This window comes from Lolium perenne, chromosome 6 (genome assembly GCF_019359855.2).
Source record: "Lolium perenne isolate Kyuss_39 chromosome 6, Kyuss_2.0, whole genome shotgun sequence".
Taxonomy (NCBI): Eukaryota; Viridiplantae; Streptophyta; class Magnoliopsida; order Poales; family Poaceae; genus Lolium; species Lolium perenne.
Genome location: NC_067249.2, coordinates 242,515,072 through 242,587,160, shown reverse-complemented (window position 1 = coordinate 242,587,160; position 72,089 = coordinate 242,515,072). Strand labels below are relative to the sequence as shown.

The window sequence follows — 72,089 nt, the reverse complement described above, 5'->3', positions numbered from 1 at the left end:
ATCGTGAAGGATGAAGTCCAGTCCAGGAACGAGGAGCCGGATCTTAACCGACCTACGAAGGAGGCCGGATCCGTGGAGGCCCATAAAGTATCCGGATCCAGCACGGCCTAGAGGGAAGGCGGATCCTTGACGTACACGGCAAGATATTGTACCGTAGTTAGGTAACTTGTATTCCGGCTAGGACTCTCCATGTAAACCCTAGATCCGTGCGCCTATATAAGCCGGATCCTGGGAGCCCTAGAGGCACAACCACAACTCATTGTAACAACGCGAAAGCGCCCAGATAATTCCAAACAAGCAGCAGTAGGCCCTGTCATCGTGCAGGTGTTCCGAAGCTGGGAAAATCGCGTACCACCGTCCCGAGAGCACTCTGCCCTATGGCCCCTACTTCTTCTCCCCCTCGTGAGGATCCCTCCTCCGAGGTACCGTCGAATAGGCAACGACAGAGAGGGTCCTGGGATGTCCGGACTTGTGTCCCAGTCCGCGGTTATCCTATTTTGGGGGAGGGGTAATAAGGTGCCAGTTTAGCTTCTAATATTCCATGATCGAAATACATTAATTAATAGCTACATACTAGATTAATTTCAGATTTAAACATACGACATGAACATCCATAATTTATTTTAAATACATGGTTCAACACAACATGTCCTTAAATTGAGCACACAACTACATGACCATGCATCTAAAATATCCCGACATAGAGATGAAGACCGCGACAAGGATAACAATAGCAATTGTAGATACATTTCCTTGTCAAGAGCATATATTATTTCACATATTCATCCTACTTACATTGGCACTGATCTTATCTCTTTAAGAAGAGACACATGGTTATGTACATCGAAATTGACCGTGTCATCTTCAAGGATTAATACAACATGATAGATGAGATCTCCACCCTTTCCTGGCCGTTCTCCCAGTGTAACAATAACCATGAAGAAGGACAATGAAACCATGTATTCCACAAATAATTTGTATGAATTCCTACGAACTTGTATGAATTGATCTTACCTATTTGATATTATGATCGTGACGTGGGAATTTTACAAACAAATGAAAAACTTAGTAACGTGGGTGCAGATGGCCTGAATGGCCCTCTGACACAAACTCTACAATTCTCTTGGACAACAACATTCAAAGGGTCTAGGCAAATAATTGGAGGTCCCAACCATGTTAATCCAGATGTTCCAAGATAGGGCTCTAGGGTGTCACAAAGAGCTACTGTTGTGGATATACTTTATATTATGTACATGATGTAGATATATACTGATGGACCAGGGTGTGGTCCATAGGAGGTGAGGCTGAGAAGCCCACCCGAATTTCCATCCACCAATGATCGAGACAGATGCCCAACCGGCTAGGCTAGGTCCAAGACAGATCTAGATAGAACCCCAAAGACGGAAGATCTAGAGCATACAACCCGGATTATGTATCGGTTTACGACTATGCACCTTGGTCGATTATGACCTACCATGTAAACCGTAGGATTGGCGTAGTATATAAGACAACTCTAGGTAGTCTAAGACAATGTTGAGAAAATCGCTTATCGGGTTCAACTCGGTCGGCTGACTATTAGCGATTAATAGGCAAATCGGACGATTAATCGGGCGATAAATGAGTTAATCGGACGATAAATGAATTTATCGGATAATCGGTGACCACTGAATAGGGATTAATCGGGCGATTAATCGTTGAATCGGACGATTTTTTGAACAGTGGTCTAAGAGCACAACTGATCTCATCACTGTAACCCTGCGCATTGTTGCCTTATAGTGATTTATAGCAGGAGTAGAGATCTGGCACTGCCGTGGATCTTGAACCCGAGTAACTTGTGTCACCATCTCGGTCATTCATCACCCACCTTACACCCTCTCTCTGTACTCTCCGTGAGACACCCTCCATGACTATCGTGTCCAAAAACCACGACAGGGCATGACCTAGCGACTTGAGTAGCGTGGTAACAGTATCAGGTATCAGGAGACGTGGACACTATCTGGGGTCTTAGTGTGACCTCCCGAGGTCGGCATGGGATTGGCCACTGCTTTCGGGGAAACATGGATAGCCAAAATCGTCGAAACATTTGCATCGACTTACTTATCCCAATGTTTCTATTGAGATATAGCAATTTTTATTGGATATTTGTGCCAAATTGTTATTTTAATGTAGGTGTGCAAAACCTATTTATTTATCTATTTATTTCAGAAACCTAGCGTAGCATGTTAAAATATGTGAGAATTTATGATCCCCTGATATGAAACACACCTGAGGCGATCTTGGGTTGGCCGGCGCGCCACTTCGCAGTGCTAGATGACTGGAGCACTATCCCTTGGCGTGTGGGTCCCACCAATGATCACGCTCTTTTTTTGTAACATAGAAACATGCCAACCCTAAATACCTTTATAAATACTCTTTTGGATTTCTAGCAAAAGACGCGATGTGGAGACATAATAATAATACTAGAAACAAAGGAGGAATTGAAGGAGAGCGCCACATTCAAAGATGAAAGGGGCAGTACTGTCTAAATCAGCTCAAAAGGGATCTTTTTTTGCTGTTCTCCATGATGAATATGGAGCAAGCCACCACAAAACTGTAGGTGATTAAGCTACTAAGGGCATCTCCAACGCAAGTACCCAAACGGACATGTTTTCGGGTCCGATTTTGGCTGTTTGGGTCGGCCTCCAGAGACGCGGACAGACGAGAACGTCTGTGGCTTTTTTTGTTCCCCAACGTACAGTGAGACCCAAAATCGCTATACTTGTTGGCCAACTAGTACTCCATCCCCGGCGAGCTCCGTCGAGCCCTGGCCAGCCCTGGCCAAATCACAACCAGCCCCGGCCAGCTCCCCCCCCCCCCCCCCGCCCGCCCCGTCGTGCCTTGGCCCGACGGCCTCCATCCCCGCCCCGGCGACCTCCGCTCCCGCCCCGCCCCGGCCGACGAGCCCCTGGCCACGCGCGCAGCACGGCGACCTCGGTACCGCCTTCACGGCAAGGCGAGGAGCAGGGCTGCCGGCGTCTGGCGCAGCGCAACCTGTGCTCGCGGCGGCGTGGCGAGGTGCGGCCGGCGCCCGTGCCCGCTGCGGGCTCGCGGAGTTGGCGCAGAGAATGGTGCGGGCTGAAGGAGATATGCCCTAGAGGCAATAATAAAGTGGTTATTATTTATATCTTTATGTTTATGATAAATGTTTATATATCATGCTAGAATTGTATTAACCGAAACATTAGTACATGTGTGATATGTAGACAAACAAGAAGTCCCTAGTATGCCTCTTAAACTAGCTTGTTGATTAATAGATGATTAGTTTCATAATCATGAACATTGGATGTTATTAATAACAAGGTTATGTCATTGTGTGAATGATATAATGGACACACCCAATTAAGCGTAGCATAAGATCTCGTCATTAAGTTATTTGCTATAAGCTTTTGATACATAGTTACCTTCCTTATGACCATGAGATCATGTAAATCACTTATACCGGAAAGGTACTTTGATTACACCAAACACCACTGCGTAAATGGGTGGCTATAAAGGTGGGATTAAGTATCCGGAAAGTATGAGTTGAGGCATATGGATCAACAGTGGGATTTGTCCATCCCGATGACGGATAGATATACTCTGGGCCCTCTCGGTGGAATGTCGTCTAATGTCTTGCAAGCATATGAATGAGTTCATAAGAGACCACATACCACGGTACGAGTAAAGAGTACTTGTCAGGAGACGAGGTTGAACAAGGTATAGAGTGATACCGAAGATCAAACCTCGGACAAGTAAAATATCGCGAGACAAAGGGAATTGGTAATATATGTATGGTTCATTCGATCACTAAAGTCATCGTTGAATATGTGGGAGCCATTATGGATCTCCAGATCCCGCTATTGGTTATTGGTCGGAGTGAGTACTCAACCATGTCCGCATAGTTCTCGAACCGTAGGGTGACACACTTAAAGTTGGATGTTGAAATGGTAGCACTTGAATTATGGAATGGAGTTCGAATATTTGTTCGGAGTCCCGGATGAGATCCCGGACATCACGAGGAGTTCCGGAATGGTCCGGAGAATAAGATTCATATATAGGATGTCATTTTATGTGAAATAAAATGTCGCGGAAGGTTCTATGGAAGGTTCTAGAAGGTTCTAGAAAAGTCCGGAAGAAACCACCAAGGAAGGTGGAGTCCACAAGGGACTCCACCTCCATGGCCGGCCAGCCCTAGTGGGGGTGGAGTCCCAAGTGGACTCCACCCTAGGGGCCGCCACCCCCCACATGGGAGGTGGGAATCCCACCTTTGGGTGGGAGTCCTAGTTGGGCTAGGTTTGCCCCCTCCTATGGAAGGTTTTGGTTTCGGGTCTTATTCGAAGACTTGGACACCAACACTTGGGATCCACCTATATAATGAGGAGCCAAGGGAGGGGGCCGGCCACCCCAAGACCATAGCTTGGCCGCCCCCCTTGAGTGGCCGGCCACCCCCTCCCAAACCCTAGCTTTGCTCCTCCACTTCATATTTCCCGCGTAGCTTAGCGAAGCTCCGCCGGACTTCTACACCGCCACCGACACCACGCCGTCGTGCTGTCGGATTCAAGAGGAGCTACTACTTCCGCTGCCCGCTGGAACGGGGAGGTGGACGTCGTCTTCATCAACAACCGAACGTGTGACCGAGTACGGAGGTGCTGCCCGTTCGTGGCGCCGGAACCGATCGTGATCAAGATCTTCTACGTGCTTTTGCAAGCGGCAAGTGATCGTCTACCGCAGCAACAAGAGCCTCATCTTGTAGGCTTTGGAATCTCTTCAAGGGTGAGACTCGATACCCCCTCGTTGCTACCGTCTTCTAGATTGCATCTTGGCTTGGATTGCGTGTTCACGGTAGGAAATTTTTTGTTTTCTATGCAACGTTATCCTACAGTGGTATCAGAGCCGTGTCTATGCATAGATGGTTGCACGAGTAGAACACAATGGTTTTGTGGGCGTTGATGCTCTTGTTATCTTTAGTTGAGTACTTTGCATCTTTATGGCATAGTGGGATGAAGCGGCTCGGACTAACTTTACATGACCGCGTTCATGAGACTTGTTCCTCGTTCGACATGCAACTTGTATTGCATAAGAGGCTTTGCGGGTGTCTGTCTCTCCTACTATAGTAAAGATTCAATTTACTCTTCTATTGACAACATTAGTATCAACGTTGTGGTTCATGTTCGTAGGTAGATTAGATCTATATCGAAAACCCTAAACCACGTAAAATATGCAAACCAAATTAGAGAGCGTCTAACTTGTTTTTGCAGGGTTTGGTGATGTGATATGGCCATAATGTGATGATGAATATGTATGAGATGATCATTATTGTATTGTGGCAACCGGCAGGAGCCTTATGGTTGTCTTTAATTTTCATGTTGAGTAGTATTTCAAAGTAGTTGTAATAGTTGCTACATGAGGTGAACAACCATGAAGACGGCGCCATGAACCTTGACGCTACGCCGACGATGATGGAGATCATGCCCGTTGATGATGGAGATCATGTCCGTGCTTTAGAGATGAAGATCGAAGGCGCAAAGACAAAAGGGCCATATCATATCACATATGAACTGCATGTGATGTTAATCCTTTTATGCATCTTATTTTGCTTAGATCGCGACGGTAGCATTATAAGATGATCCCTCACATTAATATCAAGATAATAAAGTGTTCTTCCCTCGTATGCACCGTTGCATTGTTCGACGTTTTGAAGCATCTCGTGATGATCGGGTGTGATAAACTCGACATACAACGGGTGTAAGCCATGTTGCACACGCGGAATACTTGGGTTTGCTTGACGAGCCTAGCATGTACAGACATGGCCTCGGGACAACGGAAACCGAAAGGTTGAACACGAGTCATATGGATGATATGATCAACATGTTGATGTTCACCATTGAAGCTACATCATCTCACGTGATGATCGGTTTTGGTGTAGTGGATGTGGATCGTGTACCACTTAACAACTATGAGGGATGTTGTATTAAGTGGGAGTTCATTAGTAATTAGATTAAAACATGAACTAATTATCTTAAACATAGTCTGAGTAGTATTTTGAATTGATTTGTAGAATTGGCATCCGTTTTCTACTATGCGCTAGTCTTGTTATTGAGATAGAAATACTGTTAAAATCTGACAAGAAACTTTACGGATTGGTACCGTATTGTTAAAGAATCAAGAATTGATTAAGTCCTATTGCAAACTTTTAGTAAACCTCACATTGTTGATTCAAAGAGCTATGGTTTCAATTAGTACCTAAAGTTATCTTGTCTCCGTGAAACTTGAAGTTCAAATCTGTTTGAAAAGTAAGGAGCTGAAAATTTAGTTTTCAGAAATAATCAAGGTACGAGATATATGTGATATCTAAGACCTTATTGCAAGATGATAGAATATAAATTTGGTGAGACTACATAAACTCATAAGTTTTATGGGAATGTACGAAGGTTGAAGACGCAAGGCGTCACAATCCTCCAACTATTGGGGCACTAACGATATTCGCATATCCATGAAGTGACCATCCTTAAATATGCACCGTTACTAAGACTCGTCGTTTCGAAGCATCACGTGATGATCGGGTGTAATAGATTCTACGTGTGCATAAAACGGGTGCAAGCTAGATTTGCACATGCAAATACCAAGGTTAAAACTTTACGAGCCTAGCATGTACAGACATGGTCTCGGAAAGTCGTCATGATATGATGGATAAAATTATGAGTGAAATTGTTCATCATATTACAAAGTTACTAATAGTGAAATCTGGAACACTTGTCATATGATGATCAACTTCAAAGTAAGAACCTCAAGGTTATTGGTATTTGACCAACAAACCTAGAAGTTAATGATGTTGAAGTGTTTTTCTGAATAATGAGGAAAGCTAAAAGAGAAACTGCAAAAGATATTTTGGCAAAAAAAGAAAAGATAAGACTAGAAAGTCTAGCTCAGGTGTATATAAATGATATACATGTTATGGTTGTATTCCTAGTTAACTCATACTATGGAATTCTTGGGTATTAGTACTATATTGGTTGGTATGAAGTGTCATACAAAACAACGCAATACAAGAATACAATGGCCTTAGTGACTGACAAGGAATATGATAGGAATGCACATCAGGAACAAAAATAAAGTGTTATTATGTTCGTCATTGGCATTCTATCTAGCCCTTAGAATTTATAATAAAGAGCTTAATAAATTGTTATTTTGCTCTGGTCAAATAAAAACAATGAGTTGTTTAAATTATGACATTACTCCATGTACGATGGATAAGTTATTATAAATCTTAATGGTGAAACACACATACATAACACTGACGCTAAAATGCCATAAGGCAAATGATTTGAATTCCACTTATTTGTGGAACCGCCATTTAGGTCATGTTAGAAAGGAACGCATAAAGGAACTCCATGCAAATGGATTTTTGGAGTCATTTGATTTTTGAATCATTTGGCGCTTGCAAATCTTTTCTAAAGAGAATGATTAAAATACCGTTCATAGGCCAAAAGTTGAACGGGCAACTAACTTAGTGAAAAATACATGATGATGTATGTAGTTCACTGGGCATAGTTGTGTGCGGGAGATTCTTCTACTTCATGAAAACTTTCAAACAATGAATTGAGTATATATGTGGATATATTCAATAAGGAAAAGTTTGAAACATTTTGAATGGATTCAAATAAATTTCAGCATGAAGTGGAAATCATCGTAATAGAAAAGTCAAATATCTATGATTGGATCATGGTGGAAATATTTGAATTACGAGTTTTAGCGAACATCTAAGAGAGTTATGAAATTGTTCTACAACTCACGTTTCTTGGAGTATCATAGTGATGATGAAGTATCTGAGAGATGTATCCAAATCTTGTTGGATTAATGATGAGATAAAATATTATGACGCCATTATATTTTTGTGGATTATGCTTTAGTGACTACCGCTTTTACACTTAATAGAGCATCATCATGATCCGTTGAAATGACACCATACGAGTTATGGTATGGGTATGAATCCTAATAGTCTTTTCTTAAAATTTTGGTATGCATAGCATAAGTAAATAAGTTTACAACCAAAATCGGATGAATGTCTTTGTTGGTTATCCCAGAGAATTGATTGGGAATTCTTCCCACTATGTAGACAAAGACAAAAATGTTTGTCAATGTTTCTTATTTCCAAGAAATTGTTTCTAGTGAAGTATTTGAGTGGGAGGACAATATAATTTGATAAGGTTTATGAACCTGAGCATAATGATCAGAGTAGCGCAGCATCGGAATTGGTTTCGGAAGCGGCCACGACGATCATGGCTCCCATGACTAAAAAGTGTTTTAGCCATGAAGATCAAAGTACGTATTGAACCTTGTAGGTATGGTTTACTTTGTGATCAAATAAATGATTTGTGGACAAAGGATTGATTTTGAACAATAATAAACCAACTACAAACAAAGAAGCTATGATGGGCACTGACTCCGTTAAAATGGCTATACGCCATGAAATCCAAGATAGATGAATACTTTTTGAAAGTAAATGGATCTATAAAATTGATGGACTTGGATGAAATATCCTTGAAGAAGCTTGACTTGTCGAAAAATTGTTTACGACAAAGTTCAAAGAGTTGACTACGATAAGACTAGATCTTCCGTAGCAATGCTTAAAGTCTATATGGATTATTCTAGTAATCACTACATATTTCTTTTATGAGATATGCTAGTAGGATAGCAAAATACACTACTTAACAGAAGTATGTATACAAGATACAACCAATTGTTTTGCTAGTCCGTAGAATACTAGATAGGAATACGAACTTCAATTGGATGAAGTGAGTATTACGGAGTTGGAATCTTCACCAGATGAAATAGTCAAAGAGTTTTTTGATTTCATCAGAAATGATGAAGAGGCTTGCATTTGCAAGAAATTAAGTGGGAGCGCTGAGACATATTTATAATACTTTATGTAGATGACATATAGTTGGTTATAAATAATGTAATTATATACTTGATTAAAAATGTTTCATTGAAAATTAACTTCAATGAAAGGATATGGACTAAAACATATTTAGTGTCAAGATCTATGAAGATAGATTAAAACACATGATAAGTTTAAGTCAAAGTACATAGAATGGATATTGAAATAGTTCAATATAGAAATATTAAGAAAATGTTCTTGTCATGTGAAGGTTTAACAAGATTTGAGTATGTCTGACACTCGATGAGTAAAAACACATGAGTGATTTTAGATCACGAATAAAATGTACAAAATCAGATATCTTGTGCTCTAAAATGTTATGAGCATATACCGGAATGATTCATAAGATGATCATGGGACGACAGTAAGAATATCCTTGAGTACTTTAGAAGAACTAAGGATATATATATATATATTTGTATGAAGAAATGACAAACAAATCGCTGTAAGGTGTTACACCGATATTGGTTTTGTCACATATAAATTCAATCTCAAATTAGACTAAGTGTTGTTTAAAAAGTAGCACAATGAGCTAGAAGTTGTCTATGCTAGATTTAGAAGAGTTCTAAATATTGTGACGGATTCTACAAAAGAATGCAGAGTATGTCATTGTTTTGACAATGACAAAGGATGTTAAGTCAAGAGGTTCTTTGAGAACATGGTGTAGTTCCGATGGAATCAGAACTTTGAAGCTATATTGTGTATGACAATATTAGTGACATATTTCAGACCGCGGAATTAAGGTTCCACCAGAAGACCAAACATATTTAATGCCGACTCATTTGGAAATGAGTGATGCGTTGAGACGCAAATAAATTACAAAATACATACGTTTCTGAGCGTGTCAGATCCGTTGACTAAAAACCTCTCCCATGAGCAATACATGATAAAACACCGGAAGGCCAAGGTGTTATATCTTTACAAATGTAAACTAGATTATTGACTCTAGTGCAAGTGGGAGACTGAAGGAGATATGCCCTAGAGGCAATAATAAAGTGGTTATTATTTATATCTTTATGTTTATGATAAATGTTTATATATCATGCTAGAATTGTATTAACCGAAACATTAGTACATGTGTGATATGTAGACAAACAAGAAGTCCCTAGTATGCCTCTTAAACTAGCTTGTTGATTAATAGATGATTAGTTTCATAATCATGAACATTGGATGTTATTAATAACAAGGTTATGTCATTGTGTGAATGATATAATGGACACACCCAATTAAGCGTAGCATAAGATCTCGTCATTAAGTTATTTGCTATAAGCTTTTGATACATAGTTACCTAGTCCTTATGACCATGAGATCATGTAAATCACTTATACCGGAAAGGTACTTTGATTACACCAAACACCACTGCGTAAATGGGTGGCTATAAAGGTGGGATTAAGTATCCGGAAAGTATGAGTTGAGGCATATGGATCAACAGTGGGATTTGTCCATCCCGATGACGGATAGATATACTCTGGGCCCTCTCGGTGGAATGTCGTCTAATGTCTTGCAAGCATATGAATGAGTTCATAAGAGACCACATACCACGGTACGAGTAAAGAGTACTTGTCAGGAGACGAGGTTGAACAAGGTATAGAGTGATACCGAAGATCAAACCTCGGACAAGTAAAATATCGCGAGACAAAGGGAATTGGTAATATATGTATGGTTCATTCGATCACTAAAGTCATCGTTGAATATGTGGGAGCCATTATGGATCTCCAGATCCCGCTATTGGTTATTGGTCGGAGTGAGTACTCAACCATGTCCGCATAGTTCTCGAACCGTAGGGTGACACACTTAAAGTTGGATGTTGAAATGGTAGCACTTGAATTATGGAATGGAGTTCGAATATTTGTTCGGAGTCCCGGATGAGATCCCGGACATCACGAGGAGTTCCGGAATGGTCCGGAGAATAAGATTCATATATAGGATGTCATTTTATGTGAAATAAAATGTCGCGGAAGGTTCTATGGAAGGTTCTAGAAGGTTCTAGAAAAGTCCGGAAGAAACCACCAAGGAAGGTGGAGTCCACAAGGGACTCCACCTCCATGGCCGGCCAGCCCTAGTGGGGGTGGAGTCCCAAGTGGACTCCACCATAGGGGGCCGGCCACCCCCCACATGGGAGGTGGGAATCCCACCTTTGGGTGGGAGTCCTAGTTGGGCTAGGTTTGCCCCCTCCTATGGAAGGTTTTGGTTTCGGGTCTTATTCGAAGACTTGGACACCAACACTTGGGATCCACCTATATAATGAGGAGCCAAGGGAGGGGGCCGGCCACCCCAAGACCATAGCTTGGCCGCCCCCCTTGAGTGGCCGGCCACCCCCTCCCAAACCCTAGCTTTGCTCCTCCACTTCATATTTCCCGCGTAGCTTAGCGAAGCTCCGCCGGACTTCTACACCGCCACCGACACCACGCCGTCGTGCCGTCGGATTCAAGAGGAGCTACTACTTCCGCTGCCCGCTGGAACGGGGAGGTGGACGTCGTCTTCATCAACAACCGAACGTGTGACCGAGTACGGAGGTGCTGCCCGTTCGTGGCGCCGGAACCGATCGTGATCAAGATCTTCTACGTGCTTTTGCAAGCGGCAAGTGATCGTCTACCGCAGCAACAAGAGCCTCATCTTGTAGGCTTTGGAATCTCTTCAAGGGTGAGACTCGATACCCCCTCGTTGCTACCGTCTTCTAGATTGCATCTTGGCTTGGATTGCGTGTTCGCGGTAGGAAATTTTTTGTTTTCTATGCAACGTTATCCTACACGGGCGCGCGCGGCAGACGAGGTGGACGGCGGCGTTGGCGCACTGCGGCGACGTGGTGCGGGCGCGCAGGACAGACGAGGTGCGGGCGCGGCCGTGGAGCTGGTCGAGCCGCAAGTGCTAGCAACGTGGCGGACGACCTGCACGGAGCTCGGCCGCCGTCGCGTTCGAGGCGAGGCGCGGGCCAGGGCGCACGACGAGGCACCGGATGGCGGCGTCCGGGCGCAGCGCGGGCCGTGGCGCGCGGGGCGAGGCGAGGCGCTCGCGGGCCTGGGCGCGCGGCGTGGCACGGGACGGCGGCAGCCCGAGGCGCGGCACGGGTGCGCGAGGCGAGGGTGGCGGCGCGAGGCGTGACGGGCGAGGCCGGAGCGGCGCAGGTGCGTAGCGGGCGAAGACGGGCGAGGCCGGCGCGGCGTAGGTGCGAGGCCTGCTCGCGTCGTGGCGCGGCCAGCGGCGGCACAGTGGCGGCGTCGAGGCGCCTGCTCGCATCGTGGCGCGGCGCGGCCAGCGGCGGCCCGAGGTGCTGTAGCCAGCCACGGCGAGCTCCGTCCCCAAGCTCCGTCCCTGCGAGCTCCGCCCCGGCTTCGTCTTGCTCGGCGGCGTCGAGGCCGGCGGCGCTCGTTTCTGCTCCGGCGACTTCCAGCAGGGCTGAAAAAAAAGAAGGTGGCGGCGGCAGGGGCCTCCAAGCGAGGGTGGCGGCGGATCTTGGCTACATGGGATCGAATCCGGCGAGGAGGGATGAGGTTTCCATGGAAAAAACAATCAGAGGAAGACAGAGGAGAGAGAGAAGGGTGGGGACCTATTTTGAGTCACTATCAGATGTGCTAGGACGCGGACATACACGGATACAATGGACGCCCGCGTTCATCCGGCTCGCCCAAAAGTCTCCCAAATTTGAGCCAGCTTTGGGTCGCGCAGAACACCACAGCTGTCCGTTTTTAATATTGGTCCGCCCGCTGGGAGCAGGTTTTACCCAAACGGACACATCCGACGTCCGTTTTTGGGTTTGGGTGCTCCAGTTGGAGATGCCCTAATGGATGCCAAAAAAAGATCCCTTCTTCTTCTGGGTTGAGTACTAATTTTTAATACCTTGTGATGACTATAAGAGCATCCCCAGCCGTTGGGGCTCCCCAGGCCGAAATCCGGCGTTATTTAGCGCCGGATGGATGTATTTTGTGGCCTGGGGAGGCCCATTTTCCCAGCCGCGAGCACATGGTCGCCTTCTGACGCGCACCCACCGCGTGCATAGCGACGGCGCAGTCATCGGGAAGGGCAATCGTCGGAGTTCCCTCGACGCATTGAACCGTCGCGAAGTGGTCTGGAGAGCCGAAACGACTCGTCGGGAACGGTCGAAATGGCCTCGATGCGAGAACCGCCGTAATGGAGCACGAACTCCGCGGAAGAGCAACCGCCGCTCTCTTCGTCGAGAGACCTACATATACGGTTTCCGACGGCCGACGCCATTCATCTGTTCTCTCCTCACCATCCTCCGTCAGCCATGAGCGATTTCTCTTGGCCATCGGACACCGACAGCGAGGGGAAGCCGCCTGGATGGCGCCATTGGTGGGATAAAGCTGCATCGTCCAGCAGCGACGATTCCCCCCCCCCCCCCCCGGCCAGCGAGGACGAATGGGATGACGACGAGGAGGACGAGGAGGAGGACGAAGAGGCCAAGGAGCAGGCCGAGGAAGAGGTCGAGGAAAAGGAGGAGGAGCAGCAGGAGGAGGACGACGAAGAGGCTGAGGACACTGACGAGGAGGAGGACTCAACTTCCTCCGACGAGGGGGTGACGAGCCGGAAGCGTCGCCGCCACGACGATGAGGCGGGGCCATGTAGGAAGAAGAAGTAGTTTAAGTTTGTTTTAAAGTTTTTATATGTAATTTTTATGTTTATTCGAATTATATTCGAAATATATATAATCTATCTATGTTGCACCACTTGAGAGTTCAAAGCTTTCGTTCGACGAGGGTATTGCCGTAGATCAGGAAGACGAGGGTATTGCCGTAGATCGGGAAGACGAGGGTATTGCCGTACAAATCCAGGGCATTATCGCCGACAAGTTGGGGCCACGCGCGCTTTCATTTCGTCCGGACTCCCCGAGCGCTCCCCGGGGGGGGCGGGGATGGCGTGGGATCGCCGGATGAATTTAGGCCCAAATCCGGACGAAAACGAGAAACCGGGGGCGCGACTGGACCGAATTACGCTGTCCGGATGGAAAAAACGTCGTTCGAGGGGCTCGTCGGGGAGACGAGTGGAGATGCTCTAAGCTACTAATGGATGCAGAAAAGATCCAATATTGATTGGAGTAGCTACAATTTTTAGTCATGGTCAATGGTAGCTCGCGATTTTGGAGGTGGAGGCCATCGGATTAGAAGTGGTGTTCAACCAAAGCCTACCGCGCTTTCAACGTCGACACCCATTATCCAAGCTACACGCGTTGAATGGGGGTCACCATTGATGACTCAGAGAAAAAAGAACGCAGTAGTCCATTTCGAACCCTTTGTGGAGGCTTAGCCGGGGAGGGAACGCACGTCACTCTAGCTGACGAAGACGAAGATATCCACCCGGCGTTGGCGGAAAGAAAATCCAATCCAAGATCGCGCAAAACAAGGAGGAACTAGAGCAGGACAGAGAGAGAGATAGACTAGAGCGGTCGCGCGCCCGCCAGGCTGCTCCACGCGCCGGAGCCATGTCACCCCACCTGGCCGCCACCGCCCGCCACGTTCATGCCCCGCCGCCCCCCAGGTGATAGCCACGACCCGCCGCTCCGCACACGAGAAAGCCCCCGGCCACCGGACGCACCTGCGCAATCTCCCCCCCTTTCTTGACTCAGCCCCCACCAGCTCCTGTCCCCTCCGCCGTCGTTCTGGTTCTCGGGGCCTCCCGCCGGGCGCGATGGACATAACGGAGGTCACGGTGGTGCACCACGCCGCGCTGGTGCTCGCCGCGCTCTGGGCCGCTGCGCACGCCGGCTGGGCGCACCCGGCGATCTTTCTCGCCGCCCTCGTTTACCTATTCGCGGTGAGTGCTCTGCCACCTACCGCACCGCACCTCGCTCTCCTGCCTGATTGCCTCCCCACTCTTGCATTGACTGGTTCCGGATGGACGCCATGAATGATTCCTAGTACGGGTTTAGTATAATCTGCTCCCCCTTATTATTCCAAATGTTGAATTAATTCCGTGCTCTGATCCTTCCGGAGGCTCTGAACTGGCGGCATGTCCTCTGCCCTGTCGCTGTATGGTAGACCTACGAGTTCGTTTCGACATCGATTTATTATCATGACATGGACGCCAATTTGGTGCGTGGTGTCTGCAGAGCCTGATTTTTCGCTTCCTTAAAGAGTACTACAGTAGTCATCGGAAGAAAAAAAACCCCATCACGGGTTCATTGCGATAGTAACACCAGTTAGGCCGATGTTGGAATACTTCTTGCAGACCTAAGCCGCGGTAGGTACAGGGAGTCGTTTGTATTCTCGACAGCCAACCCCGCACCTTATATTGTTATAAACTTACTTATTATTCTCTCTGCTGTTAATTCACTGATGATGATGCTCAAACCGTTTACTTACTTTGAGAAGGGAAAATCCTGTACGGATTGGGAATATGTGTGGCCAATTGGGTTCCAAGCCAAGGGGAAGTTCTCTTCCTCTTGGATTCATTTTTTTACTTGTTAGCTTCTAGCTGTGTCAGCTAGGAAGAGTGGAGATGGTGGAACCGGTGAGGGACATATCTATTGCTTTTTTTTTTTGGCTTGCCTGACAACCTAGTCCAACCACAAGGGACACTCTATTGCCCACGGATTGCTTTTGAAGCTTATTATTAGCAACTGCCTCTTTGGCATTGGAGAAGAACGCCGCTCGAAAAACATATAATAGCATGCCACATAAGACTAACTATAGCGGTACTGACAGTTCGGCCAAAATTGAATTCTGCCACTGGTGGATGCCTCCATGATGCAAACGAGGTAGCAATCTATTTTATATTTTGATTATAATCGTGTATTCTTACCAACTACGTAATATAATCCCAGTCATTACCATTTGACCGACATTTTTGGTCAAAAATCGAAAAGAAAATACAGAACCATGAGCAGCCAAGCTGATCACAGGGCAGTTAGTTGGTCAACACAGACACGTCTCCTGCATTTAAATGTTCAGAGGCCGTTCTTGACTACTGCACTGGCTCGTAATGCGTATATCTTAGTGACCGGTTGCAGTAGTTAAGGTGGTTACCAGTCAATCTTTCGTCAGAATATTGCTAAATTGTGTGAACTTAGCAATTTGTATGTTGCATTGACTGCATTACTTAACTTCGCTATAAAAGCTTTCATGGAATTTTCATGGTTGCGAAATAGCATCAATTTTTCATTTCCACCAAGCTTCATATTCAGTGAACAGCTGGATTAGTTAGTACCATTAGACATCATATGTGTTTGTATTGTGTAAAATGTTGCACAGGTATCCTATTGCTCTGTTTTAATTTTAATAGTATTTAATTCGATGTGTTGGAACATTTCTTAAAAGTATGTATTACTCAGGATGCATGTATTTTGGAGTAGTGAACTTGAACCATGCTCTTCACTAACATGGACCACACATTCCCTTGAGGAACATGTATATTACAGCCTGCTGACCTCGTGTAATAATCCTTATGCCATAGGTCAGATTTCTCCAGGGCTGTTTTGTAGCGCGTTACTTGCGAAATTTAGGTGGTATTCTCCAGGGCTGTTTTGTAGCGTGTTACTTCCGAAATTTAGGGGATATTCTCTACGGCTGTTTTGTAGCGTGTTACTTCGAGTTTAGGGAGTATTCTCCAGGGCTGTTTTGTAGCGCGTTACTTCCGAAATTTAGGAGTTATTTGGTTCATTGCGGTACTATGCCACACCCCAATTTAAGGAAGTTTGACTTTATTAGGCCACACAGTTCGGTTCCACTCAAGTTGTATCTTTTCGTACTTTCTTTGCACATCATAGTCGTGTATTCTTGCCAACCTTGTGTAACTTGTTCGGGAGATAGAACTACAGAAATGTGGCTGGCCACACTTAGGCAAGGAAGTGGCAATGTGTGGTATTGAACCAAATCTTGTCATTTTGAGTTGCTGTCCTACAAAATTGAAAAACAGACTATTATGTATAACAATATATTCTGTTACTTCCTGTGTAGGTAGTTCTGTAATCATTTCGTTTTATGTTTTCTTTTACTTCCACCAAGAGGAACCTTAACGAGAGGCATAGAATAATCACCTCTTAAAAATCAGAAAATAATGGCATGCTGAAACTATGGTAAGCATAATCGTTTAGTTTTAGTTTTTTTTACTTTCACCAAGAGGAACTATACATAATCAGAGAAATAGAATAACCACCCTTAAAAAAATCAGAAAATAATGGCATTGTGAATACTATGGTAAGCATCTGGTGCTATCAACAGAAAGGATTTTGGATGAACTTGATGTGGTGCGACGCTATCAACCCTTCTTATCATTTGTTGATCTTCCATTTATTTCCTTTATATAGCATCCATGGCTTCTGATATGTTCCAAATCAGGTGAATGAACGGTACACAATGAGACTGCGGAAGCGATTACAATATGAAGAAAGGAAAAGTGCCAACCAAAGAAGGGTAGGCTGTAGTATGATCATGTGGTGAAATTCTTCATATATGCACTTCTTAGGTGTAACTATTCTATTAATCTTCCGACTGTCATGTATACGACAGAGCCTCCTTTCACTAGTTCCAGTCATTTTATTTTTGGAACAGCTCCTCTCGGATGCAGAGACAGTCAGGTGGTTAAATTATGCGGTTGAAAAGATCTGGCCAGTTTGCCTGGAAAGGATTGCATCCCAACAGTTCCTTCTGCCCATATTCCCATGGTTCATAAACAAGTTCAAACCATGGACCGCAGTAAGCTTGGAATTCGGGCACTCTGTTTTTATTTTATTTTCTCTGTGCTGCCGAGTAGCGCAAGCTACTGGCTAAGCTGCGAGTATTCTTGGTTGTCCTTGACATACTTATTACATGTGCAGAGGAAAGCAGAGATCCAGAACCTTTACTTGGGTAGGAATCCGCCGATGTTTACAGATATTAGGGTTGTCAACCAATCAACTGATGATGACCATCTGGTGTGTTAATGGGAAACCTTACATTTATAACATGTCTTCTCTCGTACTCACCATATAAATTTGTAAGGTTAACATATTGATGTGCCAGGTTCTGGAGATTGGAATGAACTTCCTTGCCGCAGATGATATGGATGCAAGGATGGCTGTGCAGCTAAGGAAGAGATTAGGGTTTGGTATTACAGCAAACATGCATATAACTGGCATGCATGTTGAAGGCAAGGTAAGCAGCTAAGCATACTGAGATATATCACGTTACTCAGTTCTAGGAGGGTGAAGTCTGTTCTTGTAATTTCCCCCTGAACTCCTAATGTTAGACCAAATAAACTGTCATGATTAAGCATCTGGCAAGGCTGATGGTATCATATATTTTTATAAATAAAAATATGCATGAAGAAGAAAATTAGTTGCAAGAAATAAATGGGAGGTTGATGGGACGTATAGTAAGGAACTCTCGTATTTGTTTCCTTAGCTTCAATGAGAGTAGGGTGTTTAGAACTTTGCATTGCATTGTGCTGACCAAGCATGTCTCAACTCGTGTAGGTCCTTGTTGGTGTGAGGTTCCTTCGACAGTGGCCTTTTATTGGTCGTGTAAGAGTATGCTTTGTTGAGCCTCCATACTTCCAGATGATAGTGAAACCTTTATTTGGTCATGGGCTTGACGTGACTGAACTGCCAGGAATTTCTGGATGGCTTGTAAGTTTCGATTTGATGTGCTTTTTTAATTTTCTGTATTTAACTTGTCACCACATTTCATTCAGGGTACTGATTTCCCTTGATGTGTCCAACTTTTCAGGACAGGATGTTGGATGTTGCTTTTGGACAGACCCTTGTTGAGGTTAGATTCTATAAGTCATGGATTTTCAAACCAACATGTAGTTTGTGAAGAGTATTTGTTTTTTGCATCTACTATGGCATTTTTCAGAAATAAAATTGAGCAACAAAGAGTAACATGGGACCGTGTGGTCATTAATATGTATTTTCTTGTACTATCTTTATGCACATGATAAAAAATAATCTGAAAAATTTCTCTTCCAGCCTAACATGCTAGTTATTGATATGGAGAAGTTTGCCTCGGAATCGGAATCGGCAGGTAACTGACGTAATCTAATTGGTGTGCTTCAAGTTGTCCTTGAACTGACTAATGTATTGTTCTTTCACTTCCTGTGGTTAGTTCTGTCACCAATTCAGTCAGTTTAAACAGTACCGCTCTGTTATTGATTTAGTTAGGTGAAACCTAGATACTGTAGGGCAATGTCTAAGTGGCTTGCTTTGTGGTGAACTGAAGTTGATTTTCAACTGAGGATATTCACCTGCATACAGATTTATGCTATTTCAGTTGTCAACTTGGTTTCCGCAACACCACTTCCCAGGTCTTGTATATTTTATCGAGTAGTAGGTAACACTTGATGCCACTGCAGCGGTGGGAAATAGAGTTCATCTCACAAGGAAAAGCAGATTGGGATAGATTAAGTACCATTATGCTCTTACATGAAGAAAAATGGAAATTTCACCTTCGCCTGGGTTTGCTGTTAGCCAGCTGTGTTGCTGGACATATACCGTGTGGCAGCCGGCACCCCTCTACGTGTCTTGACTGGATGGCAGATAATGAACTTCTGATTTGCATCTATTATTTATTATTATGTGTCAGGTAACTGGTTTACTGTTGATGAGAAGCCACCCATTGCACATGCCAAGGTAGAGATATTGGAAGGGGCTGATATGAAACCGTCTGATCCAAATGGTATGTTTTCAACCACCATGACTGGCTTAACATTCTTTCAGGAAAATGCTTCATATATTGGACTCGTTGAAATTCTTATTGAACCGATGTGCAGGTTTATCGGATCCATATGTTAAAGGCCATCTTGGTCCGTACCGTTTCCAGACAAAGATCCATAAAAAAACTCTCAACCCCAAATGGCAGGAGCAGTTTAAAATACCAATTACTTCATGGGAATCGCTCAATCTTCTTTCTCTTCAAGTTCGAGACAAGGACCATATCTTTGATGACGCGCTTGGGTTGGTCTCTCCATATACTATAGTATCTCTTATAATCCATTCAAATAATGCTGTAGGATCACCTAACTCATACTCACAAAAGATTACAAACACTTGATTGCATGCTGGATGTACTCATCATTCTGATTCCTTTGTTACTTCTCATGTAGTAACTGTTCAGTTAGTATCAACAAATTGAGAGGGGGACAAAGACACGATATATGGATTGCACTAAAGCATATAAAGACAGGGAGGATACATATAGCTGTAACTGTACTTGAAGATGAAAATGGAAAGGTGAGAACAGATTTGAGATTTTGAGATGTTTGTTTGTTCTTGATGCCAGCCATTTCTTAGTAAGGAATATTGATCTGGGAGTTACTCTATTATTTGGGTGTGCATGGGATTAAAGTTCCCGGTTCTCGCAGAATCATGCATGAAATATACAAAATGTGTTGTTTCAGTTTGAGTCAACTCACTGCTAGTATCCTATGCTGATGCCTGCAGGTACCCAATGATGAAGATGAGCAGTGTGGAACACCAAAAGAGGGGAAAGCTAGCACACCGAGGTCTAGCATTTCTTCCAGGACCAACACTGAGAGTGCAACATCTGCGGAATACCAGAAGATGTCTGATGAATACGAACAAGTGGACATCGAAGGACTGGAGAAGGCAGGTGTGTGGGTACATCGGCCTGGCAGCGACGTGGCCTCTACCTGGGAGCCTCGGAAAGGACGAGTGCGGTGCCAGGACTCCCAAATACTACGGGAAAATGATGCCTGCAGTGATAGCCCTAGGTCATCAATGTCGGACTCTCAGACAAGCAACTCCAGCACTGAAGAACCAGCCAGTGGTAGATCACATCGTCACATTCGGAAGGTAAAAAAGGGTTTGGTCAAACTAGCTGGAGCTATGCGCCGCAAGAGCCCCAAGAACGGGAGCGACGATGAAACTTCTCTGTGTGAAACGCCTCGCCCAAACATACAGCCTTTTGGAGAAAGCAGGGTATCGGTAACATATGTGGTTGATGAAGGTGCGGGGAACAACAGGACGGACCAGAGGCCTGATGACCAGCATTCGAGCCCTGAGAGAGGCGAGGTCGAAAGCCCAACCAAAAGGCAGCTGAGGAAGAAGGCAGTGCATTTGGTGAAACATGCAGGGAAAACCGCTCAGAGCCTGAAAAGCATGCTCAGCAGGAAAGGTCTTGACAAGGGCAAAGAAGACGAGGAAGATGAGGAAGATGATCTCGATGTAATGAGAGTCGACTCTCCTGCACACGACAGAACTGAGTGACACACCTGAGTTCGTAGTTGATAGCAGGGACAAAAATTATGATTGGCAATGTTTTTTTTGCAGAGAATCTGGCAATGGTTTTTTTTTTTTTTTTTCTGAGATGATCTGGCAATGGTTGTGAATACCCAAACTGAACCCACCTGACGAATTTTGGCGGTCGACCCATCTGGTCCTCCGTCCTTGGCCAGACGCAAAAAAGCCATTGCCATTGGGGCAGTTGGGTCGGCCTCATTACCGGAATCGGGTCAATGGGCTGGCATCAAGTGATCCGGTCAGAAGGGTCGATCCACCTCTCAGACTTGGACTTCCTCACAATAGGTCAGCTAGCTCTAATTAATTATCTAAAAAAGCTACTCCCTCCGGTTCATATTAATTAACTCTAATATGGATGGATGTATCTAGACACAGTTCTAGATACATCCATATTGAAGTCAATTAATATGAATCGGAGGGAGTAGCTCTAATTAATCATCACTCAGAAAAGAAAGCTTTAGAGCATCTCCACCCGCAGCTTCGATAGCTATATATTTGGGGGCCAGGATGGTTTTTGGACTCACACCGGCGCGCCCTTAAAAATTGCTGGCGCGGTTTCGAGCTTAATAGAAGCGCAGACAACTCCGTACCGATCCCTTCGCGAACGGCACGCTGATGCGCCGGCTCCAAGCGCCTGGACGGTTTTCACGAGTGGGGACGCCTTGGCAGCGACTTAACGGCCGACGGCATCATAAATGCGACGTCTCAGTTGTTGTGCCATCAGTTGCCGATGAAACCACCGGTCTACGTGCAAATGCCGCCGCGTAAATGCGACGCCTCGGCTACTAAGGGCATCTCCAACGGGGCGACCCATCCCGCGCCCGCGCGTCCGGATGGGTCCAGACGGACAAAAACCCGGCCCAGCACGCGGACCCATCCTTAAAACGGATGGCATCTGGGCCGGGTTTGCGTGGCCGCGGACGCGAAAGGCTGGTCGCTCGCGTCCACCCCTTGTCCGCCCCTGGCCCGCGTGTCATAGACATAAACATTTGTTTTCATTTAAAAGAACCCATTACAATTTTTTTAAACTACTACTTCTATCCTACTACGTACGGGGCCGGCGGCCTCGTCGGCGGCTCCTCGCCGGCTCACCGTCGGGGCCATGGATTTCACTCGACGCGGGCGGCCTGTACGCGTGAGGATTCCACTCCAGCTTACGAGCTGGGTGGTGTGGCGGCGGCGGCTGCGGCGGCGGCGGAGGCTTTCATCCTCCTCCTTTCCGTCCGTGCGCCTCGGGCGCGCTCGCGCTCCGCCTCCTGCTGCGGCACCATCCGCTTCCCGCATAGCTCCAGCTCCTGCAGGGCCGCGCGTTCCCACGGCGGTGCGCGCCTCCAGCGGACGCGGCCGGCGGCCTGGGCTTCGTGGTTCCTGTGCGCCGGCGCATGCGCTCTTGCCGGCCGCGCTCCGCCGACGCAGCAGCCTCCCGGGCGCGCCGCTCGGGCGAGGGCATCTGGATGAGGTGACGGGCTGCTCGCATAGAGCAGCTGGTTCTTCTGCCCGAGGAGGTCGCCTAATCGGCGGCGGCCGGCCCGGCAGGTGGCCTCGTGCTCCTTCGTCACGCGCGTGAGGTCGGCGAGACGTTCCTCGATGGCGGCGTTGATGTTCGCCAGCGTGAGGTCCTCCTCGTCGACGGACTCCTCCGCGGCGGCCGCCCCCTCCTCCGCGGCCTCGTACCAGCCGTCCGCGGTCTCGTGCCATCCGTCCGCGGCCGCCTCCACCATCTCCGCATCCCCTTCCTTCGTCGCTGCCGCCTCCGTCGCGACGCGGAGCGCCTCGTCATCGGCGACCCACCGCGAGTCCGCGCGCTCCTCCTCCTCCGTCCGCGGGAGCCTGGCCCGGGCGGCGAGGGAGAGCTTGGTCCACGTGGCCTGCAGGGTGCGCGGCATGGCGCCGGAGAAGGTGGAGGGGGAGAGAACGGTGATGCGGTCTGTGTGAGACCGCCGCCGTCTTTTATAGCCGGCGGTCTGGCGGGAAACTTGGGTGCGAGCGTGCGCCAATGGCGTTTTCGCGCGCGCGGGAACCTTGGTGCGCGCGGGATCTTTCCCGCGCGTTCCACCGCCCACCATGGCTGTCCCGTCGAGGCCTGCCATGGCGCAGCGCCGCGCAACGAAGACGAACCACGTGGCGTCTCTTTGGGTCGCCGCGTTGGGCGCCGCGTGCGACCCAAACGGACACGCGGACGCGGGGCGCTGTCCGCGTGTCCGGGCGGCCACGCAAACGGCCCAAAACGGACGGCCCAGCGCGTCTGTTTGGGTCGGCCGGTTGGAGATGCCCTAAGCGACTAGTTGGCATCGCTTATTAGTCACCCTCCACCGCGCTATTCCCTGTATTCTCCACCGCGACTAATTGGCATCGCTTATTAGTCACCCTCGACCGCGCTATTCCCTGTATTCTCCACGAGTGGGACGAGGTGTACGTAGCAGACGCAAAAGCTGAGGCGGCGGAGGAGGAGACGCAGTGAGGCGAGCAGCAACAGGTCCCCGGTGACCTGGAGCAGGCAGCGATCATGACCTCCTTCAACGCGCAGTGCTTTCGGAGGCTGAAGGATGAAGAGCAAGAGTTCTTCAACGACACCAACTTCGACCAAGCCGTCGAGATCTCACACCAGCGAGTGGCCACGGAGGAGGCGGGCGACAAAAGCTCCTTGAGCCGAGGCGGCCGCCCGCGAGCAAGCGAGGCTCGTCCAGAACGAGGCATCTCGCCAGTGACTTGCGTCTTTGAAGGGGCAGCGCCGCCGGCAAGCTCCAGCATCGTCGGCGGCCATGCTTCACCGCCAGATGCGCGAAGCAAGAGCGGAGAGGCGGGCACAGACGCATGCGGCAAAGGGGAAGAACGACGACGAGGCAGGCCCATCGCACGCCCCAACCGATGATCGGTAGATTAGGGTTCGGTTTAATTTGAAGTTCAAGTTTCGTTAAGTTTAAATTCGAGTCACTTTTATACAATGTTGAAGAAACCGTTAATCCTAACTTATCGGTCGGCCTTAAAATGAAGATTAATCACTTATCGGAGGATTAATCGATTTTATCCATCAGCCATTTATCGGCTTATTTTTTTGTAAATCCTAATTTTCGACACTAAATTTTCTATAATATACTACGCAAAAAATAATATTTAAGCATTGCACATAAGTAGTACCTTGATTCCTAGCATTTGAATCAATAATAATGAAAAATTTGAGCTAATTTACAATTCTACAAAACCATAGGATAAAAATATCGACTACCATACCGAATGTCATTGAAATTTCTCTGACAATCAGTTGAAATATCGGCCATGAGAGTAAAAATCGGGCGAAATATCGGCTCTCATATAGAAAATGGGCCAAAATATCGGTGGAGCGATAAACTGGCCGATATGCCAAAATCTTATCGGTTACCACCCGATTCACGATAAATCGGCCGATAAATTGGCATCTCAGACGATTTTTAGAACAGTGCTTTATATAAAACTAGTTTAAATTCGTATGAATTTCATTTTTCTAAATATTATTACATTTGAATTTTTTTGGAAGATGCCATATGGGGGCGCCAGCGTGGAAACACCATCCCCAAATGAAAGATGATGCGCCAGCGTCCCTGCCGACGCCTATTTAGGAGGCAACGGTGAAAGTGCTCTTAGTTACATAGCTTCTTCCAGTAGTATTGATTGGTGAACTGGAAAGAAAGGTGGGGTTACATTTTACAAGGAGAACCTCCAAATAAAAGGAAAATACAACGCAGTCCTCAAAGTTAACAAAAAGAACCCTATAAAGATATAGGAAAACACTATCAGGTCCTTCTCCACTGGCAACGAAGACAAGCTCAAAACCGTGACCACCGGCGATGTTCCCGGGGATGGCCCCACTTGTGGATGGCCGTGACCGAGCTGATGACGACCGTCATTGGCACTCCGGCTGGGAGGGAGCAATAGGGATGGGAGCAGCGCAAGGCCGGCACTAGAGCTTGGGACTGGTCGCCTGACGACCATCAGATACATCATCTGGACAGTTCCGCGCCGTCGAAGAAGAGATGCTGTTGGTACGCTCACAAAAATCTTAAGAGGACCCAAGGATATGGCAGCGGAGAGGCCACCATGGGTTGAACAACAATCTGTACAGACTACCCTGTTGTAAGCATCAGTCTGCAGCGTTGCGTGCTCCTGTCATATAGCTGGAGCGATTAATCGGCCCACTAAATTCATTGACTGGTTACTTGGCAGGTTAATCAAGTCACCAGATTAGATCTGCCATAATGCATCAAGATCATCTAACCGAGTCATCGGGTTAGAGCTGAAATCACATCAAAGTCATCGAGCTGATTATCCTCTTGCGTAACCAAAGTCTGCATTCACGGAGTGTTGGTGAATGCCAAGAGGACGCACACAAAGAAAATCAAACCTTTGGTGGCCTGATTTTACCCTGTATACTGATCGTTAATTAGCGTCGGGGGTCTTTTCAAAAAAAAAAAAATAGCGTCGGGGGCCACTCCGAGCACATCTTCCCTGTGTCCTAGAGACTGAACAGCATCGGTTGTATCCCCATTTGCTTCCTCCTTTACTAAAGCGCTGATATTTGCTCCCATTGCCCACAATCCAACCATGCAAATCTGAGATGGATTATCAGTTGTTACCACAAGTCTAACTTTTCAATTTGCATTAATTTGACTCTCTTAATGCAACACGCAAATCGTCAGATCTCCTGAGGAAGCCAATACATGGTGATATATTTTGTGGGACTGGAAGAACCCGTCCAACCAATGCAGGCATAGGATGGCTCCGGGACAAAGCTCTATGACGATTCTACAGACATGGTGCTCGGTAGGGAAAGCAATAATCTGCTTATGTTGCTGCTCCTAATTTGGGAGTACCTTATTTATCTACACTATCTGGCCTAGAATCAATTCGGGTGAATCCAGCAGGTCAAGACTTAGCATGCCTGAGATTTAGAAAAAACACACTATATGGATCTTGTACGTGCAGTTTCAAATGTTTTCCAGAGGCCTCTCAACCCAAGGGGTGACATGCGAGTCCCTTCCATGTGCTTTCATCTTTCACTATTCCCATCTTTACTCTATAGCACATAAGAAGATACTGTTACTTGGGTGAATATAGATGTACTAGAGTGAGTTCGAACTTGGGAGAGGAAGCCAGGTCTGGTTATATAGCCTCGCCGCGCTCCACCTGCTTGTTGGTTTTTATTACTCTGGTCTAGCATTATGGTCTTTTTTTAACAGCATCATCGTCACGCGGTAGGTTATTTTCCTACGTAAGGTTCTGATTTGTAAGAACATCTCTAGCAGAAGTACAAAACGGCTTTAGAGGAGGAAACATGCGGGACTAACTGCTGGAATCGACTCTAGCCGATCCCCCAAAGGTTTTAGGGGCGCATAATTTTTCCTCATTGGCATCCGTGACCCTCAAACATCGTTGCCCATGTCCGCTCTCCTATAATTTTTCTCATCCACCTTCGCCTTCGGCCCTCCCCCTAGCCCCGCATTGCCGCCGGCGGCTGCTCTTCGACCAGTCCGGTGCCTAGAAGTGGTCGTCGCCGCCTCTGCGTAGGCTCCCCCGACATTACTACCCTCTCCGTGTAGCCGCCGATAGCCTATATCGACCGAATCAAGCGCCGCAGCCTCGAGCAAATGCGTCATTGCCGGAATCCGTCGGGATTTGTCGAGGAACGTCCGGATTCATGTGACCGCGTACCTGTATGGCTTCCTCTTCCTCGCACCGTAGCCAGTCGCCGGATTTAGGGTTGTAGGACCTCATGTGGGCACCGCCATCCCCTCTGGCTCACGTTGCACCAGCACCGGCACCGGCTACCGTCCCACCTTGCACGCTGAGGCCGTTTCCCCTGCCCCAGCTTCGCCGCCGGGCGAAGAAGATGATCCTTGGATACCCCAAGGTATTTTACCCTTTTTTGTTTGGAAAGAACTTTGTGAAGTTCGGCGGATGAACAAGATGTCTGTTCACTTAAATTGTAGTAAAAAGAAGAAGAGAGAAAGAAAATGGACTGAAGATAAGGACAACGATTTATACTTCGCATGACATGATCAAACACTCGTTGGAGATACTTCGCATAGGCAACCGTGGAAGAAATTTTGAGAAGGGGTTCATGCAAACTAACCAAAGAACAAGTGGAGATGGTCGATCCTTGCCATCGATAACGAATATGTGATTGACTCTAGTCATGCGCTACAATAGGAAGAGGTCTCAAGAGAAAAATGACTAGTGGAGGAGGTTCGAGGAAGAAGATGACTAGTGCTACGAATTTGTATTTCAAAACTTCCAATTTGTTAGGCTTAGATAATGCTCTCAATTTGTGTGACTTTATATACATTATGAATCATCTTAGGTTAATTTTTATGAATATGCTCAAATTTGCCAATTATGTTGAAAAAAAGTTTGCTCCTCAAAATTATTGGCTTTCGATTCTAGCGCACAAAATTTAAAAATTTAGAGGAGAAAATATGAGGCGTTTCCTCCTCTAAATTATTGGTTTCCTCCTCTAAATTATTGGGGGTCTGCTAGAGATGCTCTAACATGTAGTTGTATTGCGTACTACCCCTCATGTTTGTAAAACTAGCAAGTGGCCCTCGCTTACTCCATTAAAAGTGTTTTCTATAAATTAAAATTTTCATATTATCATGCTACCGGATTGAACATCACTATTTTGAGTGTATGGCCCCTATTTATAATACATCGGATATAATATGATAATCATGGGAACATAAATTTGTATACTAATGATCATTGTGTGACTTGTAAAATAAATATTTACTCTCTTAGCTCCAAAATAAATTTCTATGTATATTAATAACTTATCGTATGGTCATTAGCACATGTTATTTTAGTAACTCAAAAAAATATAGAATTCCCGAGCTAGCTATTATATAAGTGCATTAAACCTACACTCAAAGATAAAAATAGGTCTATATCAACATGGTGTAATGAACTAAAATATCCACCAGAGCAATTACCGGATGTGTTTATGTACATCCATGAAAATCAATCAACCACACTTAACTAAGTATAAGATTGATACATGTATCATTGATGTATATGTGGTTTGCTTCACCATAGAATTTTCTAGCCTTACTTTCTCTTCCTTACTTTAGTATAGGGTATGTTTCGTGTATTATAAACAAATACGATGAAATTTCCTAGAAAGGTGGCCCTCGCAAATGCGATGGTATTATCCTTCTTGTGTCAATACTGTGAAACGAACTCATAATTTAGAAGATATTCACATTACATTATAAACGGTTATGTAGTCCACGTAAATACAAACACAAATGCTTATTATGATTTCTATTATACTATTTTAAATTATTTTGTTCATCATCCTTATTATGTCAAAAGTAGAGTGAAATCAACTCATAGTTTCAAATATATTCACATTACCTTGTACATAGTTCTATAGTCCACCTAAGTACAAAAATAGTTGTGCCATTATGATTTCTATTCTAAGATTGTAAATTATTTTATTAGAACCACTTTTGTTTGAAGAACAACTATGTAGTCGAAAATAAGAAATAAAAATGGTCTGCCGACGGCCACCCTCAGCATACCCTATATGTCGAGGGCATCTAACGTGGCCCTAGGCATACACCTACGGCCGCTAGGCATCCGTCGGTGGACAGAACTGCGGGCCGCATAGCTGGAATCTATGCCGACATCTATGATTTCGCCGATAGGAAGCCTCGGCATAATGGCATGTATGACGGCGGTCATATTTTATCGATAGCCCATACGAGAAAACCCCTTACATGGCCACTTGTATGGTGACAACTCGGTTTTGCCGAGAACTATTTTCGAGCGCTTGGCATGTCAGACTGTATACCGACAGCCCCTACATCATGCCACGTGTCTATGATTTAAGTAAAGCGTGAATCCAATTTTTGTAGCCTCATGATACTTACGTGCATAACTGGATATCTATCGGATCCATTTTTCGAATTTTTTTGCCTTTGAGATATTAGTTATGTATATTTTGACCACTCTGTATTCCGATTAACATTTGTATTTTTTCACCATCAAATTATAGACATACAATTAGTTTAAAGTTAAATCATAAGTGGAAACCAATTTTAATAGTATTTTATTTCATGTGCAATAAACGTAACGTGATGGTTCTTACAATACTAATAGGAAAGCTAATGGTAATTTTCTTTCCATATACAATATACAATACACATGGATCTTTGTTTTGTGGGGAACACGTGATAGGTGTACATGTAATGCCTTAAGACTACTCCTTTTATTTTTCTTTTCAACGGAAGTTGACACGTGACATATCGCATATGTCTATATAATATATGCTCATATCTGTTACGTAATTTTTTTAAATCTTATCCATTAAAATTATAGATCTAACGGTTAAATTAATTCTAATAATGTGGATCAATATAGTGTCTCTATTTTAGATCCAGTATTGTGCTTTTAGTATATAATAGATGTTGGTATAATTTTTTGGGCAAGTCAAGTTTTGAAAAGTTCGATCAATATATAGAAAATAATTGAACCATCCTTAAAAGGTTGTCTTAGATTTGTCTAAATTTTGATATATCCATGCACTAAATAATGTCTAAATACATCTAAATTTTGACAAATTTATGACATCATTTTATGGACCGAGGGAGTAGTATTAATTGGACATTGTATGTGTTCATATTTTTATCAATGTACATGATCAAATTTTATAAAATTTAATTGATAAAAATTTAGATGCAACATATTTTGGGCAGGACTATATGTAACTCAAATGCTCACCGTGAACCTTTGCCCACTTGTACAGGCTACCTTGCTGTAAGCATCAGTCTGCAGCACTGCGTGTTTCGACCAGAGCTCGAGCGATTAATCAGGCCACATTCGGTGACCGGTCAGTCAGCAGGTTAATCAAGTTTTTTTTTTTTTAAACAGAAGGCCATTGCCCTGCCTTAAATTAATAAGGCCGTTACTGGCAAGTTGTTACATGGTGCTGAAGAACACGAAAAACAACAAACATACAACAATAAAAAGAAATACAGCTTGAATTTCGTGTCCGTTGTTTGGCCTTGCGATCCGTTTGAAGAGCGCCGAAGCTGGTGAAGAGGACCGTCATTGAGAGCTCGCGCCCTAGTCAACCTCAAGAGGCCAAGCACACACCCAAGCACCATCCGCTTCTACCTCCGCAGAAAGCTCCCTGCTTTCTCGCCCCGGATTGAAAGGCGCCGGACCTGTCAGAGGTAGACCGCTCTCCCTGAACACGCATGGATATCGGAAATCACTGCCAGGGAGGAGGACTCCAAGCACTCGCCTCGCCGCGCCGCCACCCACGCACATCACCGCCACCCGCAGCCCACACCCCAACACACTAGACCAAGCTGTCAGGAGCAGGCCCAGACAATGCCTACCAACCGCCGCCGAGCTCGTCCACCCATATCCGCTATCTCCGACCAGCGCCTCCATCGAGGGAACGACGCTAGAGTGCCGCCGCCGTCCAAACCAAACTTTTGGGCTTTCACCCGAGATAAGCAGAGCAGGGGAGGGAGGGGATACAACCTCATGTCGCCTTCAAGAAGGAGCACGTCGCCGTCGCCAGCATCATCGACCTCGTGGCCTCCACCGTCAGCCAAGGGTTTCCCTCGGTTTAGAGCCCACCGCCGACCAACCTCACCAAACCGCCGGAGGAAGTCCGGGGCCAGGGAGATGGGAGGAGCACCACAGGGAGGAAGAACGCATGTCCAGATCTGATGCCGGAGGCCCGACGGGGCGACCTCCGCACCAGGCCTGCGCCCTCCACCCCTTCGCCGTCCACACAGCCGAAGAACGCAGATCGCATCACTGGTGCCGCCACCCGCCGCCAGGTCGGCGACGCCCCACCCCGCGCCCAAGGCCGCCGTCCTGCATCCATGGATTTCGCCCGGTTCGTGGCGCACAGCCCGGCCACCAGCCACCACTCCCAGGTGCCGGCGAGGTCGGGGAGGAGAGGGCCAGCACCGAGTCCTCGAGCGAAGGCCACCCCCCCACCCGGCCGCCTTCCTCCCTGCAGCCACGCGTGGGGGCCTGAGAACAACTCCCCGCCACCCCCATCACCGGCGCCGCACGGCCTTGCCGGCGGCCGTCTCCAGGGGTGACGAGAAGGGGAGGGAGGTTGAGGGGAGGAGGCGGTGGTGCCCGATTTAGGGTTTCATCCGGTCGCCTGGAGGGGCGACGCCAGGGAGAGAGGAGCAGGTTAATCAAGTCACCAGATTAGACCTACTATCACACATCAAGATCATCCAACCGAGTCATCGTGTTAGAGCTAGCCGAGATCGATACTCCGAGCACATTTTCCCTCCCCCAGAGACTGAACAACGTCGTTTTCATCTCCATTTTCTTCCTCATTTAGAGCATCTCCACTCGCCCCTCCAATATGGGTGTCCGGTGAAGATGTTTTTTTGGCCTGTATTGGTGGGCGTCGGCGCGGATGCGTATATGGACAGGTGCTGGCGCTCAGCTGTTTTTAAATTTAAAACAACAGATAAACTACAATACAATCTCTACTTCATCTTGGAGGGGCCTTCGGCACCGTTTTTATGGTGTCGCTTCCTACTTGTCACCTTCTCAAAGGAGTCGGTCTCCTCGGACAAGCATGTCTCCTCCGACGAGGAGTCCTTCCAATCGTCCTACTCCACCTGGCAAATATGCGAATAAGAAAAAAGAGATGTTGTCTGTTAAAATGTTGTAAAATGAAGGTGACTGGAAGCTAATCCATGGTCTTGTGCACTTCCTCGTACTATTTGCCCTACCAATTGATCTGTTTGGTATATGCAGAATTTATTCTTTTATGTTATTCCCGAAAATGGTGTGAAAAAACTATACCACTCATAGTTCTAAAAATCATAATTCATGGTACGGATCCTATTTTGAAACCACGTAAATACTTCACTTCAGTATGCCATGATAGAATCAATGATAATCATGGCTATGAGAAATTTGATTAATCACATTTTTCTACTGTTTTTATGCTTTTTTAAATTTTACTGAATCAAAATATTTGCTACTATCTCCTGCTGCAACGGGCAGGAAATCATCTAGTTATAATCTATGGGAGTACAAGAACCTGTCCCAACGATGCATAGGCCGGATGGCTCTACGCTCTAAGACAAAGATTTCTAGATGAGGTTCCACAACACCTTGTACTCGGTAGGGAAATCAATAATATAACATGCTTATCTTGCTGCTTCTAATTTGGGAATACCTTATTTATCTCCACTATCTGTACGTCCTAGATTCTACGCAGCCGGATCCAGCAGGTCAAAACTTAGCATGCCCGAGTTTTAGAAAAAGCACACTATAGAGCTACCAGACTACTTGTTACGAAAGTTCGCCAGAGGCCTCTCAATCCAAAAGACTGAACAACATCGTTTTCATGGCTCGCATTGCTCACAATCCAACCATGCAAAGCTGAGATGGATTATCAGTTCTTAGTTTCTTACCACTTACCAGAAGTCCTACTTTTCAGTTTTGCCTTAATTGACTCGCTTAGTGCAGTACGTAAAGTGTCACTATAAAACCCCCTGTGTGGTCGCGACGCTGTACCCAAGCACCTATCAAGTATCAACCCAACGCTCCATTGCTGGGAGAATCGACAATGGCAATACATGGCACGACAAGCTGGCGACGGTGGCTGGAAGCCATTGCCACGGTGCTAGCTCTGGCCACGCTAGCAGCTGCTGTTGCCGCCGGAAAGCAACAAGACACGACCTCCAAGGCTGAGAAAGGCAGTGCCACCGTTGTCTCGAGAGTCTCGAGGATTGCCACCTCGGCAGCGGCAGCGCCGGCGTCGCTCCTGAACGTCACGGCCCTCTGCTCGTCGACGCCGTACCCGGGAGCGTGCAGGACGGCGATGTCGTCGTCCGCGTCGCGGTCTGCCAAGGATCCGTTCGCGGCCTCCGTGCAGTTCGCCATGGGCCGGGCCGCGTCAGCGCGCGCTCTAGCGCGCAACCTCTCGTCGGCGTCGTCCGGGCGCCGGCGCGGCGCGCTGCCGCCCTCGGGAATGGAGGACTGCGCCGAGCTGCTGGACATCAGCCACATCCAGCTCGGCGACGCGCTCGCCGCCGGGTCCGCGCACGACGCGACGACGTGGCTCAGTGCCGCGCTGACTAACCAGGGCACCTGCGGCGACAGCCTCGCCGCAGTGCCAGCCACCACGGGGCGCGAGGGCGTGCGCAGGCGGGTCGGCGCGCTCTCGGAGTATATCGGCACGGCACTGGCTCTGCACGCCAAGTTAAAGGGCGTGAGCGAAACGACACCTGCGCCGCCGCCATCCATCGCGTCCATGCCATCGTCTTCGCCGCCGAACCGGAGGTTCCCGTCATGGGTCTCCGACCACGACAGGAAGCTCCTGGAGTCCGCCGTTGGTGGCGTCACTCCGGATGCCGTGGTGGCACTGGACGGCAGCGGGACACACAGGAGCATCGGCGAGGCGATCGCCGCGGTGACGGCGGCATTGCCGCCGGTGGGCTCCACGGAGGCAGGTGTCGGAGGTGGGAGGAAGGTGATTTACGTGAAGGCCGGGCGGTACGAGGAGAGCGTGCGCATCTCGAGCAAGCAGAAGGGCGTGATGCTGATGGGTGACGGCAAGGGGAAGACGATCATCGTCGGCCACAGGAGCGTCGCCGCCGGCTACACCACGTACGACTCCGCCACCGTCGGTACGTAGTAGATCGTGCTAGCAATAGCATACGTGGTACTACATCTGCATCTGCATGTATGTACAAAACTAACGCCCATGCATACCGCATACGTGAAAAGCCTACACCAATTCAGCATATCAAAAAGTTGTAATCAAATATTGAAGTCCTCAAAGAAATCGAATACAAAGATTGTATTTGATCTTCCGATACTACAAAATATTAACTCAAAACACAGCACATCAACACAATGATTTTTATTTTGCAGTAAACCTAACCTTATCTTTTGGAGATCTGCACCATGATTTGTGCATCCTTTAAGTTGTAAACGGAGTTGCACCAAGACAGGTTTCAATTGAGATTTTTTCAGTTGCAAATCGAGTTGCAATTGATATATTTTCAGTTACAGTTGTCAAAAAATTGATATATTTTCAGTTTCAAGTCAAGTTGCAACCAAAATTTTAAAATCTCAAATGAGTTATAACTAATAAAAAATGGTTCACATTGTACAAAAGATATTCACACAATATATTTTGCATGTACTAAAAAATTATGGGGATGCTATCGCTGGACTGAGTATTATACTAATTTTTGTCAAGTGAGAATTAGTGACACCATATTTTTAACCATTTCATAATTCTTTATATCAAAATTTTCTTTATAGGCAGATTTTCCTGACCTGGGTACTCCGGATACCACACAATTGGTAAATTCGATAAAGTAAAAGTTAAGACATAAAAAAATCAGGATGTAGAGAATGTATGCATGTATATGCATGCAAAAATTGAAACTTAAACATGGAACTATGTTATTTGAAAAAAAATAACAAAATGCCTGAGGAATAGTACGAATTTCACTGTGGAAAATCCAATTTCTCCTTTTTATGGAGGCTACATGGGTTAGTATTATTTTTTAAAAAAATTACAACTAATTTCAAGCTAATTAATATGAATGGGCACAAACTGAATTTACAAAAATACTTCATCTGATCCATATTAGTTGTCGTAGAATGTGAATCAACGACAACTAATATGCATCCGAGGGAGTACTATATTTTACACGCTTTGAAACTTGAGATCAAGAATACCTGAGACCAGTCATGTATTTTTGGTGTCGACGATATGACTGGAACTTATTAACACATGAGTATTCGGTATGCTTTGTGTTTAAGCGTGGAGTTCAGTTAAGCCTTTAAAACTGTGACTGATGTATCCTCTCTTTCATTGTTTTTGTAATATAAAGAGATTTGTACATGCAAGGGGGGGTGAGTGCTTGAGTTTGAGGTTTACCTATTTACATGTCTCCAAGCATTGTGCACTTTACTGATGAAAGTCACATTTGTTTTAACTGGAGAGAGTCCACGAAGTACGGCAAAAAAAAGACATATATTACTCGATCTTTTCCCTCTCTTCAATTTGGATTGGAACTTTTTCTTTGTCCGAGCTAGATTCTTGAAAAGAGGTCCTTACCCTATCATCATGGTATCAACCTGCAAAAGGTACAGCCCCAAAAATGGGGTAGATGCTTATTACCTACCTTCTACCCTGCAAATATAAAGGCACAAGCAAGCCAAATAAGCCCATGCATGCCAATAGTTCGATCTGGTCGTTAGATCCATATACTTTTAAGTATCTTTATATCCTCCATCTCATCGACAGTGTTGCACCGTTAGAGAAGCATCAAATGCAACGATAGCGATGTTTCACTTGCTTTTGTTTCTCGTTCTGCTCCATGTAGTACACTCACACTTTTGATTCTTCTTTTCTTTGAGTGTACTCACACCTTTGCTAGTACAAACTAGCTAACAAGTTAATGTTACTGTGTGACAGCTGCCATGGGTTCAGGCTTCATAGGCAAGGGCCTGACTATCATCAACGACGCTGGCCCAAGCAAGGGCCAAGCCGTGGCGCTGCGGGTTGGCGGCGACCTCTCTGTCGTTTACCAGTGCGACATCGAGGCTTACCAGGACACGCTCTACGTGCACTCCAACCGGCAGTTCTACGCGGAGGATAGCATCTCTGGCACAGTCGATTTCATCTTCGGCAATTCCGCGGTGGTAATCCAGAACTGCGACATCCGTCCTAGAAAGCCCCGCACTGGCCAGGAGGACACAATCACGGCCCAGGGGCGGACGGACCCAAACCAAAACACGGGAATTTCCATCCACAAGTGTCGCATCACAAGCACGTATGACATAAGCAACACGAAGGTGTATCTAGGCCGTCCGTGGAAGAAGTACTCGCGGACGGTCGTGATAGAGAGCTCTCTCGACCGTTCAATCACCCCATCCGGGTGGCTAGAGTGGTCAGGCCAGTTTGCGTTGAGCACCTTGTACTACGGGGAGTACGATAATACTGGCCCAGGTGCGGTAACAAGTGGGCGAGTGAAGTGGAGTGGGTTGCACACATCCATGTCCGCTGCAGATGCAACACGATTCACTGTGAGGAATTTTATTTTGGGGGACTCGTGGTTGGGTAACACTGGAGTCAGCTACACTTCGGGGTTATGACTAAATTGGTGTCATGTCGAAATGGAGTCAGCTACATGTAAGGATTTATAACAATAAAATGGAAGTTGATCGGCTGCTATTCTAGGAGGAACAAGCTAATATATGTACTGCCACGCTGTTCTTGTGCATCCCCCTTACCAGAATCTTAAGGTTAAGTCTTACTATTCTCACAAAAATATGTTAAGAATATTTGGTCACTTCATAAATGACAATGAATGTAATCGAATTTAACTACAACTGTGCAGCGTGACTTTTTTTTTAGTTCAAATTGTAAAATATTTCAAATAACCTAAATGGTGGGGCAGAATGACATGAGACACCACTACTCGCATTTTCATCTCCCCCCCCCCCCCCCCCTCCCCAAGAACTTAACCCTCCGAAAATATGTTGGAGCAAAATCATTGGCCCCAAATATATATGTAATCGAATATTTTGGCCAAACAAATATATATATAAACGAAACCTTGTTCTTACGTATATAAAAAATACTACTGACTCGCAAACAGCCATACTACAAAGTACAAAAATATATCAATATACGTACAAAGTATAATTGTATTTCGAGTAGATGCTAAAACGAAAGTAGAAAATACATAACTATGCTACTTGAAGTATAAAGTACTCGTGTGCTCCAAATACAAGTATACTAAAAAATTAAAATTATAAAGTTACACAAACCGAAGTACAACATACGAGATTGCTACTCGAAAAGGCTCGCATTCTGAAATTATTTTTGGCGGCTTTCGAGCAGTTGTCGGGATTGAAAATCAATTTCCATAAAAGTGTATTGTTCTGTTTCGGTGAAGCCCAAAATGATATGACTCTATATACAGAGTTGTTTGGTTGTGGGCAAGGCCAATTTCATATTCGCTATTTGGGTATACCGATTCATTATCGGAGACTTACAATTGCTGAATGGAAAATCGTGGAAGAAATATTACAAAAACGCCTTAGTAGTTGGAAAGGTAAGTTGTTGTCCCTGGGGGGAGATCGGTACTCATTAATTCGGTACTGACAAATATGGTACTATATATGTTATCATTCTTTCTGCTACCAAAAGGAATTCTGCAAAAACTCGATTATTATCGATCCAGATTCTTTTGGCAATGGAACAACGAGAAAAAGAAATATCGACTAGTTAAATGAAGTATAGTTTGTAGTCCCAAAGATCAAGGCGGGCTTGGAGTTCATGACCTGGAGGTCAAGAATTGAGCTCTGCTGGGTAAATGGCTTTTTAAGCTTCTTACGGAGGATGAGACTTGGCAAACTATTCTTCGAAGAGAGTATATTGGCTCGAAGACGCTATCCCAAGTGGTTTCAAAACCTGGGGATTCTCACTTCTGGGCTGGTCTCATGGCGACAAGAAATGTCTTTTTTCGCCATGGTACTTTCTCTATTAAGAATGGAGCACAGATACGGTTCTAAGAAGATGTTTGGTTAGACAATACTCCCTTATGTGAACAGTATCCTGCTTTGTATAGTATTGTTCGTCGTCAAGGTGATACCATTGCCACGGTAATGGCTACCTCACCCTGAATGTGACGTTCAGATGGGTTTTTGAAAGGACACGGATGTCGCCTAGAGGGGGGGTGAATAGGCGATTTAAAACTTTTACGAGATGGACTTAACAAATACGGAATAAAACTAGCGTTTACTTTGTCAAGCCCAAAGCCTATATACTATAGTTCACTTAGGTGCACCAACAACTTATGCTAAGCAATACAAGCAACTATGTGATAGCAGGATATATAACTTCAAGCATGATGGCTATCACAAGGTAAAGTGCATAACTAAAGAGCTCGGGTATAGAGATAACCGAGGCACGCGGGAGACGAAGATTTATCCCGAAGTTCACACTCTTGCGAGTGTTAATCTCCGTTGGAGAGGTGCGGTGGCTTAGTGCTCCCGAACGCCACAAGAGGCTCACCTTGAGGTGTGGTTGCTCGATGCACACCAACGCCACAAAGTCCTCACCCCAAGATGCGGTACTCACACCACACACCGAATGCCACGAAGGCGCCTCACCTTATTCTCCGGTGACCCTCGCCACAAAGGCCTAGGTCACGGTTCCACTAAGGGATTTCCTTCGAGGCGGAAACCAGGCCTTACACAAAGATTGGGGCACACATCCACAACTTAATTGGAGGCTCCCAAAAAATCACCACAAAGGCCTAGAATCCGTCTAGGATTCCAAGAACCAAGAGTAACAACTATCTTGCTTTCACCTCCACGAATCACCATGGAGAACTCAAACCAATGCACCAAATGCAATGGCAAGAACACCACAAAGATGCTCAAGTTCTTCTCTCTCAAATTCCAACAAAGTTACAAAAGCTATTGGGGGAATAAGAGAGGAAGAACAAAGGAATTCACAAAGAACACCAAGATCAAGATCTAGAGAGTTCCACTCACAAAGAGATGGATTTGATTGGTAGAAATGTAGATCTAGATCTCCTCTTCCTTTTCCCTCAAATGGATTCAAGAATCATTGGAGGAGTAGAGGGATGTGGCAAGCTCTCAAGGTAAACAATGGTGGCGAGCCAAAGGAGGAAGAAGAAGTGGGAGAAAGAGAAGGAAGAAGGCCTTAAATAGGGGTCTTATATTTCTGCCCAATGGGGCCAAAATCGCGACGGGCCGGCAGTGCCGGCCTTGTGCCACCGCAGTGCCGGGGTGGCTGGCAGTGCTGGCCTTGTGCCTGCGGCAGTGCCGGCCTTGTCCACCGGCAGTGCCGGGGTGCTCCCGGCGGTAGTGCCTGGGTGCTCCCAGCGGTAGTTCCGCCCCCCCTGTTTTTACCCAAACACCCGATACGAAAACCTTAAGAACTTTTGCATCCGGACTCCGATTTCGATGATCTTGGGATCGTTGAAATCACAACAACGAGCTCTACAACAATATGCATAGAAAAATCATAGTCCAACAAAGTAGGATAGAAACAAATGAATAAAGGTTTTACCTATCTATAAAAGGCAAACCGATAAAACCTCCAATATGGAAAATGCAACAACTTGAGTTAGGAAACTCGGATTTAGGTGAAACCAATTTTTTTGTAAAGAAGATAACAAGAGCTACCCCACAAAGAGTGAAAAGCTTAAGAAAAAGTGGGGTAGGTTTTTCTATGTATTTTAGAGTGAAACATCTCAATACGATAAACCGAGAAAAACTCCAATATCGAAAACGCAACAAGTGATTCATGCGGAATCCGTTTTTGATGAACTAGAGCTTGCTATGGAAATAACCAGAAGCTCTAAATAACCACATGGATAAGATCCAAATAACAACCAAGAAAGATGATGCAAGGATGCAAAGGTTTGAGCTCTCTCCGAACGATATGATAGAGTTACTCACTCGAGAACCCTCTTGATAGTACGGCAACTAAACTATAAACCGGTCTCCAACTACACCATGAGACCGGAGAGAAAGAAACCCTATCAAGAGCAAACCTTAAAATTGCGCATTCCACTTGAGCTCGATGATGACGGTCTTGATTGCAACAAGATGGAACACCTTTCTTGATTGTGCTTACTTGATGAAGTCATGCGAATTTCTCCCCCATACTCCACTATGGGAGAGCTTCTTCTTCGGCGCATCTTCACATATCCATGATCACCATATGGATGGCAAGCTTCAAGCATATGATATCTTCGAGTTGGCTCATCATGAACTTGCACTTCATTTCTTCATTCTTCATAATGTTGATGTCTTGAAGTAACTTGAGGGCTCACTTCATCTTCATCTTCAAGACATACTTGACACTTGATATCCTTCATCAATTTCTTCTTATTGCAATCTTGAAGCCAACATATGGTTCAAGCATTGCCATGGACAACTCCTACAAATATAACTCAATGCAAACATTAGTCCATAGGGATTGTCATTAATTACCAAAACCACACATGGGGGCTCCATGCACTTTCAATCTCCCCCATTTTGGTAATTGATGACAATCTCTTTGAGAGGGTTTATATAAGGAATTTAAGTAACAAACAAGTTGAATATATAGAGCAAACTCCCCCATAATATATGCATGTGTGAATGAACTTGACTTTCATTGCATATCTTGGCATTCAAAGCCTAGTGGAGTTTCCTCTAAATATTGAACTATGCAAAACAACAAGATGTAATGTGATACGTCTCCGACGTATCGATAATTTCTTATGTTCCATGCCACATTATTGATGTTATCTACATGTTTTATGCACACTTTATGTCATATTCGTGCATTTTCTGGAACTAACCTATTAACAAGATGCCGAAGTGCCAGTTGCTGTTTTCTGCTGTTTTTGGTTTCAGAAATCCTAGTAAGGAAATATTCTCGGAATTGGACGAAATCAAAGCCCAGGGGCCTATTTTCTCACGAAGCTTCCAGAAGTCCGAAGGAGAGACGAAGAGGGGCCACGGAGGGGCCACACCCTAGGGCGGCGCGGCCCCCCCCTTGGCCGCGCGGCCCTGTGGTGTGGGGCCCCCGTGCCGCCTCTTGACCTGCCCTTCCGCCTATAAAAAGTCTCCGTGACGAAACCCCCAGTACCGAGAGCCACGATACGGAAAACCTTCCAGAGACGCCGCCAACGCCGATCCCATCTCGGGGGATACAGGAGATCGCCTCCGGCACCCTGCCGGAGAGGGGAATCATCTCCCGGAGGACTCTACGCCGCCATGGTCGCCTCCGGTGTGATGTGTGAGTAGTCTACCCCTGGACTATGGGTCCATAGCAGTAGCTAGATGGTTGTCTTCTCCCCATTGTGCTATCATTGTCGGATCTTGTGAGCTGCCTAACATGATCAAGATCATCTATCTGTAATTCTATATGTTGCGTTTGTTGGGATCCGATGAATAGAGAATACTTGTTATGTTGATTATCAAAGTTATATCTATGTGTTGTTTATGATGTTGCATGCTCTCCGTTACTAGTAGATACTCTGGCCAAGTTTTTGCTATTAACTCCAAGAGAGAGTACTTATGCTCGATAGTGGGTTCATGCCTGCATTGACACCTGGGACAGTGACAGAAAGTTCTAAGGTTGTGTTGTGCTGTTGCCACTAGGGATAAAACATTAGTGCTATGTTCAAGGATGTAGTCACTAGTTACATTACGCACCATACTTAATGCAATTGTCTGTTGTTAGCAACTTAATACTGGAAGGGGTTCGGATGATAACCTGAAGGTGGACTTTTTAGGCATAGATGCAGTTGGATGACGGTCTATGTACTTTGTCGTAATGCCCAATTAAATCTCACTATACTCATCATGATATGTATGTGCATGGTCATGCTCTCTTTATTTGTCAATTGCCCAACTGTAATTTGTTCACCCAACATGCTGTTCGTCTTATGGGAGAGACACCTCTAGTGAACTGTGGACCCCGGTCCAATTCTCTTTACTGAAATACAATCTACTGCAATACTTGTTCTACTGTTTTCTGCAAACAATCATCTTCCACACAATACGGTTAACTCTTTGTTACAGCAAGCCGGTGAGATTGACAACCTCACTGTTTCGTTGGGGCAAAAGTACTTTGGTTGTGTTGTGCAGGTTCCACGTTGGCGCCGGAATCACTGGTGTTGCGCCGCACTACATCTCGCCGCCATCAACCTTCAACGTGCTTCTTGACTCCTACTGGTTCGATTAAACCTTGGTTTCTTACTGAGGGAAACTTGCCGCTGTGCACATCACACCTTCCTCTTGGGGTTCCCAACGGACGTGTCAACCACACGCATCAAGCAAATTTCTGGCGCCGTTGCCGGGGAGATCAAGACACGCTGCAAGGGGAGTCTCCACTTCTCAATCTCTTTACTTTGTTTTTGTCTTGCTTAGTTTTATTTACTACTTTGTTTGCTGCACTAAATCAAAATACAAAAAATTAGTTGCTAGTTTTACTTTATTTGCTATCTTGTTTGCTATATCAAAAAAAAAAAAAAAATTAGTTTACTTGCATTTACTTTATCTAGTTTGCTTTATTGTCTTGCACTCTATATTAAAATACAAAAAAAATTAGTTACTTTTGTTACCATGTCTAGCTCTGAACCTGTTACTTCTTCGCCTGAAGAATTAGTCTTCACTTTTAAACAAGGGGACGAGGAGAGTTTTAAGGATGCTTGGTCTAGAATTTTTACTTCTTATCGTAAAACTGAACCTCAAATGACTCTAAGTTTGCTCCTCAGTAATTTTTATTTTGGTCTTATGGTTCGCTATAGATATGCTTTGGATACTTTAGTGGGAGGAGATTTCCTTCATTGCAATGGGGATCAAGCTTTTAATGCCATAAAGAAGTTGGTTGCATCACATGATTCAGCTAATAACTTTGATTCAGTCCTCACTAGCATTTATAGTAGATTAAATAATCTCGAGATAAGTACATCTCGCTTGAATGATAATTATTGCCACGTTCGTAATCGTCTTGAACAAGTCTTAGTGAACTCTAAACTCTCAATGTGGGATCCTGCTGTTAAAATTGTCATCGGTGATCGAACTCTCCACGCCCTCGTGATATTATGTATGAATTTTGCCTTATGCCTGAAAGTATTTATAAATATTTGAAACTTTGGGGAGTCGAGGAAGGAGGAGAAGAAATAACTCTCATTGATAACTCTACTATAATTCCTAAAGGAATAGCCGCAGGTGTGCATACAACCATTCTTGGAAGAACAATATCCATTGATTATCTTGTTGTTGAAACAGGAAAACTCACACTCGGAAGATCCCTGCTGAAACTATTGGGAGCAGTCATTGATGTTGGAGAAGGCACTCTGAAATTCACCTCTATACCGGGGGAAACTCATACATTTCCTAAACCAAAGGGAAAGAAAAACAATAAGAAAGGTAAGGGTAAAGCCCAAGGTAAGGTTGACACTTCGTCTCTTGATAATACTTGATACACACTTTCTGCGCCTAGCTGAAAGGCGTTAAAGAAAAGCGCTTATGGGAGACAACCCATGTTTTTACCTACAGTACTTTGTTTTTATTTTGTGTCTTGGAAGTTGTTTACTACTGTAGCAACCTCTCCTTATCTTAGTTTTGTGTTTTGTTGTGCCAAGTTAAGCCGTTGATAGAAAAGTAAGTACTAGATTTGGATTACTGCACAGTTCCAGATTTCTTTGCTGTCACGAATCTGAGTCCACCTCCCTGTAGGTAGCTCAGAAAATTAAGCCAATTTACGTGCATGATCCTCAGATATGTACGCAACTTTCATTCAATTTGAGCATTTTCATTTGAGCAAGTCTGGTGCCATTTTAAAATTCGTCAATACGAACTGTTCTGTTTTGACAGATTCTGCCTTTTATTTCGCATTGCCTCTTTTGCTATGTTGGATGAATTTCTTTGATCCATTAATGTCCAGTAGCATTATGCAATGTCCAGAAGTGTTAAGAATGATTGTGTCACCTCTGAATATGTCAATTTATATTGTGCACTAACCCTCTAATGAGTTGTTTCGAGTTTGGTGTGGAGGAAGTTTTCAAGGATCAAGAGAGGAGTATGATGCAACATGATCAAGGAGAGTGAAAGCTCTAAGCTTGGGGATGCACCCGGTGGTTCACCCCTGCATATATGAAGAAGACTCAAGCGTCTAAGCTTGGGGATGCCCAAGGCATCCCCTTCTTCATCGACAACATTATCAGGTTCCTCCCCTGAAACTATATTTTTATTCCATCACATCTTATGTGCTTTTTCTTGGAGCGTCGGTTTGTTTTTGTTTTTGTTTTGTTTGAATAAAATGGATCCTAGCATTCACTTTATGGGAGAGAGACACGCTCCGCTGTAGCATATGGACAAGTATGTCCTTGGTTTCTACTCATAGTATTCATGGCGAAGTTTCTCCTTCGTTAAATTGTTATATGGTTGGAATTGGAAAATGATACATGTAGTAATTGCTATAAATGTCTTGGGTAATGTGATACTTGGCAATTGTTGTGCTCATGATTAAGCTCTTGCATCATATGCTTTGCACCCATTAATGAAGAAATACATAGAGCATGCTAAAATTTGGTTTGCATATTTGGTTTCTCTAAGGTCTAGATAATTTCTAGTTTTGAGTTTGAACAACAAGGAAGACGGTGTAGAGTCTTATAATGTTTTCAATATGTCTTTTATGTGAGTTTTGCTGCACCGGTTCATCCTTGTGTTTGTTTCAAATAAACCTTGCTAGCCTAAACCTTGTATCGAGAGGGAATACTTCTCATGCATCCAAAATACTTGAGCCAACCACTATGCCATTTGTGTCCACCATACCTACCTACTACATGGTATTTTCCGCCATTCCAAAGTAAATTGCTTGAGTGCTACCTTTAAAATTCCATCATTCACCTTTGCAATATATAGCTCATGGGACAAATAGCTTAAAAACTATTGTGGTATTGAATATGTAATTATGCACTTTATCTCTTATTAAGTTGCTTGTTGTGCGATAACCATGTTCACTGGGGACGCTATCAACTATTCATTGTTGAATTTCATGTGAGTTGCTATGCATGTCCGTCTTGTCTGAAGTAAGAGAGATCTACCACCATATGGTTAAGCATGCATATGTTAGAGAAGAACATTGGGCCGCTAACTAAAGCCATGCTCCATGGTGGAAGTTTCAGTTTTGGACAACAATCCTCAAATCTCAAATGAGAAAATTATTAATTGTTGGTATATGCTTATGCATATTAGAGGAGTCCATTATCTGTTGTCTATGTTGTCCCGGTATGGATGTCTAAGTTGAAGAATAATCAATAGCGAGAAATCCAATGCGAGCTTTCTCCTTAGTCCTTTGTACAGGCGGCATAGAGGTACCCCTTTGTGACACTTGGTAAAAACAATGCATTGTGATGATCCGGTAGTCCAAGCTAATTAGGACAAGGTGCGGGCACTATTAGTACACTATGCATGAGGCTTGCAACTTATAAGATATAATTTACATGATGCATATGCTTTATTACTACCGTTGACAAAATTGTTTCATGTTTTCAAAATCAAAGCTCTAGCACAAATATAGCAATCGATGCTTTTCCTCTATGGAGGACCATTCTTTTACTTTCAATGTTGAGTCAGTTCACCTATTTCTCTCCACCTCAAGAAGCAAACACTTGTGTGAACTGTGCATTGATTCCTACATACTTGCTTATTGCACTTATTATATTACTCTATGTTGACAATATCCATGAGATATACATGTTACAAGTTGAAAGCAACCGCTGAAACTTAATCTTCTTTTGTGTTGCTTCAATGCCTTTACTTTGAATTATTGCTTTATGAGTTAACTCTTATGCAAGACTTATTGATGCTTGTCTTGAAGTGCTATTCATGAAAAGTCTTTGCTATATGATTCACTTGTTTACTCATGTCATATACATTGTTTTGATCGCTGCATTCACTACATATGCTTTACAAATAGTATGATCAAGATTATGATGGCATGTCACTCCAGAAATTATCTGTGTTATCGTTTTACCTGCTCGGGACGAGCAGAACTAAGCTTGGGGATGCTGATACGTCTCCGACGTATCGATAATTTCTTATGTTCCATGCCACATTATTGATGTTATCTACATGTTTTATGCACACTTTATGTCATATTCGTGCATTTTCTGGAACTAACCTATTAACAAGATGCCGAAGTGCCGATTCTGTTTTCTGCTGTTTGTGGTTTCAGAAATCCTAGTAAGGAAATATTCTCGGAATTGGACGAAATCAAAGCCCAGGGGCCTATTTTCTCCCGAAGCTTCCAGAAGTCCGCAGGAGAGACGAAGAGGGGCCACGGAGGGGCCACACCCTAGGGCGGCGCGGCCCCCCCCTTGGCCGCGCGGCCCTGTGGTGTGGGGCCCCCGTGCCGCCTCTTGACCTGCCCTTCCGCCTATAAAAGTCTCCGTGACGAAACCCCCAGTACCGAGAGCCACGATACGGAAAACCTTCCAGAGACGCCGCCAACGCCGATCCCATCTCGGGGGATCCGGAGATCGCCTCCGGCACCCTGCCGAGAGGGGAATCATCTCCCCGGAGGACTCTACGCCGCCATGGTCGCCTCCGGTGTGATGTGTGAGTAGTCTACCCCTGGACTATGGGTCCATAGCAGTAGCTAGATGGTTGTCTTCTCCCCATTGTGCTATCATTGTCGGATCTTGTGAGCTGCCTAACATGATCAAGATCATCTATCTGTAATTCTATATGTTGCGTTTGTTGGGATCCGATGAATAGAGAATACTTGTTATGTTGATTATCAAAGTTATATCTATGTGTTGTTTATGATCTTGCATGCTCTCCGTTACTAGTAGATACTCTGGCCAAGTTTTTGCTATTAACTCCAAGAGGGAGTACTTATGCTCGATAGTGGGTTCATGCCTGCATTGAAACATGGTTCAGTGACTGAAAGTTCTAAGGTTGTGTTGTGCTGTTGCCACTAGGGATAAAACATTAGTGCTATGTTCAAGGATGTAGTCACTAGTTACATTACGCACCATACTTAATGCAATTGTCTGTTGTTAGCAACTTAATACTGGAAGGGGTTCGGATGATAACCTGAAGGTGGACTTTTTAGGCATAGATGCAGTTGGATGACGGTCTATGTACTTTGTCGTAATGCCCAATTAAATCTCACTATACTCATCATGATATGTATGTGCATGGTCATGCTCTCTTTATTTGTCAATTGCCCAACTGTAATTTGTTCACCCAACATGCTGTTCGTCTTATGGGAGAGACACCTCTAGTGAACTGTGGACCCCGGTCCAATTCTCTTTACTGAAATACAATCTACTGCAATACTTGTTCTCTTGTTTCTGCAAACAATCATCTTCCACACAATACGGTTAACTCTTTGTTACAGCAAGCCGGTGAGATTGACAACCTCACTGTTTCGTTGGGGCAAAGTACTTTGGTTGTGTTGTGCAGGTTCCACGTTGGCGCCGGAATCACTGGTGTTGTGCCGCACTACATCTCGCCGCCATCAACCTTCAACGTGCTTCTTGACTCCTACTGGTTCGATTAAACCTTGGTTTCTTACTGAGGGAAACTTGCCGCTGTGCGCATCACACCTTCCTCTTGGGGTTCCCAACGGACGTGTCAACCACACGCATCATAATGCAATAAAGGCACATGCTTAAGCACAAAGCAAAGACATAACCAAATTCCCTTAAACCCTCCAAACTTCTCCCCCATTGGCACCAATTGCCGAAATGAGTGAAAAATTTAGAAGACCAATATAGTGAGAGTTCCTCCATACCATGTGCATTTCTCACAATTTGAGTGGAATCAAATGCACATATCCAATGACAGACATTCAGAAGGAATCACACTATAGAGAGGATCAAAGATTGCAAAAAGATAACAAAGTAAAGAAGCTTCAACAAATGAAGCAAGCAACTAAATGAACCACAAAGAAGATACCAAAAGAAAGATAGATATTATGATAAGATCAAGAAGATTGCTCTAATAATATGAGGAAGCTCCCCAAGGTTTGTGCACAAAACAAGACAAATTGCATTGGGGTATAAAGTGCACAAACATGGAATCATCACTCCCACAATATCATTAAAAACAAAAGATACCAAGTGAATTAAACTCTAATGATCACCACAAAATTGTGTTTTAAATAAAATAAGGAAGCTCCCTAAGGTACATGCATAAATTAAAATGTTGCATTTGAATACAATATGCATAACATGGAATCCTTACTCCCTCATTACCATTTAAAGCCACAAACATTTGCAATAGATCATATATAGAAAATTAAGCTTAACACTTGTAACAAACAAATGGTTGAGCAACAAGTAAGAGGCACCAAAAAAGGCTCAACCAAGAGGATATGTGAAAGGCATGATAAAGGTTATTATAAGATTATTACAAGGATGAGCAAAACGCAAGCATCATCATAGTCTTCAATGAATTATATTGCTTAGCATGACCAATCAACACGCAACAAATAAAATATGATATCAAATGGGGATGTATCATCTCTTATGTGTATTAGTTTCTCTAAGTGGGCAATATCCAGGACCGGTCCTGACATTTCAAGGGCTCGGGGCGAAACTATAACATAGGGCCCTAGAAGCATCAAATATCATATTGAAACCAAATAATGAATATTGTCTTAAAAAATCCAACGTTTCTAGATGAATAGTCCTTGGCGATGGAATGTCAATATATATCTTGTCGATTATTCACTTTTGGATAAGGTGGCTGATGGCGTGTAACTCACACGTTCGTTGGGAACCCCAAGAGGAAGGTATGATGCGCACAGCAGCAAGTTTTCCCTCAGAAAGAAACCAAGGTTTATCGAACCAGGAGGAGCCAAGAAGCACGTTGAAGGTTGATGGCGGCGGGATGTAGTGCGGCGCAACACCAGGGATTCCGGCGCCAACGTGGAACCTGCACAACACAACCAAAGTACTTTGCCCCAATGAAACAGTGAGGTTGTCAATCTCACCGGCTTGCTGTAACAAAGGATTAACCGTATTGTGTGGAAGATGATTGTTTGCGAAAACAGTAGAACGATATTACGAGATTGTATTTCAGTATAGAGAATTGGACCGGGGTCCACAGTTCACTAGAGGTGTCTCTCCCATAAGATAAACAGCATGTTGGGTGAACAAATTACAGTTGGGCAATTGACAAATAAAGAGGGCATGACCATGCACATACATATTATGATGAGTATAGTGAGATTTAATTGGGCATTACGACAAAGTACATAGACCGCCATCCAACTGCATCTATGCCTAAAAAGTCCACCTTCAGGTTATCATCCGAACCCCCTCCAGTATTAAGTTGCAAAGCAACAGACAATTGCATTAAGTATGGTGCGTAATGTAATCAACAACTACATCCTTAGACATAGCATCAATGTTTTATCCCTAGTGGCAACAACACAACACAACCTTAGAACTTTCATCCTTGTCCCGGTGTCAATGCAGGCATGAACCCACTATCGAGCATAAATACTCCCTCTTGGAGTTACAAGCATCTACTTGGCCAGAGCATCTACTAGTAACGGAGAGCATGCAAGATCATAAACAACACATAGACATAACTTTGATAATCAACATAAAAAGTATTCTCTATTCATCGGATCCCAACAAACACAACATATAGAATTACAGATAGATGATCTTGATCATGTTAGGCAGCTCACAAGATCCGACAATGAAGCACAATGGGGAGAAGACAACCATCTAGCTACTGCTATGGACCCATAGTCCAGGGGTAGACTACTCACACATCACTCCGGAGGCGACCATGGCGGCGTAGAGTCCTCCGGGAGATGATTCCCCTCTCCGGCAGGGTGCCGGAGGCGATCTCCTGGATCCCCCGAGATGGGATCGGCGGCGGCGGTGTCTCTGGAAGGTTTTCCGTATCGTGGCTCTCGGTACTGGGGGTTTCACAACGGAGGCTTTAAGTAGGCGGAAGGGCAGGTCAGGAGGCGGTACGAGGGCCCCACACCACAGGGCCGCGCGGCCAAGGGGGGGGGCCGCGCCGCCCTATGGTTTGGGCACCTCGTGGCCCCACTTCGTCTCCTCTTCGGACTTCTGGAAGCTTCGTGGCAAAATAGGCCCCTGGGCGTTGATTTCGTCCAATTCCGAGAATATTTCGTTACTAGGATTTCTGAAACCAAAAACAGCAGAAAACAAGAATCGGCACTTCGGCATCTTGTTAATAGGTTAGTTCCAGAAAATGCACGAATATGACATAAAGTGTGCATAAAACATGTAGATAACATCAATAATGTGGCATGGAACATAAGAAATTATCGATACGTCGGAGACGTATCAGCATCCCCAAGCTTAGTTCTGCTCGTCCCGAGCAGGTAAAACGATAACACAGATAATTTCTGGAGTGACATGCCATCATAACCTTGATCATACTATTTGTAAAGCATATGTAGTGAATGCAGCGATCAAAACAATGTATATGACATGAGTAAACAAGTGAATCATATAGCAAAGACTTTTCATGAATAGCACTTCAAGACAAGCATCAATAAGTCTCGCATAAGAGTTAACTCATAAAGCAATAATTCAAAGTAAAGGCATTGAAGCAACACAAAGGAAGATTAAGTTTCAGCGGTTGCTTTCAACTTGTAACATGTATATCTCATGGATATTGTCAACATAGAGTAATATAATAAGTGCAATTTGCAAGTATGTAGGAATCAATGCACAGTTCACACAAGTGTTTGCTTCTTGAGGTGGAGAGAAATAGGTGAACTGACTCAACAATGAAAGTAAAAGAATGGTCCTCCATAGAGGAAAAGCATCGATTGCTATATTTGTGCTAGAGCTTTGATTTTGAAAACATGAAACAATTTTGTCAACGGTAGTAATAAAGCATATGTATTATGTAAATTATATCTTATAAGTTGCAAGCCTCATGCATAGTATACTAATAGTGCCCGCACCTTGTCCTAATTAGCTTGGACTACCGGATCATCGCAATGCACATGTTTTAACCAAGTGTCACAAAGGGGTACCTCTATGCCGCCTGTACAAAGGTCTAAGGAGAAAGCTCGCATTGGATTTCTCGCTATTGATTATTCTCAACTTAGACATCCATACCGGGACAACATAGACAACAGATAATGGACTCCTCTTTTATGCATAAGCATGTAACAACAATTAATAATTTTCTCATATGAGATTGAGGATACTTGTCCAAAACTGAAACTTCCACCATGGATCATGGCTTTAGTTAGCGGCCCAATGTTCTTCTCTAACAATATGCATGCTTAACCATAAGGTGGTAGATCTCTCTTACTTCAGACAAGACGAACATGCATAGCAACTCACATGAAATTCAACAAAGAGTAGTTGATGGCGTCCCCAGTGAACATGGTTATCGCACAACAAGCAACTTAATAAGAGATAAAGTGCATAATTACATATTCAATACCACAATAGTTTTTAAGCTATTTGTCCCATGAGCTATATATTGCAAAGGTGAATGATGGAATTTTAAAGGTAGCACTCAAGCAATTTACTTTGGAATGGCGGGAAATACCATGTAGTAGGTAGGTATGGTGGACACAAATGGCATAGTGGTTGGCTCAAGTATTTTGGATGCATGAGAAGTATTCCCTCTCGATACAAGGTTTAGGCTAGCAAGACTTATTTGAAACAAACACAAGGATGAACCGGTGCAGCAAAACTCACATAAAAGACATATTGTAAACATTATAAGACTCTACACCGTCTTCCTTGTTGTTCAAACTCAATACTAGAAATTATCTAGACCTTAGAGAAACCAAATATGCAAACCAAATTTTAGCATGCTCTATGTATTTCTTCATTAATGGGTGCAAAGCATATGATGCAAGAGCTTAAACATGAGCACAACAATTGCCAAGTATCACATTACCCAAGACATTTATAGCAATTACTACATGTATCATTTTCCAATTCCAACCATATAACAATTTAACGAAGGAGAAACTTCGCCATGAATACTATGAGTAGAGACTAAGGACATACTTGTCCATATGCTACAGCGGAGCGTGTCTCTCTCCCATAAAGTGAATGCTAGGATCCATTTTATTCAAACAAAACAAAAAACAAAAACAAACCGACGCTCCAAGAAAAGCACATAAGATGTGATGGAATAAAAATATAGTTTCAGGGGAGGAACCTGATAATGTTGTCGATGAAGAAGGGGATGCCTTGGGCATCCCCAAGCTTAGACGCTTGAGTCTTCTTGATATATGCAGGGGTGAACCACCGGGGCATCCCCAAGCTTAGAGCTTTCACTCTCCTTGATCATGTTGCATCATACTCCTCTCTTGATCCTTGAAAACTTCCTCCACACCAAACTTAGAACAACTCATTAGAGGGTTAGCGACAATAAAAATTAACATATTCAGAGGTGACACAATCATTCTTAACACTTCTGGACATTGCATAAAGCTACTGGACATTAATGGATCAAAGAAATTCATCCAACATAGCAAAAGAGGCAATACGAAATAAAAGGCAGAATCTGTCAAAACAGAACAGTTCGTATTGACGAATTTTATTAGGCCACCAGACTTGCTCAAATGAAAATGCTCAAATTGAATGAAAGTTGCGTACATATCTGAGGATCATGCACGTAAATTGGCTTAATTTTCTGAGCTACCTACATGGAGGTAGACTCAGATTTGTTACAGCAAAGAAATCTGGAACTGCGCAGTAATCCAAATCTAGTACTTACTTTTCTATCAACGACTTTACTTGGCACAATAAAACACTAAACTAAGATAAGGAGAGGTTGCTACAGTAGTAAACAACTTCCAAGACACAAAATAAAAACAAAGTACTGTAGGTAAAAACCATGGGTTGTCTCCCATAAGCGCTTTTCTTTAACGCCTTTCAGCTAGGCGCAGAAAGTGTGTATCAAGTATTATCGAAGGGTGGTACTTCTACAGCGGGGTGTGGATTTTTCTCAACCAGGCATAGTATATTAGATACATAAGTTTTAGCATCTCCATTTTCATTAGTCTTAGGCGTGCTACTCTCATCAAACAAATTTTCAGGAACAAGCCAAGCATAGTTATTTTCTAGTGCATCATTCATAGCTAAGAGTTTACATGGTATTGGTGCTTTGATCTCCCCTCCATCATTAATATTATTAGTGTACTTTATTCTATCCATATCCATCTTTTCAAAGAGACTAACAAAATTGGTGTAAGAACCAAGCATATTAAATTTAGCAAAGACCTTTCTAGCCTCTCTCGCTATACCACCAAATTCTCTAAGAAGGGTTTCTAAAACAAAATCTTTCTTTTCCCCTTCTTCCATATCACCAAGTGTGAGAAACATGTGTTGGATTATAGGATTAAGATTAACAAATCTAGCTTCTAACGCGTGTACTAAAGAAGCAACAGCAATTTCATAGGTGGGGGCAAGTTCTACCAAGTGTCTATCTTCAAAATCTTCGACCGTACTAATATGAGTGAAAAAATCTTCTATATTGTCTTTCCCAAGGATAGACCCTCGGCCTACCGGTATATCTTTAAGAACAAACTTAGGAGGAAACATGATGAAATTAGTAAAGTAAATGCAAGTAACTAATTTTTTTTGTGTTTTTGATATAGTAAACAAGATAGCAAATAAAGTAAAACTAGCAACTAATTTTTTTGTATTTTGATTTAGTGCAGCAAACAAAGTAGTAAATAAAACTAAGCAAGACAAAAACAAAGTAAAGAGATTGAGAAGTGGAGACTCCCCTTGCAGCGTGTCTTGATCTCCCCGGCAACGGCGCCAGAAAAAGAGCTTGATGGCGTGTAACTCACACGTTCGTTGGGAACCCCAAGAGGAAGGTATGATGCGCACAGCAGCAAGTTTTCCCTCAGAAAGAAACCAAGGTTTATCGAACCAGGAGGAGCCAAGAAGCACGTTGAAGGTTGATGGCGGCGGGATGTAGTGCGGCGCAACACCAGGGATTCCGGCGCCAACGTGGAACCTGCACAACACAACCAAAGTACTTTGCCCCAACGAAACAGTGAGGTTGTCAATCTCACCGGCTTGCTGTAACAAAGGATTAACCGTATTGTGTGGAAGATGATTGTTTGCAGAAAACAGTAGAACAGTATTGCAGTAGATTGTATTTCAGTATAGAGAATTGGACCGGGGTCCACAGTTCACTAGAGGTGTCTCTCCCATAAGATAAACAGCATGTTGGGTGAACAAATTACAGTTGGGCAATTGACAAATAAAGAGGGCATGACCATGCACATACATATTATGATGAGTATAGTGAGATTTAATTGGGCATTACGACAAAGTACATAGACCGCCATCCAACTGCATCTATGCCTAAAAAGTCCACCTTCAGGTTATCATCCGAACCCCTCCGGTATTAAGTTGCAAAGCAACAGACAATTGCCTTAAGTAGGGTGCGTCATGTACTCAACATCTACAGCCTTAGACATCGCATCAATGGTTTCTCCCTCGTGGCCACAGCACAACACAACCTTAGAACTTTACATCCTTTGTCCTGTGTCAATGCAGGCATGAACCCACTATCGAGCATAAATACTCCCTCTTGGAGTTACAAGCATCTACTTGGCCAGAGCATCTACTAGTAACGGAGAGCATGCAAGATCATAAACAACACATAGACATAACTTTGATAATCAACATAACAAGTATTCTCTATTCATCGGATCCCAACAAACGCAACATATAGAATTACAGATAGATGATCTTGATCATGTTAGGCAGCTCACAAGATCCGACAATGAAGCACAATGGGGAGAAGACAACCATCTAGCTACTGCTATGGACCCATAGTCCAGGGGTAGACTACTCACACATCACTCCGGAGGCGACCATGGCGGCGTAGAGTCCTCCGGGAGATGATTCCCCTCTCCGGCAGGGTGCCGGAGGCGATCTCCTGGATCCCCCGAGATGGGATCGGCGGCGGCGGCGTCTCTGGAAGGTTTTCCGTATCGTGGCTCTCGGTACTGGGGGTTTCGCAATGGAGGCTTTAAGTAGGCGGAAGGGCAGGTCAGGAGGCGGCACGAGGGCCCCACACCACAGGGCCGCGCGGCCAAGGGGGGGCCGCGCCGCCCTATGGTTTGGGCACCTTGTGGCCCCACTTCGTCTCCTCTTCGGACTTCTGGAAGCTTCGTGGCAAAATAGGCCCCTGGGCGTTGATTTCGTCCAATTCCGAGAATATTTCGTTACTAGGATTTCTGAAACCAAAAACAGCAGAAAACAGCAACTGGCACTTCGGCATCTTGTTAATAGGTTAGTTCCAGAAAATGCACGAATATGACATAAAGTGTGCATAAAACATGTAGATAACATCAATAATGTGGCATGGAACAAAAGAAATTATCGATACGTCGGAGACGTATCAGTGGCACCTAGCGCTTTTTGCAACCTTGCGATTATCACGTTAACTCTGACTAGAACCTCACCGTGGCGATGGCCACCAGCGTAGTGTAGTCTCCTCTCTACGGATATGTACACTTTAATTGACGATACAAAATTCGAACACACTCTCGGGGATTAACTGCCTACGTCATCATATAGGAATCTTTGAGAAATTTTTTGTTTTTTCTATATTGGTGCCTCGCTCATCATGCTTAAACAAGAATTCTGGACTTCTCAAGTTGTTTTTTAACCTTGAAAAATAAGGAATTTTTAAATATATTAAAATACCAGTGTTACATATTTACATGGGCCCACGAGGGAAATAGGGGTTAGGAGATGTTTATGTAAAAAAGCTGAAGAGATGTTTTGGTCCCGTGGACCAATAGACAAAAATCAGCCTTAAACCATGTCTTCTAGGATTGAAGGGAATTTATAGCTTGTTGAGCGTGACTTCTCAAATTAATCTCGTGTGATGTGCGCATAGGAATGAAGAGTGTTAATCACTAGACCGTTCCCACCCACTTATAATATCCTCATATAGCTAATTAAAGTATAAAGGTCCAAGCTGAGCAAGGAATAAAAGCCCACTATACCCAAAGGCAAAATTCTCTTTCAGCCCACGACGCAGCATACCGCTTCGTTCTCATCTCTCCTAAATTGCACGAACGGAAAACTCAACATGCTCTCTAATGGCGGCCAAATTTCCTCCAGTGCTGCTACTTTTCCTTGGCTAGCTGGACTTGGGGCCCCTTAGCGTCAGGGGCCCAGGGCGGCCGCCCCTCCCCCCCCCCTCAGGGCCGGGCCTGGCAATATCACAAAGATATTTATCCACAAAGAAACATGCACACACAAAATAGATACACAAGAAATATATCATGATATCCAAAATGAAGTCATGCAATATACCAATAAGAATTTTTTCTTAACAGCATGGCCAAAGGCTCAATTTTATCTTATTGTACATTCATGAACTTCAATCACAAACATCTAAAATACATCACAAATATCAACAAGGGATAGAAGATAGTTGGGATGCATTGAGAAAGGCAACAAGTATCACAAACGAGGATACTAAAAAAATAACTCAATTTGCACTTTCATCGATATATATTGCACATGTGAGAGGCTTGAGGAGTTGATACGAAATAAAATTGCTAGATATGTATAGATGGGATGGATGAATCATGTGCATGATTTTATATACTTCCCAATGTATGTACTCATCTCAAATTACTCACATTCACAATAAAGAGGTTTCGATAAAACTTTAGCAAGAAGCACAACATTTGCAAATCAAGAGATTCATGCCAAGATGCAACCACATGGTTTGATGCTAGAAAATATGCATAAGAAGATACTTGTTACCGAGATAGCATTGGTGAGGATGTAGTAGATATGTGTTCGTTGACCATCCTAGCTTGCCTCAAGTTACCATTGAGTCAACACTTCTCCCCAAGAGTGAGACAAGCATCCAATACATATCCATTGTACCTAACACAAAGGTAAGTACAAAAAGGTCCCCAAACTAATTGGGTTCAAAGTAGTTAGGTACACTACAACATATAGGATAAACTCCACAAAGCTATGTGCATATAGATATGAAATCGAATTTCATGCACATCTTAATCAAATTAGGATTTTATGGAGTTTACCCTATATATTGGATCAAAGAAAGTAACACATGCCATAAGATATACATATATTAAATATGCATGCACAAGACTTTCAAGAACCAAAGGAAGATACAATTTGGACAAAACACAAAATAAATCAAGAGAAAATGGTTGTCCAAATTATATCAAAGAATCAAATCAACACAAGATTGACTCCAAAGACATATCTCATTATAAGAAGCTAATTAAACCTAAACACAAAGGAATGAGATAACCAACTCCCAAGAGATCAAGGTTCCAACAAATAAACCAAACCCTCGACACTTTTTATGATGGAACAAAGTACCAACAAGGAAAGGTTTGTCTCCCAAAACCAAAATTATTGATAATGATCAAGAGATGTTAAGCATTCTAACAAATATAGGAGAGCTCCCCCAAGATTAGTGAATTATCTAGGATTTTGCATATGAATACAAAATGAAAAAAACTATGATCATCACGCTACCTATATCTACTAAAAAATCTAAGAAGGTTTGAATAGACAAATTAGATCCATAAGATGCAAGGAAGACACATGGGAGTCAATGCACAACAAATTCATGGCATTGAATAAGGAAATTTAAACGCAAGAGCCAATGTAAATATGGTCAATAAAAATCTACCTCATAATAGATTGCCAATTGTCCTAGGACAAGAAGTATTAGGAAATATTTCCCGGTGGTAGTTTGTAAGTATACGAAAGATCATATTTACAACAAATAAAGCATATGGTAAAAGATAAGGTTTAACCAACATGCAAAGAGAGTTTCTTGATAACTTCAATTAGTTATACCAATATGCAAAGCAATTAATAGTATTCATACCAACATGCAAAGCAATTAATAGTATGACTTGAAGCACATGGTTTTCCAAAAATGTATTGAGGGACATGTTGTGACAAACCATGCCAAGATAAACTTTCACAAATAAGATCCACAAAGATATTAGCAATGAAGCCATTTAAGCAAATTGGAACTTGTTTGCAAACATGCCACATAGGAGAGAGATAATTTACGGTATCAATTCTATGTGACACAACCTCAAATGTTCACATTTTCTAGGCTTGTAATATGCAGAAAGCTTATTACTCCCCCATAATGTGATAAGGAATTTATTTTCACAAGAGGCAAATAAGATCCAACTAGAGATATTAATGGACATTAGAATTTGAATTTCTCATGAAGATGACATACCACATAGCGACTAGATAATCTTGCAATATCAATTCTAAGTGATATTCATCATGTACACACATTGTTAGGATCATGAAATTCCCAAAGGAATATCACTCCCCCAAAATGGGATAGTCCATTAATCGCTCATAAGAGCCATATAAGATACAACAAGATGCAAAGAGGCTCCAACACAAACACAAATACATGGTGTGAAACCCAACATGCATATGCTTGATTTCTCAAGCAAAACAAGTAGGAAGCACAACATATACAAACACATGTTAGGAAAAAAACAAACACATGCAAAGGGGCGAGTAACTTTCAATATAAATGAGTTGAGCACATGTTACCGCAAGGAGGAACATTGAATATATGATAGAAGAAAGATAACCAAAAGACTTGGCTTGAGATAATATAAATGATGAAGATCCCTTAATTCTTCATGATCTAGCCAAGTCTCCAATGCCTCCAACAAGCACCTACTGATCAAGTTTTGGATTGTTGGTCCCCAACTAAGTTGGGTCCTAAGAGGTTAGTCACAATAGGCTTGGCAACCCAAATGGTTCTCTTCTTGACACCACTTTGAGCACCAACATATTTAGCAAACACATTGCCACCCTCATCCTTACGAAGAGAATAAACATCATCAATGGTGATAGAGTTGGATAAGGTACCAATAGTGCAAAAGGAGGAGATGTGGCCCTTCTCGCGGCATATGTAGCAAGTTCTTTTCTTCTCCTTATTCTCACTAGATTTCTCCACAATGGGAGCATTGGCTTGATTCTTCTTGGGAAGTGGCATTTCTTCAACTTGAGGTTGAATATGAGTTTGAGCTTGAGGCTGCTTCCCTTTTTGCTTCTTCTTCAAAGGGCAAGATCTAACATGGTGCCCTTCAATCTTGCACTTGAAGCAAACAATCTTGGTCGGGTCATTGACTTGTACTTGGCCCTTCTTATTCTTGTTGTTCTTGGACTTGTTCTTGTTGTTGGATTTGAATCCAAGTCCACGCTTGTCATTGGGGGATTGTTGCATACTCAACATCGTGTCAAGTTTGCATTTCCCTTCATGACTCTTTACCAAGTCGTTCTTCAAAGAAGTGACTTGGGCCTTGAGCTCTTTGATTTCCTCTACATGGTTAGTAACAAAAACAAAAGTACTAGAGCAAGTAGAACCTTCATTGTTAGAGCAACAAGGCAAGGAAGATAATTTATCACAAGATTTAGCATTGCTATGAGTGGATGAATTACTAGGACTAGCACATGGCAATATAGCATTTTGAGTAGTAGTGCTAGTATCCACATGAGGCTCACAAGGTGTTGCCTTTGATATGATAGCCTCATGAGCTAACTTTAGCCTATCATGGGAGGCTAAAAGATCCTCATGGGAGCTAGAAAGCTTTCCATGATTTTCTTCCAATTTCCCATAATTGCTTGTTAGCAATTCAAGTTGAGCCATTAGCTCAACATTCTCCTTCAAGATAGATGCTTCACAAGAAGTAGAGTTAGTAGCACAAGCATCAGCACAAGACATATCAAGAATAGAGGGTAAAATAGCATGCTCTTTTAAATATGAAGCTTGTAATTGCTCATGTGACTTGGTGAGGATAGAGTGTTCGCTCTCCAAGGCCTTGTGACCTTGTCTAGATCATCTAGATCCTTAACAAGTTTATCATGACCAACAAACTTTGGACTTTTCATTTTTAAGCATTTTTAATTTAGCTTTAGCATGGTCTCTTTCCTTAGTGAGTTTAGAAAATATTTCATTTTGAGACACCTCAAGGGTTTCAAGTTGCTCCTCAAGAGAGGCTACGGTCTCTTGTTCTTCTTCAAGATCATTCTTTAGGGATGCTACATCATTCGCATACTCTCGTTCAAGAGCACCCATTTTATCAATGGTGTTCTCACGCATCCAAAATAAGTTTTTGGCTCTCAATAGCGGTAGTCAAGATTTCAAGAAAGTGAGAGCTAGCAATTTTATCTTTGCAAAGAACCTTGAATATACTCTTACCCTTATCGCGTAGAGAGACAACCCAATCCTCTTGTTCATATTCATCCTCATCCTTATCACCACGAGAAATATTAGGTTCCATCGTAGGAGGTACCCTGGAACCCTTGGCCATAAGGAATATATGAGAACCGTGAGATAAAGATGAGGAGTTACTTGAGGCTCCTTTAAAGATCTTGTCTTGACCAATAGAATATTTGGTTTCCTCTCTACATTGTTAGTCACATAACCACTAGAGGAAATAGAAGCATTTTTATCATGGCCACAAGACAAAGCAAGCATATCATCATGAGATTTATTCAACCAACTTACACATGATATGCACGGACTATCAACACAAGCATGTAGATCATTTCTAGTGCTAGATGTGTTTAAGTCCAAAGATGAACCATTGCAATGAGATATAGATGAAGGATCATCAATAGTATGCTCAATACCAACATTGAATTTCCATCACCACTCACCATATCATTACCTTGTGTATTGCCACACATTGGTGAAGTGGATGAAGATGAGGACTCATCACAGCCGGAAGTGGAAGCAATACAATCATCCTCAATAATATTGGACACATCATATTTATCTTGAAGCTTTGTCCATAATTCATGAGCGCTCCCAAAAGGCATGATTGATGAAGTAACTACATTGCTCACAACAATGGAAAACACATGAGAAGCAAGAGCATCGAGGCAAGAGTTTTTCTTCTCCTCAAGAGATAAATTTTGAGGATCCTTAGGAGAAGAAAAACCCATGTCAAGAAATCGCTCCATGTCCGGGGAAATACCCCGCAAAATATTAAGCACATAAATTTTCCATAGATCATAATTTGTGCCATCAAATATAAACAAGTCATTGTGCGCTAATCCCCTAATCGACATCTTTACTCTCAAGACGGTGAAGCCTAAGAATGAGAGACCTAGCTCTGATACCAATTGAAAGGACACAGATGTCGCCTAGAGGGGGGGTGAATAGGCGATTTAAAACTTTTACGAGATGGGCTTAACAAATGCGGAATAAAACTAGCGTTTACTTTGTCAAGCCCAAAGTCTATATACTATAGTTCACCTAGGTGCACCAACAACTTATGCTAAGCAATACAAGCAACTATGTGATAGAAAGATATATAACTTCAAGCACGATGGCTATCACAAGGTAAGGTGCATAAGTAAAGAGCTCGGGTATAGAGATAACCGAGGCACGCGGGAGATGAAGATTTATCCCGAAGTTCACACTCTTGCGAGTGCTAATCTCCGTTGGACAGGTGCGGTAGCTTAGTGCTCCCGAACGCCACAAGAGGCTCACCTTGAGATGTGGTTGCTCGATGCACACCAACGCCACAAAGGCCTCACCCCAAGATGCGGTACTCACACCACACACACCGAACGCCACGAAGGAGCCTCGCCTTATTCTCCGGTGACCCTCGCCACAAAGGCCTAGGTCACGATTCCACTAAGGGATTTCCTTCGAGGCGGAAACCGGGCCTTACACAAAGATTGGGGCACACATCCACAACTCTAATCGGAGGCTCCCAAAAAATCGCCACAAAGGCCTAGAATCCGTCTAGGTTTCCAAGAACCCAAGAGTAACAACTATCTTGCTTTCACCTCCACGAATCACCGTGGAGAACTCAAACCGATGCACCAAATGCAATGGCAAGAACACCACAAAGATGCTCAAGTCCTTCTCTCTCAAATTCCAACAAAGCTACAAAAGCTATTGGGGGAATAAGAGAGGAAGAACAAAGGAATTCACAAAGAATACTAAGATCAAGATCTAGAGAGTTCCACTCACAAAGAGATGGATTTGATTGGTAGAAATGTAGATCTAGATCTCCTCTTCCTTTTCCCTCAAATGGATTCAAGAATCATTGGAGGAGTAGAGGGATGTGGCAAGCTCTCAAGGTCAACAATGGTGGAGAGCCAAAGGAGGAAGAAGAAGTGGGGAGAAAGAGGAGGAAGAAGGCCTTAAATAGGGGTCTTAGATTTCTGCCCGTTGGGGCCAAAATCGCGACAGGCCGGCAGTGCCGGCCTTGTGCCACCGGCAGTGCCGGGGTGGCCGGAAGTGCTGGCCTTGTGCCAGCAGCAGTGCCGGCCTTTTCCACCAGCAGTGCCGGGGTGCTCCCGGCGGTAGTGCCTGGGTGCTCCCGGCGGCAGTTCCTGCCCCCTGTTTTTACCCAAACACCCGATATGAAAACCTTAAGAACTTTTGCATCCAGACTCCGATTTCGATGATCTTGGGCTCGTTGAAATCACAACAACAAGCTCTACAACAATATGGATAGAAACATCATAGTCCAACAAAGTAAGATAGAAACAAATGAATAAAGATTTTACCTATCTATAAAAGGCAAACCTGTAAAACCTCCAATACGGAAAATGCAACAACTTGAGTGAAAAGCTTAAGAAAAAGTGGGGTAGGTTTTTCTATGTATTTTAGAGAGAAACATCTCAATACGAGAAACCGAGAAAAAATCCAATATCGAAAACGCAACAAGTGATTCTTGCGGAATCCGTTTTTGATGTACTAGAGCTTGCTATGGAAATAACCACAAGCTCTAAATCACCAAATGGATAAGATCCAAATAACAACCAAGAAAGATGATGCAAGGATGCAAAGGTTTGAGCTCTCTCCGAACGATATGATAGAGTTACTCACTCGAGAGCCCTCTTGATAGTACGGCAACTAAACTATAAACCGGTCTCCAACTACACCATGAGACCGGAGAGAAAGAAACCCTATCAAGAGCAAACCTTAAAATTGCGCATTCCACTTGAGCTCGATGATGACGGTCTTGATCGCAACAAGATGGAACGCCTTTCTTGATTGTGCTTACTTGATGAAGTCATGCGAATTGCTCCCCCATACTCCACTATGGGAGAGCTTCTTCTTCGGCGCATCTTCACATATCCATGATCACCATATGAATGGAAAGATTCAAGCATATGATCTCTTCGAGTTGGCTCATCTTGAACTTGCACTTCATTTCTTCATTCTTCATAATGTTGATGTCTTGAAGTAACTTGAGGGATCACTTCATCTTCATCTTCAAGACATACTTGACACTTGATATCCTTCATCAATTTCTTCTTATTGCAAGCCAACATATGGTTCAATCATTGCCTATGGACAACTCCTACAAATATAACTCAATGCAAACATTAGTCCATAGGGATTGTCATTAATTACCAAAACCACACATGGGGGCTCCATGCACTTTCAGTTTTGATTGGACAAAGGCTACTGGCATGGAATAATCTAATTCACCGGCTGGGAGATATTCATGTATCTCCTGACCCAGACGAATTTAGATGGAATCTTCATGTAGATGGCACTTTCTCAGTCAAATCTTTATACAATGCAATCCTTCATTCAGATATACCATTCGATAATAATAAGAAAATTTGGAAGATGAAGATACTATTAATTTTTTTTTGTATGGTATCTCCCCGAGGGGTTATTCTTGCCAAAGATAATCTTGTTAAGCGGAATTGGCACGGAAGGTCACGGTGTGTTTTCTGTCATCATGATGAAACCATTAAACATCTTTTTTTCCAGTGCCATTTTGCGAGATCTATATGGTCAGTCATCCAAGTAGCGTCTACCATGTATCGATCCAAGGTCTTTTGGCAATTGGCTTCACGGTATCGATCCAAGGTTTAAGTTGCTTCTTAGGGTGGGGGCGCTAGCAGTTATATGAGATCTTTGGCTAAGTAGAAATGACAAGATTTTTAACGATAAAAATGTTTCTTTTTTGCAGGTCATCTACAGATGTACAGGTATTCTCCGTTCGTGGTTACCTCTTCGGCGGATGGAGAACCGAGACCTATTTACGGAGGTCTGTACACGGTTGGAGGCTACGGCAAGGAATACTGTTTCCCTACATGGATGGCAGCATAGTCTACGGATAGCAGCACCACCCTCACCTTAGGCGTTATATGATTCATTGTTTCGATATGTATTTCGCCTAGTTTTTTTATATATGTTTTGACTTCAGACTCTTGAATAGCTATGTGCATCCTGGTTATGCAGAAGCTGAATGTAATTGCTTATCAAATTAATAAAGCATCATTTATCGAAAAAATACAGACTTAAGTAAAACTCAATAGAAATCTGAGTACACTTATACTACAAACCAAGGTATAACCATACTAATTTTGGAAGTAAAAAATGATTCTCCAAATCTATTAACATGTCATGTAGTTTTGAAGTTCTTTACGCGAGGAAAGCTCGAAAGTGAAAATGATTCGTAATTTAGATAAACGGTTCTCAAGATATTTCGTTTTAATTTTTTTGATTCAATTATAAAAGGAGAAAATTGTGCCCTCACGCCCGTGTTCACACTGCTCTCATCTCATCCCACAAGGTACACTTAAACGAAAGTGCACCTCAACAAGATAACGACTACACTGAATATAAACTCAAAAAGTACATCCGTAATAGTTATGGGGAGATACGCTGCTGGACACGGTTTACTGTAGCTGTGCAATAAGTGTATTTTCGGACCTTTGAAATTTTGGCTAAAAAAATTCACATGTAGAGGACACACGTAGGAAAGCACGTGCCAAAGTTTTGTACCAAAATTTGAAAATATGTAGCGTAGGAAAAAATGACAAAATCACAATGAACTGTCTTAAGGAATGCCGTAAGTTTTCGACATGCAAGTAACTTAGTCCGCGGATATCATGTAACTTACAAAAAAACTATAAGTATAATCAAATTCGGGACTATTCTAATCAGGTTCAGCATTACCTAGGTTCCAAAAAACCGCTTTAATAATTATGGTAGAAAAAATGTTTCTCGAAACCCTCAGCATGGAATTTAGTTTTGAAGATTTCGACGATAGAGCTCTAAAGTGAAAACAGTTCAGCATTTAGAAAAGCAGTTTTCAAGATATTTTATTTTAAATTTTTGGTTTTAAAAATAAAAAGAAAAAGAAAAACTGCACCTCTCACCCCTCTCGCCTATTTCCCTCTAACGTAGGACCCAACGAAGGATAGATCGACACTTGCAAAACCACAACGTATGGTGAACTGGAACCTGACACTTTCCATGAGGAGAGCATGCTAAAAGAGACCTTCGGGAAGGTTTACCTTTTTCTAGTGATTTTGTTTAGTATATGAGGATAGTTTATGGAAAATGCTTATTATCAGGCGGAGGCACGCGGGTTGGCAACCTCCGGGTTCTTAGCACGACACGCGTCCACTAGGACCCACCGGCGAGTCGTAAATCGTCTTCTTCCTCTCCACATTTTTCTTCCCGTACCTTCGTTCTTATCACCTCCGCGTCCTCGCCTCGCACGGCCTGAGGCCGCACCCGCCGCCGGCATCCACCTCCGCGAGCGCCTCTCCGCCGGCTTCCACCTCCACGAGTGCCTCGCCGCCGGTTTCCACCTCCGCGAGCGAGCTGCCCCACGGGGATCCTCCATGGCCTCTGATACGTCCATTTTGCATCACTATTTTATATCATAATTTGCTGTTATTCATTGATATATTTCATATTTGGAGATGATACTTATGTTATTTCATCTATTTTGCATGTTTCATGATTATTGGAGGATCGCGCACCGGAGTCAGGATTCTGCTGGAAAAAGCGCCGTCAGAATGCAATATTTCGGAAGATCAACAATTGACGGAAATTATATGAAAATTCCTATTTTTCCAGAAGACGAAGGGAGCCAGAAGGGGGAGCCGAGGAGGGCCGCCGTGGGCCCACCTCACAGGCCAGCGCGGGCCAAGGCCTGGCCGCGCCGCCTTGTGGGGAGGGGGCCCACAGCCCCCTCTGGCCTCCTCTCCTTCGTGTACATCTTCGTCCCGAAAACCTAAGCTCCGGAGGATAGTCGCGAAGAGTCACAGCCGCCTCTGCGGGGCGGAGAACACCAGAGAGAAAATAGCTCTCCGGTAGGCTGAAATCTGCCGGGGAAATTCCCTCCCGGGGGGAAAAATCGACGCCATCGTCACCGACATCGAGCTGGACATCATCTCCATCACCATCGTCATCATCTACATCATCATCACCGCCGTCTCCACCGCTGCACACCGTCACCGATGTAACAATTTGGGTTGGATCTTGATTGTTTGATAGGGGAAACTCTCCCGGTATTGATTCCTACTTGTTATTGATGCTATTGAGTGAAACCATTGAACCAAGGTTTATGTTCAGATTGTTATTCACCATCATATCACCTCTGATCATGTTCCATATGATGTCTCGTGAGTAGTTAGTTTAGTTCTTGAGTACATGGGTGAAGTCTAAATGTTAGTAGTGAATTATGGTTGAGTAATATTCAATGTTATGATATTTAAGTTGTGGTGTTATTTTTCTAGTGGTGTCATGTGAACGTTGACTACATGATACTTCACCTTTATGGGCCTAGGGGAATACATCTTGTACTCGTTTGCCAATTGCGGGGTTGCCGGAGTGACAGAAACCTAAGCCCCCGTTGGTATATCGATGCAGGAGGGATAGCAGGATCTCAGAGTTTAAGGCTGTGGTTAGATTTATCTTAATTACTTTCTTGTAGTTGTGGATGCTTGCAAGGGGTATAATCACAAGTATGTATTAGTCCTAGGAAGGGCGGTGCATTAGCATAGGTTCACCCACACAACACTTATCAAAACAATGAAGATTAATTAGCTATATGAAGCGAAATCACTAGACTAAAATCTCGTGTGTCCTCAAGAACGTTTGGTCATTATAAGTAGACAAACCGGCTTGTACTTTGTGCTAAAAAGGATTGGGCCACTCGCTGCAATTGTTACTCTCGCATTTTACTTACTCATACTTTATTCATCTGCTACATCAAAACCCCCTGAATACTTGTCTGTGAGCATTTACAGTGAATCCCTCATCGAAACTGCTTGTCAACACCTTCTGTTCCTTGTTTGGATCGACATTCTTACTTATCGAAAATACTACGATACAACCCCTATACTTGTGGGTCATCAAGACTATTTTCTGGCGCCGTTGCCGGGGAGTGAAGCGCTATTGGTAAGTGGAATTGGTAAGGGAAACTTTTACTGTTAGTGCTGATTTTATTTCTGTCTGCTGCTATAATTCATTATGGAGAGATCTTCTCTTGAATTTTTATTTGGGAAATCTACTATTACTGCAAAGGTAGTGGATGAGGCGCCAGGTGAGGAAGAAGTTCCATACAAAATACCTATGAAAATTATTAAACGTGTTGTGGATAACCGTTATACAGGGGATGGAACTGTCCATCCTGGAGATCATTTACTGTTCTTACATGAATTATGCGGTTTATTCAAGTGTGCAGGTATTGCTATGGATGAAGTGAGGAAGAAACTATTCTCTATATCGCTGTCTGGTAAAGCGGCGCATTGGTATAAATTACTGGATAATGGGGATTCTCTTGAATGGAATGATATTGTGCCCCGGTTTTATTCTAAGTTCTATCCTCCAAGTGAAATTCACAAAGACCGGAACCGCATATATAATTTTTGGCCTCATGATGGAGAGAGTATTGCCCAAGCGTGGGGGAGATTGAAGTCTTTAATGCTCAAATGCCCCATTCATGAGCTTCCTGGTAATATTATTATTGATAATTTCTATGCAAGACTTTCTTTTCAAGACAAGACCTTGCTGGATACTTCTTGTTCTGGATCATTCACATGCAACAAAGAAGAGTTTAAAAGGGACCTTCTTAATCGGATCCAGGAGAATACTGAAGGATGGGAGAACGACAAGGATAGAGAATCAGGTATAAATTATGATTATAAATGCATTGAAGCTTTTATGGATACTGATAAATTTTGAAATATGAGTGCTACTTATGGTCTTGATTCTCAAGTTGCTGCAAATCTTTATAAAGCTTTTGCCTCTCATTATGAATTGCCTAAGAAGAACTTTGATAAGTATCATGAACCGTATAAAGATAAAATTGATTCATCTATAAATAAATGTGTTGTAGTTGAAACTGTTGATCGTGTTATTCCTGAAGCTTATATTGAAAAAACTCCTTTCCCTGCTAAAATGAAGGAGTACTCTGTTATAAATAGTGCGGTTCATAAAAGTGAAAAGAAACCTATAGAACCTGAAGAACAAATAAAGGTTGAACCTGCTATTGCAATAGTTAAAGATCTTGTGACTGAAAATGTGAAAGATGGTCATATTATTTTCTGTGAAGATGCTTCTAATATTGTTTCACATCCTAATAAGTCTAGGAAAGCTAGTGTTCTTATGCTATCTGTTAGAATTGATGATCATTTTTATTATGGTTTATGTGATATTGGTGCAAGTATTAGTGCTATTCCTTATGAGCTTTACACGAAGATTATGCACGAAATTGGTTCTTGTGAACTTGAAGATATTGATGTGGCTATTCGGCTGGCTAATAGAGAAACTATCTCTCCAATTGGTATTGTTCGAGATGTGGAAGTTCTATGTGGTAAGATTAAATATCATGCTGACTTTTTGGTACTTGGTTCTGCTGCTAGTAAGTATTGTCCTATCATTTTTGGTAGACCTTTTCTAAATACTTGTGGAGCTGTTATAGATTGCAAGAAAGAGAAATTTTTGACTAAATTTGCTAGTGAATCTTATGAGTTTAATTTCTCTAAATTTGCCAAAACTCCTTATAAAGCTGATTCGCCTAATAATGATTTTAGAGTTGAACAGTGTGCATCTATTGCTCTTTCTCCTAACAATCCTTTGCAGCAACATTTGGAGAATAGTGAGAGTGAAGTTTTTAGGGAAGAAAGAAATGAGCTTGATGAAATTTTCCTTCGTCAACCTATTCTTAAGCATGATTTACCGGTAGAAGATCTGGGTACGACACCACCACCAAAGGAAGATCCTGTCTTTGATTTAAAACCATTGCCTGATAATCTTAAATATGCTCATATTGATGATAATAAAATATATCCTGTTATTATTAGTTCTAAGCTTTCAGAGATTGAGGAAGAAAGGTTATTGGAAATACTGAAGAAACACCGAGGAGCTATTGGATACACTCTTGATGATTTGAGGGGGATCTCTCCCTCTATTTGCCAACGTGCCATTAATATGGAAGATGATGCAAAGCCTGTTGTTGAACATCAGCGTCGTCTAATTCCTAAGATGAAGGATGTGGTAAGAAATGAGGTATTAAGACTTCTTGAAGCTGGTATTATATATCCTATTGCTGATAGTAGATGGGTTAGTCCTGTGCATTGTGTTCCTAAGAAAGGAGGAATGACTGTTGTGCCTAATGATAATGATGAGCTCATACCTCAAAGAGTAGTTGTAGGGTATAGAATGTGCATTGATTATCGAAAAGTTAATAAGGTTACTAAGAAAGATCATTACCCTTTACCTTTTATTGATCAAATGTTAGAAAGGTTATCCAAAAATACTCATTTTTGCTTTCTTGATGGTTATTCTGGGTTTTCACAAATTGCTGTTAAAACTAAGGATCAAGAGAAAACCACTTTCACTTGTCCCTATGGAACTTATGCTTATAGACGTATGCCTTTTGGTTTATGTAATGCTCCTGCTACTTTTCAAAGATGCATGTCTGCTATTTTTCATGGTTTTTGCGAGAGTATTGTAGAGGTATTCATGGACGATTTTTCCGTCTATGGGAATTCTTTTGATAATTGCTTGCGGAACCTTGATAAAGTTTTGCAGAGATGTGAAGAAACTAACCTTGTTCTTAATTGGGAGAAATGTCACTTTATGGTTAATGAAGGAATTGTATTGGGACATAAAATTTCCGAGAGAGGTATTGAAGTTGATAGAGCTAAAGTTGAAGCAATTGAGAAGATGCCCTATCCCAGGGATGTTAAAGGTATTCGTAGTGTTCTTGGTCACGCTGGGTTTTATAGGAGATTTATTAAAGACTTCTCCAAGATTTCAAAACCTCTTACTAATCTTCTTCAAAAAGATGTACCTTTTGTTTTTGATGATGATTGTAAGGAAGCTTTTGAAACTCTAAAGAAAGCCTTAACAACCGCTCCTATAGTTGAACCTCCCGATTGGAACTTACCTTTTGAAATTATGTGTGATGCTAGTGATTTTGCTGTAGGCGCTGTTCTTGGATAGCGGGTAGATAAAAAATTGAATGTTATTCATTATGCTAGTAAAACTCTTGATGCTGCTCAAAGAAATTATGCTACAACTGAAAAGGAATTGTTAGCTGTAGTCTTTGCTTGTGATAAGTTTAGATCCTATATTGTTGATTCAAAAGTTACAATTCATACTGATCATGCTGCAATTAGATACCTTATGCAAAAGAAAGATGCTAAGCCAAGGCTTATTAGATGGGTACTTTTGTTGCAAGAATTTGATTTGCATATTGTAGATAGGAAAGGTGCTGATAATCCTGTTGCTGATAACTTGTCTAGATTGGAAAATATTGCTTATGATCCTGTTCCTGTTAATGATAGTTTTCCAAATGAACAATTGGCTGTAATAAAGGTGAGCTCGCGAGATAGCCCTTGGTATGCTGATTATGCTAACTTTATTGTTTCCAAGTACTTGCCTCCAACCTTTTCAGCTCAGCAAAGGAGGAAATTCTTTTATGACTTGAGGCATTATTTCTGGGATGACCCACACTTATATAAAGAAGGAGTGGATGGTATTCTGCGAAGATGTGTTCCCGAATATGAACAACAAGAAATATTGAGTAAATGTCATGGTAGTGCTTATGGAGGACATCACGCCGGAGATAGAACTGCGCAAAAGGTTCTACAATCAGGTTTTTATTGGCCAACTCTCTTCAAAGATGCAAGGAAGTTTATCTTATCTTGTGATGAATGTCAAAGGGTTGGTAATATCTCCAAACGCAATGAAATGCCTATGAATTATACTCTTGTTATTGAACCATTTGATTGTTGGGGATTTGACTTCATGGGACCTTTTCCCTCTTCAGAAGGTAACACTCATATACTTGTCGCTGTTGATTATGTTACTAAATGGGTGGAACCATACCTACAAAAAGTGCTGATGGTGAGACCTCTTTAAGAATGCTTTTAGATATTATTTTTCCTAGATTTGGAGTTCCTAGATATCTTATGACTGATGGAGGTTCTCATTTTATTCATGGTGGTTTTAGAAAAACTCTTGCTAAATATGGTATTAATCATAGAATTGCTTCCGCTTATCATCCTCAAACTAGTGGGCAAGTAGAATTATCAAATAGAGAGATTAAATCTATCTTGGAAAAGACTGTTAATAAATCTAGAAAGAACTGGGCTAGTAAATTGAAGGAAGCACTATGGGCTTATAGAACTGCTTATAAAAATCCCATGGGTATGTCACCTTATAAAATGGTCTATGGAAAAGCTTGTCATTTACCTTTAGAACTAGAGCAGAAAGCTTATTGGGCTGTAAGAGAACTAAATAAAGATCCTAAACTTGCCGGTAAGAAAAGATTGCTACAATTGAGTTCTCTAGATAAATGGAGAAGTGAAGCTTATGAAAATGCTAAACTCTTTAAAGAGAAAGTTAAGAAATGGCATGATAGAAGAATTATCAAAAGAGAATTTAATATTGGGGATAAAGTCCTATTGTATCGGTCTCGTCTCAGATTCTTTGCAGGGAAATTACTCTCGAAATGGGAAGGACCATATGTCATTGAGGAGGTGTATCGTTCAGGAGCAATTAAAATTAGCTCTCTCCAAGGCAATGCCACACAAGTTGTGAATGGACAAAGACTCAAGCATTATATCTCAGGTGATTATTATAATGAAGATGTTGATGTTATTCGAGTGGAAACTCCGGAAGCTTTCATCAAAGGTCAAATTGACAGTCCGGCAGAATTCGACTTTGAATAGGTAACAGTACTGGTAATAAAAAGTTCGCGTTTTACTTTCCGAACAATGTTTTTGCTTTTTTTGGAAAATATGAAAAATTACGAGATCGAAACGGAGTGGAGGAGAGGCACGAGGGCATGCCCCCATAGGCCGGCGCGGGCCCCAGCCTGGCCGCGCCGCCCTATGAGGTGGCCACCTCGTCGCCTCTCTCCGACTCTGGTTCGACCTGGTACTTTCCATATGTCGTAAAAATTCCTGCTATATAATCTCCCGGACCCCTGGAGGTCCGTATATCGATTTCTCGACGTGTTTTGTTTCGAGCTGTTTTCTGCCAGGATCTGCTCCAGATCTAGATCCATCATGTCTTCGTCGGAAACTCCGAAGGACAGCTTCT

The 72,089-nt window shown here is 43.4% G+C and overlaps 2 protein-coding genes across 3 annotated transcripts; both read left to right on the top strand.

Moving 5' to 3' along the window:
• Positions 1-14,308: 14,308 nt before the first annotated feature.
• LOC127305676 (C2 domain-containing protein At1g53590) lies at positions 14,309-21,183 on the top strand. Of its 2 annotated transcripts, none has more exons than XM_051336185.2 (12): positions 14,309-14,728; positions 17,251-17,325; positions 17,464-17,607; positions 17,730-17,825; positions 17,914-18,045; positions 18,366-18,518; positions 18,619-18,660; positions 18,861-18,915; positions 19,474-19,566; positions 19,661-19,844; positions 19,994-20,120; positions 20,331-21,183. In XM_051336185.2, the coding sequence occupies exons 1-12, from the start codon at positions 14,603-14,605 to the stop codon at positions 21,114-21,116; spliced, it is 2,013 nt and encodes a 670-aa protein (XP_051192145.1). In that variant the 5' UTR covers positions 14,309-14,602; the 3' UTR covers positions 21,117-21,183. The 2 variants fall into 2 exon arrangements, with proteins under 2 accessions (XP_051192145.1, XP_051192146.1); XM_051336186.2 differs by lacking the exon at positions 14,309-14,728 and adding an exon at positions 15,925-17,159.
• An 11,540-nt stretch (positions 21,184-32,723) lies between these two features.
• LOC127309236 (pectinesterase-like) lies at positions 32,724-36,422 on the top strand. The gene is made up of 2 exons (XM_051340158.2): positions 32,724-33,808; positions 35,617-36,422. Exons 1-2 carry the CDS (start codon positions 32,746-32,748, stop codon positions 36,294-36,296), a joined length of 1,743 nt encoding a protein of 580 aa, XP_051196118.1. The 5' UTR covers positions 32,724-32,745; the 3' UTR covers positions 36,297-36,422.
• Positions 36,423-72,089: the final 35,667 nt, after the last annotated feature.

What these genes read in the sequence shown, in the direction of transcription:
- LOC127305676 (XM_051336185.2), top strand. Translation starts at nt 14,603, where the DNA reads ATGGACATAACGGAGGTCACGGTGGTGCACCACGCCGCGCTGGTGCTC. An exon ending in CCCTCGTTTACCTATTCGCG is followed by an intron (nt 14,729 to 17,250) that starts GTGAGTGCTCTG and finishes GTTCCAAATCAG; the next exon opens with GTGAATGAACGGTACACAAT. An exon ending in GAAACCGTCTGATCCAAATG is followed by an intron (nt 19,567 to 19,660) that starts GTATGTTTTCAA and finishes ACCGATGTGCAG; the next exon opens with GTTTATCGGATCCATATGTT.
- LOC127309236 (XM_051340158.2), top strand. Translation starts at nt 32,746, where the DNA reads ATGGCAATACATGGCACGACAAGCTGGCGACGGTGGCTGGAAGCCATT. An exon ending in GTACGACTCCGCCACCGTCG is followed by an intron (nt 33,809 to 35,616) that starts GTACGTAGTAGA and finishes ACTGTGTGACAG; the next exon opens with CTGCCATGGGTTCAGGCTTC.